The sequence below is a fragment of the Miscanthus floridulus genome, chromosome 12, assembly GCF_019320115.1.
Source record: "Miscanthus floridulus cultivar M001 chromosome 12, ASM1932011v1, whole genome shotgun sequence".
Taxonomy (NCBI): domain Eukaryota; kingdom Viridiplantae; phylum Streptophyta; class Magnoliopsida; order Poales; family Poaceae; genus Miscanthus; species Miscanthus floridulus.
Window position 1 is genome coordinate 33,313,745 of NC_089591.1, and position 72,089 is coordinate 33,385,833.

The 72,089-nt window shown below is 44.6% G+C and overlaps 1 pseudogene; it reads left to right on the forward strand.

Annotated features, from left to right (window-relative positions):
- Positions 1-14,755: 14,755 nt before the first annotated feature.
- On the forward strand, positions 14,756-43,131 carry LOC136495684 (disease resistance protein RGA2-like; annotated as a pseudogene).
- Positions 43,132-72,089: the final 28,958 nt, after the last annotated feature.

Consider the following 72,089-nt stretch of genomic DNA (forward strand, 5'->3'; position numbering starts at 1 on the left):
AGCAAGGGTGGAGAAGTTAGAAGTGAAAACATAGGTGATGCCAGCATCGGTCAAGTGATCGGATGCTAGATCCAAAAGCATCGGACGCTGACTGTTGCGTTCGGTCGCGTTGACTGGTGGTACAGAGGCTAGGGTTTACCACCAGATGTTGGGCTGTGTCCGATTGAGGTGGACCAGACGCAGTCCGGTCGAGGAAAACTAGTTTTCGACCCTTACTGTACTCGACCAGACGTAGAGGCTCCAGTGTCCGTTCAGTTTTACCGGAGTGTCCAGTCAACTTTGTAGCCGTTGGAATCTGACAAACAACGTTTGAAGCTGATGACGCGTGGCGTTCATCAGTGGACCGGACGCTAAGTCCAGGGTCCGGTCAGCAAGACCGGAGCGTCCGATGAGAGCGCAGTGTACCCAATGAAGGGGTACAACGGCTCTATTTTCGTGGGGGCTTCTATTTAAGCCCTATCGCCGGCTATGGCTCATATCTTTGGCCATTTTCATTGACATAGCAACCTTGTGAGCTAAGCCAAAGTCCTCCCACTCATCTCCATCATTGATTCATCATCATAGTGAGATTGGGAGTGATCCAAGTGCATTGCTTGAGTGATTGCATCTAGAGGCACTTGGTGTTCGTGTTTCACTGCGGATTTCGCTTGTTTCTCTTGGTGGTTGCCGCCACCTAGACTGCTTGGAGCAGCGAGAATCGTTGAGCGGAGGGTGGTGATTGTCTCCGGCTCCGATCGTGGTGATTGTGAGAGGTTCTTGATCTTTGCCCGGTGGAGAGCCAAAAGGTACTCTAGTGGATTGCTCGTGGCTTGTGTGATCCTCATCTTGTGTTGGTTGTGCGACACCCTATTGAGGGTTTGGCGTGTGAAGCCAATTAGCACATGAACCTCCAAGTGAGTGAATCGCCACAACGAGGACTAGCTTGCCGGCAAGCAAGTGAACCTTGGTAAAAATCATTGTGTTCATCCTTTGATTCTGAGGTGATTGGTCTTCATTGTTATTCATCCTTGTGATTGATTGGTTCACTCCTCGTCATGGAGGTATAACTATCTTGATCACTCTCTTTACTTTACCGCAAACTAGTTGACAAGCTCTTTAGTGTAGATAGTTATGAGAGCTTGCTTGCTTGGTTGGTGTGGCTCTTTAATTAGCCTTTGAGAGCACACAAACATACGGTAGTGTCATAACTATTGTGTGAATAGACACTATCTAAATTAGAATTGTGGTAGGTGGTTTGCTATTTTGAGTAGGCTAGCGCAACACTTGCTTTGCCTCATAATTGTCTAACCTTTTGTTAAGTGTTGTTGTAGAAATTTTTATTAGGCTATTCAACCCCCCCCTCTAGCCATTAGGACCTTTCAAGTGGTATCAAAGCCAAGGTCACCGTTATTTGAGGCTTAACAACCTTCGGTGGTAAAATAGCTCAAATCAACAACACCAAGAAGCCACCCCAATTTGATGGCACAAATTATCCTTATTGGAAGTCAAAGATGACAACACACATCAAGTCAATCAATAGAAAGGTGTGGAAGGTGGTAGAAATCAAAATTGAGATTGGTGATCCGGAGAATCCCACCGCCGCTGAAGAAGTGCTTCTCCAAAACAATGACATTGCTCTAAGTGCCATTCATGATGCAATTGATGAAAGAACATTTGAGCAAATCAAGAATATTGAGATGGCACATGAAGCTTGGAAGAAGTTGGAGAAATCATTTGAGGGCACTCAAGCCGTGAAGGGTGCAAAGGCATATATCCTCAAAGAAAAGTTTGCAAGCTTCAAGGAGAAGAAGGATGAGAAGAAAGATGAGAAGAAGAAAAGCATGGCATTCAAAGCCACATCATCCAAGGGCAAAGCTATGCAAGAAACATCAAGTGAAGAAGATGAATCTTGGGATGATGATGATGATGAGAAGATGGCTCTATTTGTCAAGAGATTTGGCAAGTTCATGGTGAAGAAGGGCTATCATGCAAGAAGAAAGAAATCTTCATTCAAAAACAAAGAGGAGTCAAGAAGGTGCTTCAAGTGTAGAAGCAAAGATCATCTTGTTGCTCAATGCACATACAATAGTGAAAATGATGATGACAACAAGAAGAACAAGAAGAAGGATAAGAAGGAAAAGAAAGAGAAGAAGGACAAGATGGCCTTCAAGAAGAAAAAGGGTGGTTCATATGTAGTCATTTGGGATAGTGATGCTTCCTCAAGTGATGATGATGATGATAGTGATGATCACAAGACCACCAAAAAGAAGGTTCTTGCAAGTATTGCCATCAATGAGAAGCCTTCTCTCTTCGAATCTTCATCATGCTTCATGGCTAAGGCCACTAAGATATAATCTTGTGATGATGAAAGTGATGAAGAACATGTTGATGATAATGAACATGAAAATGAAAATGATAGTGATAGTAATGATGATGAACCTACTAAGGACAAATTATTTGACATGCTAGAAGATGCTAAAGAACACTTTGACATTAAGAGAAGGGAATGCAAGAGCTTGAATAAGGAGGTAAAAGCCCTTAAGTAAGCCCTTGATGAGCTCAAAGCAACTCATGAGAAGCTAGAGGTAGCACATGAGAAGCTTGGCAAGGCTCACAAAAAGCTTGAAAAAGCTCATTCCACTTTGCTTAATGAATAAGATAAAAAGAAGCATGTTGAAACTTGTGATGTAGGTGTAACTTGTGATTTAATTGATACATCACTATCTATGCCTATCATTGTTGCTACTACTAACCCTTCTTGTAGCACTTCCACTTCTACCTCATCTAGTAGTGATGGTTTCACTTGTGATACCTCACTAGTGGTTGAGAATGAAAACCTCAAGAAGGAGGTCACTAAGCTCACTCACAACCTTGCTAAGGCATATGGTGGTGAGGACCGCTTGCTTATGGCCTTGGGTAGCCAAAGAGCTTCTCTCTACAAAGAGGGATTGGGCTATACCCCCAAGAAAGGCAAAGCGGCCTTTATTCCTCACAAGACTAGTTTTGTGAAGAACAATGATCGGTTTTGCATTAGTTGCAAGCAAGTGGGTCACAAAGAGCAAGAATGCAAAAATAAGAACAAAAATGCTAATGTATCCTTTATTAAACTTGATTCATGCTATATGCTTACTAAGGGTACAAATGGTGTAAATGCTAAGTTCATTGGTCAACCATGGATGGGCTCAAAGAAGAAAGCCATTTGGGTGTCAAAGAGCCTAGTGACTAACCTTCAAGGACCCAAGCAAGTTTGGGTACCTAAAAAGAATTGATCTTTTTTTGTAGGTCAATTACAAAGCCGGAGGAAGGCATTGGGTTCTTTATAGTGGGTGCACTCAACACATGACCGGTGATGCAAGAATGTTCAACTCAATCAACACCAATAGCAATGATGGTTATGATAGTATCACATTTGGTGACAATGGCAAAGGCAAGGTCAAAGGGCTTGGTAAGATTGCAATATCCAATGACATGAGTATATCCAATGTGTTGCTAGTAGAGAGCTTGAACTTCAATTTGCTATCCGTAGCTCAATTATGTGATCTTGGATTCAAATGCATATTTGGAGTAGATGATGTAGAGATCATAAGTGTAGATGGCTCTAACTTGATCTTCAAAGGATTTAGATATGAAAATCTATACTTGGTTGATTTCAATGCTAGTGAAGCTAAATTATCTACATGCTTGTTCACTAAGTCTAGCATGGGTTGGTTATGGCATAGAAGGCTTGGTCATGTTGGAATGAAACAATTGAATAGATTGATTAAGCATGACTTAGTTAAAGGCTTGAAAGATGTTGTGTTTGAAAAGGATACGCTTTGTAGCTCTTGTCAAGCCGGCAAACAAGTTGGAAACACCCATCCTAAGAAAAGCATGATGAGCACTAGTAAAGCATTTGAGTTATTGCACATGGATTTGTTTGGGCCAACACAATACACTAGTATCGGTAGAAACAAATATAGATTTGTGATAGTGGATGACTACACTAGATACACATGGGTATTTTTTCTAGTAGACAAAAGTGATGTATTTGCAACATTCAAATCATTTGTCAAGGGCATTCACAATGAGTTTGAAACAACCATCAAGAGAGTTAGAAGTGACAATGGTAGTGAGTTTAAGAATACTAGAATTGATGAGTTATGTGATGAATTTGGAATTAGACATCAATTCTCGGCCAAGTACACACCCCAATCAAATGGCCTTGTTGAGAGAAAAAATAGAACACTTATTCATATGGCAATGTCTATGCTTAGTGAGTACAATGTGAGTCAATCCTTTTGGGCCGAAGCTATCAACACGGCTTGCTATTGTAGCAACCACCTCTATTGTCACCGATTGAAAGAGAAGACACCATATGAGCTCTTGAATGGTAGAAAGCCCAACATTGCATATTTTTGGGTCTTTGGTAGTAAATGCTATATCTTGAAGAAAGGCACAAGATTAGGGCAAGTTTGACAAGAAATGTGATGAAGGATTCCTACTTGGTTATTCCACTACAAGCAAAGCATATAGAGTTTGGAATTTGGATAGTGGTACTCTTAAGGAAGTTCATGATGTTGAATTTGATGAAACCAAGGGTTCACAAGAAGAGAATGAAAACTTGGAAGATGTTAGAGGCATTCAACTTTCAAATGCCATGAAAAACATGGATATTGGTGAATTGAGGCCTAGGCAAGTGAATGATGATGAAGATGATCAAGTGCAAGTGCTCTCCAACTCAAATGTGCAAGAAGATACAAGTCAAGCTAGTGCAAGTGACTCTCATGATATTAATCAAGATCAAGTGGCTAGTACATCATCTCAACCCAATGATCAAGCAAGTGCAAGCAATCAAGTTCTAATCCTCCAACCAACAAGTATTGCAAGAGATCATCCTTTGGATACAATCATTGGAGATATTTCAAGAGGTGTACAAACAAGATCAAGATTGGCATCATTTTGTGAACACTTCTCATTTGTGTCATCCATTGAACCAAAGAAGATAGATGAAGCATTAAAAGATGTTGATTGGGTCAATGCTATGCATGAAGAGCTAAATAACTTCACAAGAAATCAAGTATAGGAAATGGTAGAAAGACCAAAGGGACACAATGTGATTGGAACCAAATGGGTCTTTAGAAACAAGCAAGATCAAGATAGGATAGTAGTAAGGAACAAAGGAAGATTAGTAGCATAAGGCTATACACAAGTTGAAGGTCTTGACTTTGGAGAAACTTATGCCCCGGTTGCTAGATTGGAAGCAATAAGAATCTTGCTAGCCTATGCTTGTGCTCACAACATCAAGCTCTATCAAATGGATGTTAAAAGTACATTTCTCAATGGCTACATCAATGAAGAAGTATATGTTGAGCAACCTCCCAGGTTTTAAAGATGACAAGAAGCCTAACCATGTATACAAGTTGAAGAAGGCATTGTATGGCTTGAAGCAAGCACCTAGAGCATGGTATGAGATATTGAGAGATTTCCTACTCTCTAAAGGGTTCACCATGGGCAAGGTTGACACCACTCTTTTCATCAAGAAGATTGGAAAAAATCTATTTGTATTACAAATCTATGTTGATGACATCATATTTGGATCAACCAATCAAGAATTTTGTGATGAGTTTGGAAAGATGATGGCTAATGAGTTTGAGATGTCCATGATTGGAGAGTTGAGTTACTTCCTTGGTATTCAAATCAAGCAATTAAAGAATGGTACATTTGTGAGTCAAGGCAAGTACATCAAGGACATGATCAAGAAGTTTGGCATGATTGATAGCAAAGTCATTAGCACACCAATGGGAACCAATGGCAACTTGGATAGTGATGCAAGTGAAAATATGGTAGATCAAAAGTTGTATCGGTCTATGATTGGAAGCCTACTCTATGTGATCGCATCAAGGCTGGATGTCATGTTTAGTGTATGCATGTGTGCAAGATTTCAAGCCTCACCAAGAGAAAGTCATTTGAAGGCTACAAAGAGGATATTGAGGTACTTGAAGCATACACCAAATGTTGGTTTGTGGTATCCCAAAGGAGCAAAGTTTAAGCTAGTTGGTTACTCCGACTCGGATTATGCAGGATGCAAGGTTGAAAGGAAGAGCACCTCGGGCACATGTCAATTGTTGGGAAGATCATTTGTTTTATAGTCATCAAAGAAGAAAAATAGTGTTGCATTATTAACCGCCGAAGCCAAATACATATCCGCCGGTAGTTGTTGTGCACAAATTCTTTGGATGAAGGCCACCTTGAATGACTTTGGAATTAAGTTCAAGAAAGTGCCATTGCTTTGTGACAATGAGAGTGCAATCAAGTTAACCAACAATCTGGTTCAACATGCAAGAACAAAGCATATTGATGTCCGCCACCATTTCATAAGAGATCACCAACAAAAAGGGGACATTTGCATTAAGAATGTAGGCACCGAAGATCAACTTGCCGATATATTCACCAAGCCATTGGATGAGAAAAGGTTTTGCAAGCTAAGAAATGAGTTGAACATATTGGATTTCTCAAATATGTGTTGATGCACCCCCACTCATATGACATGTCTCTCCTTCGAGCAATCCAAGGTAAAAGTTGATTGGCATGACATACATCCTTGCTAAGGACATGTTTAGTGCATCTAGTCATATTTTCAATCTTATTAGGACCTTGCAAGTGGTTCTATCTTATTAGGCTCATTCATGAAAATCAAATGATTTTGATGTCTATATGGTATCACTATTGCTTCTATGCTTGACTTGATCTAGTGATGGTATATGACATGTTTGTGGGCTTGTAAACCTAGTGTTTAATCTAGAAAATGAACTATAAGTGTTTAACTCAACATGGTACAAGATAACCCTTATTTGAAGGTGTGAAGAAGCTTGTCCTTGGATCAAACTGAGTTAAATATCTTTGGGAAATAATCTAGATTGGACTAAATTTGGGAAAATGACCCTCACCCCATTGATTGACATTGATAATCTCGACCCTACAAGTAATTCTATCTACATTTAGAACCTTTGTGGTCATTGATGACAAAGGGGGAGAGAAACAAAGATAAGGGGGAAAGAGAAACAAGGGGGAGAGAGAAACAAAGATAAGGGAGAGATATGAAAAAGGAAAGGGATCAACTAAAATTTTGAGCACACAAGTAGGGGGAGCAAGCTCATGAACTTGTATGGTGTATTTGAATGTGCATTTCATATGTTTGCTTGCATAGCATAAGTATTAAATTTAAACATCCATGCTTGTGTGTTGAATGTTAGTTGTAAGATTGAATGATGAAATGAAATCTCTAGATAACTTTTATTTCCAAGAAAGTCTTTACAAGTGGTATCTTTCAAAAATATGTTTCCAAGTGATATTGAGCTAACCATGGTGCTAAGGATGGTATATTGATGCACTCTGATTGGTATCACGCTTCAAAGGTCCATCTTTTATACCTTAGCATCATATGGTAGACATTGACTCCTACAATTCCTATCTAAGCATATGTGCAAGCTTTAATTTAAACTCTTAGCACATATATAAGGGGAGAAATTGCTACCACTTAGGATTCATGAAACTTGTCCATATCCTTTTACACATGGTAAATATGCTTGGGCAAGCAACATGGATTCAATTGAATTTTAATTCATATTTTTGTATAAGGGTTGTCATCAATTACCAAAAAGGGGGAGATTGAAAGCTCTAGTTTGGTTTTGGTGAATTGATGAAACCCTAAGTGCTAACCTAGTTTATCAAGTGATCATGAGATAGGTAGCACACTTCAAGTAGAGAAGCTAATGAAGATCATAGCATGACAATGGTGATGGCATGGAGATGATCAAGGGCTTAAACTTGAAAAGAAGAAAGAGAAAAACAAAAGGCTCAAGGCAAAGGTATAACTTGTAGGAGCTATTTTGTTTTGGTGATCAAGACACTTAGAGAGTGTGATCACATTTAGGTTTGATAGCTATACTATTAAGAGGAGTGAAACTCGTATCGGAATGCGGTTATCAAAGTGCCACTAGATGCTCTAACTTATTTTATATGCATTTAGGATCTAGTGGAGTGCTAACATCCTTGAAAATATTTGTGAAAATATGCTAACACATGTGCACAAGGTGATATACTTGGTGGTTGGCATATTAGAGTAAGGGTGGAGAAGCTAGAAGTGAAAACATAGGTGATGCCTAGCATCGGTCAAGTGACCGGACGCTGGATCCAAAAGCATCGGACGCTGACTGCTGCGTTCGGTCGCGTTGACTGGCGATACATAGGCTAGGGTTTACCACCAGACGCTGGGCTGTGTCCGGTTGAGGTGGACCGAATGCGTCCGGTCGAGGAAAACCAGTTTTCGACCCTTACTGTACTCGACCGGACGTAGAGGCTCCAGTGTCCGGTCAGTTTTACCGGAGTGTCCGGTCAACTTCATAGCCGTTGGAATCTAACGAACAACGTTTGAAGCTGATGACGCATGGCATTCATTAGTGGACCGGACGCTGAGTCCAGGGTCCGGTCAGCAAGACCAGAGCGTTCGGTGAGAGCGTAGTGTACCCAGTGAAGGGGTACAACGGCTCTATTTCATGGGGGCTTCTATTTAAGCCTCATGGCCGGCTATGGCTCATATCTTTGGCCATTTTCATTGACATAGCAACCTTGTGAGCTAAGCCAAAGTCCTCCCACTCATCTCCATCATTGATTCATCATCATAGTGAGATTGGGAGTGATCCAAGTGCATTGCTTGAGTGATTGTATCTAGAGGCACTTGGTGTTCGTGTTTCGCCACGGATTTCACTTGTTTCTCTTGGTGGTTGCCGCCACCTAGATGGCTTGGAGCAGCGAAGATCATTGAGCGGAGGGTGGTGATTGTCTCCGGCTCCGATCGTGGTGATTGTGAGGGGTTCTTGACCTTTCTCCGGCGGAGAGTCAAAAGGTACTCTAGTGGATTGCTCATGGCTTGTGTGATCCTCATCTTGTGTTGGTTGTGCGACACCCTATTAAGGGTTTGGCGTGTGAAGCCAGTTAGCGCGTGAACCTCCAAGTGAGTGAATCGCCACAACGAGGACTAGCTTGCCGGCAAGCAAGTGAACCTCGGTAAAAATCATTGTGTTCATCCTTTGATTCCAAGGTGATTGGTCTTCATTGTTATTCATCATTGTGATTGATTAGTTCACTCCTCATCACGGAGGTATAACTATCTTGGTCACTCTCTTTACTTTACCGCAAACTAGTTGACAAGCTCTTTAGTGTAGATAGTTGTGAGAGCTTGCTTGCTTGATTGGTGTGGCTCTTTAGTTAGCCTTTGAGAGCACACAAACATATGGTAGTGTCATAACTATTGTGTGAATAGACACTATCTAAACTAGAATTGTGGTAGGTGGCTTGTATTTTGAGTAGGCTAGCGCAATACTTGCTTCGCCTCATAATTGTCTAACCTTTTATTAAGTGTTGTTGTAGAAATTTTTATTAGGCTATTCACCCCCCTCTAGCCATTAGGACCTTTCACCTATACACAAAATACGTCAAGAAGAACCTAACACCCAATTTCAATACTAGGGGCCCGCTCACGAAGTTGAGGCCCTACTGGAATGATTTTGTATAGTACAAGACATCGAAAGAGGGTGAGGAACGGGTGAGAAGGAACCAAGAGAATGCCCGACAGAAGGTATACCACCATGGCATGGGATCAGGTGGCTACGTGACTGCCATTCCCAAGTAGGAAAAATGGAAGCGGATATTCTTGCCAAGGGTATCACACCAGAATCACTCAATTGGCCCAAACGCACGAAGAATTGGTTTTCGCTCATGGGGGAAGACTGGACCTAGAGACCAGGAAGCTGGTTCATGGCCCAAAACTCGAAAGAGCAACACAAAGATTTTCTTATGCTCTACAAGCTAAAGCTATTGGTGCGTTCAGGCCCAATAGAGAGAAGAATGAACTGACGTATGCCATCGGAACTACTGAACACAGTGGCCGAATGAGAGGTTTAGGATGGAATATTTCTTGGGAGCATGGTTTCCTTAATGACAGAGATACCTACAGAAGCCGGCAGAGAAGGAAGGATGAGGAAGCAGCATGGATCAGTAGGTTGGAGGAATATGTTCGTGAGTCATGGGAGGCGTTGCTTCAAGCATAGGAGCGCGAAAAAGACATGCAAGCTAGAATACAGGAGGAAATCATAAAGCAAGTGCAAATAGCAATGAGTGCCCAAAGGCATGCATCAGATCCAGGAATCAACATTAATATTAGCCCCCCTGATCAGTTGAAAAGTAGTTGCGCTTCCACGGAGTTACCAAATCAAGATGACGCAATGCTATGTTTTTTCGTGGATGACATCACTGCACCGTTTACATCATGTGAGCTATATATTCCAAAAGGGAATGCCACAATTATGGTGGCTCTCGATGTTTTTTCTCCTCCAGATCCTATCAAGACACCAAGAATCTATGGGGCAATAATACTACCTAGATATGTTAGCGTCTCAGTGGATAGAGTTAACAAAGGTTTTAGTGATCTGGCTCTTGACATTCCAAGAGGTGATGGGAAGAAGACTCTAGGAGAAGCAGAGAAGACATTTATACTATGGCGCAAACGCTACATCATTATTCCCGGGGTCTCTAGTCCACCGCCGCTTCCTCAACTGCTAGACAATAGGTGCGGACAAAAGTGAACGAAACAATTTTTTTACTAATTTTCTATTGACATGCATGATTAATAATAATAATTTATTATACCTAATTATTCTTTTTTATACTCACACAGCAGGGCCTCCGCCAAACTAAGTCCAATTATTCAATCTCTAGATCATTATAGTGCTCCGGGCAATTATTATGCAACGCCGCCACCTCTAAGGAGGTCTCCAACGCCTTCAAGGAGGTCTCCAACGGCTGCCCCGCCTCCCTTGATGACCAAGAAGCAGTCAGCTCCTAAGAGGTCCACCCCATAAACGAAGCCGTTGGCCCACCAGCCGGCAAAAAAGAAAGCCTCCTCTAATCCAGTTATTCCCCAAAAACTGTCTTACGAGAAAAGTGAAAAGGAATTAAATGCTGCAGTACAAAAAGATGTGAACAGTTTCTTCGAAAAAGTAAGAAAGCAACGAGAAGTGAGGGAGAACCCAGAGAAACCGTACTTCTACCTACCTCCAGATCTTCTAAGAAAGAAGGTGGACCAGAAAAAGCGGGAATCTCAAAAGACCCTACCAAAATCGGACTACGACCGCTCTCTCACCAAGTCATTTGAGGTGGCGTAGAAAAAGACTAGAGTAGGGAAAGGTGTTGCACAACTCGGATAACAATCACAACAATCAGCCCCCCTCTTGTCATTTGTAGTGAATATAGTTCAAACTTAGACTTACTGGACGTCGATTTTGAGGACCTGGTTTGGTTTTACTAGGATACTGGTTTGGACCTTGTCCAAGTGCTCGCTGGAGGACCATATGCTCCGAAAGTGGATCCTTGAAAGAAATTTGAACATGAAAAGAGTCTATACAACCCTGAGGCCTTAGGTGAACTGGGTACGCAAATGTACCTGCTAAACAAGTGGTACATGGCGGCGTGTGAACGGAGAGAGATGACCTTTGTTTCTGTCAGAGTTAGAAACCAACATTACTTCCGTGGCGATGACGTTATATATGTCGAGTTTTTAGAATTACACCAACTATGCCACCTGGACTCTCGACAAAAGTCTTATTAGCTGCTATTGTCTATAAGTGTGATTATTTTATACTATTAAAGTGTATATATATAAAGCTACATGTATATATATAAATTATATATCCTCACACTATATTATATATGCAGATATGAGATGACAGAACTCAGAAAGAGAAAGGATAATGATGTTGGTTTCGTTGATCTAAATGTCGTATTCAAACACCCTAATCCCCCGCCTGAATGGAAAGCTGAACTCGAGAAAAATCTCATGAGGTTCTTAGTGAACCAACAAAACAAGGACATACTCTTCCCCTACAACTTTAAGTGAGTATTAAATAATTAATGTCGATCATATGGACATTTGTTCAATTATTTGCTTGCTAGCTAAGCTATCTCCCATATATATATATGTTGACTCTAGTTAATGTCGATCATATTTGTGTATAAAAACATATGCATCAATCACTGGATATTGATGGTCATCGATATGGCCAATAGTTGGTTGAGCATTTTAGACTCGTTAAGAAAAGAGCAAACAGAGTACCAAAACATGATAGATATTATCCAAGGGTTATTTGGTCTCTCTAGCAACTATATATACCCCGATCTCTTAACTGCAACAATTATTAAAGGCCAAATTAATTTTTTATTTTATTGAGCGTAGTGTTTGGAAAAGTTTCATTGAGAACACCACATGAAACATTGCAAAGCGCCACTGAATGTAATCGCACACAAAGTAAGTACTAGCTATATATATATATATATATATATATATATATATATTATATATATATAATTCAATTAACACCATGCATGCTTTCAATTCACCGGATCTTTTTTCTCGTAAAAATGGGTTCTGAGGCAAGAACAAGGGACCAACTACTGCGGATACTATGTTTGCGAGTTCATCATGGCGTACTACAAAAACTCCTGAAGAGATTCTCAAAGTACGTTATATAAATATATTCATATATTCACAATTTCTTTTATTGCTCATATATATAAGTAATTACGTGACCAACACACACATATATATATATTAATACTTTTCCTTTAACTTTTATTGAAGACTCTATGGTTGAAGAAAAAAGTCATACGACGTGATCAACTGAAAGCAATTCAAGAGGCCATAGCAGGATTTTTTAATGACCAGGTCTTAAACCTCGCCGGTGAGTTCTACAATAACATGAACGAAACATGGAAGCCAAACCAGATAGAGTGAATTTGTTATCCTAAGGATATGATAGAATATACAATGCAAGCTTTATTTGTAATATATATATATATATATACATATTATATGTATATAAAATAATGTACAATATATGTATATGCATGTAATATATACGTTAGTTTATACAAAATGTTCGAACATTATAAGCGTGTAGAATACGTATATTATTAGCAACGTACAATGCGTATTCGAAAACCTATTCGAAAACCAAAACGAATCATCAATTGAAAATAGAAACAAAAAAAGAAAAAAAAATCTTTAGTCCCGGTTGGTAATACCAACCAAGACTAAAGGGCCGGCCCACGTGGCTAGGCCGGGAGGCCTCTTTAGCCCTGGTTGGTGACCTTTAGTCCCGGACGAGAAACCGGGACTAAAGGAGGGGTCCTTTAGTCTCGGATTCGTGCTTCCGGTTGAAAAATCGGGACTGAAGGGGTTTTTCAACCGGAAGTACAGCTTGTTTCTGTACTAGTGGGAGATAGAGGAGAGGAGAGGAGAGGGTGAGGCGTGCCGCGCGAGTTAGGAGCCGAAGCCCTACGGCAGGCCGTTGTCTACCAGTCACCACCGCTTATTGCAATATGTGCAACACCCGATCTACTTTTGAAATATCTAGATAAAACATTTGCAACATACGTCTGTAGACTGATGAAATACTTGAAACATGTATCTAAAACACTTGCAAAAACACATGAAAAGACATTGCAAAACATATGCAATATCCGGATAAAAATCACTTGCAACATATGTGTGAAACACATGTAACATCCAAATAAACACACTTGCAACATATGTCTGAAAAACAGATAAAACGTTTGGAACATACATTGCAACATATGCAATATCCCGATCTACTTTTGCAACAATAAAATAAAACATCTGAAACACTGGAAATATACGCTTGCAACATGCGCTTTCAGCGCATGTCACCTTGCTAATTGGAGGAATAGAGACTCGTCGTTGCGGAGCTCGATGCCGGCATGGAGGTCGGCTGTAGCGCATGGAGCTCGTTGGTGCGACAGCGGCGCGGGCAGCTCGCCAGCGGGACGGCGTCACACACTCCTCCATCGGCTAGGGTAATGGCAGTGTCGGCAGCACCTTGACGCAGCGGGGGATGGGGCACATGGCACACAACGACAAGGGATGTGGGGTTGCGCACAGGACGGGGACGGGGCACAGCGCGACGCTGGGATGGGTGCGCCGCATGGTGAGGGGGGGGCCTTGAGGTGAGCGGACGGCGCGGTGAGCCGCGACGAGCGAAGCGAGTCGGGAGTTGGGGATATCTCGGCTATCGCAATGTAGAAATAGAGAAGAGAGTGTAAATGGAGCAGGCCCGTTAGCTATTGGGCCTGGTCGCTGCGCAGGCTTGGAGACGGGGCGTTCAGACCGACACGCTATAACGGACGTCCTCACCGGAGCATTAGCTCCACTCATAAAAAAAAAACTAAAGCATTAGCTTTTTTTTTTAAACACAGCAAGCGGCAGTTGAATTGAGTTACCTGGAAAATCGATCAAAAAAAAGATCAATTGAAATTAATGAAGCAAGGAAAAAAAACATGCGTACCGTACCGCCGAATTAATCAAGCAAGCAAGCGCGGTCAGAGTCAGCTTCCCTGATGGAGCTGGAACCGCTCCTTTTATGATCCCATCCTCATCCCGATGCTTTTCCTCCATGGATTCCCCTCATCCCTTTCTCACTCTTTAGCGTCGTCGACTGGATCAGCTAGCCATGGCTGTCGTCGACGTCTCATTCCTCGATGAATCTCCTCTCTTTTCCGCTCCATTATTATTGCCCACTTTCCCTCTCCTTCCTGCTGCTCGAGCTCCACAAAATGCAAGCACACGTTGGGCATACACACACCCACACCCAGCACTCGCAGCAATGCAGTAGCTAGACTAGTTAGTGATCTGGAAGGCAGAAGGAGACCAACTAAGCCGGCCGGGATGCTGGACTGGGCGCCGGTGGTGGTGGGCGTCGTGCTCTTCGTGCTGCTCTCGCCGGGCCTGCTCATCGAGCTCCCCGGCCTGCACCGCTGGGTCGACTTCGGCAGCCTCCGCGTCACCGGCAAGGCCGCCACCGTCCACACCATCCTCTTCTTCGCCATCTTCCTCATCGTCACCATGGCGTGCAACCTCCACATCTACACCGGCGCCTAGCTAGCCGGCCGTACCTGTACGTATGTGGCCTGCTGCTAGGTGAGCTGCCTAGTGATGATTACCGCTAAGCTGCCTAGTGATGATTACCGCACGCACCGTACCTCTCCATCGTCGTCAAGACGACGTCAACCCGTCATTTGTATTTCTACTCTCTCGTCTCAGATCACACGGTCGCCCGGCCAACGACGCCGCGTGGCTCTTCACGTGCTGTATGCCTGTTTTAACAAGGATGTACTTGTATACGTGGTCATGATGTACTAGCAGCGTCTTGAATCTTCATGCTTGAAAACCTGCAGTCGTGGATCTACTTTCCAATTCTCGTAGATTCACTTTAATTTATGAAACTTTTGTTAGAGATTCGGATTATTTCAGACTCGTACTCTCTTTCTTTCTCTTTCTCTCTCGGTAATAACTGGCAGCATGCATCGGCATTAGCCCTGGGCAAATTTAACCGAGAACTGAAAACCGAACCGAAAGAATCGGAACCGAAACCAAAAGAACCCGAACCGAAAAATTCGATTCCTTATTCGGTTTCTGATATTGAGGAACCGAAATAACCGAAAAAATCGGTTTTTACTCTCGGTTAACCGAATTAACTGAAAGAACCGAATTACATGAATTATACTTCACTTCCTTGTATTTTGTAAGATTAGGTTTAGTTTATGTGTAGTGTTTTATATTTGAACTGTTATATATTTATGTTACTATATTGCTATTGTTTTCTTATATATTATTATTATTAAAAATAAATATAGTGTTGTATAAATTTGCCTTAGAACACATATATTTATTGTTCCTTGAGATTTTGTGAAAAATTCAGTTAGTTCGGTTAGAACCGAAATTGAACTAAAATAATCGAGAACCGAAATGCTTGGTTTCTAATTTTTTTTTTGAACCGATCGGTTTCTATTTTGTTGAAACCAAATTTCATCGATAACCAAAGAAACAGAAACGAACCGAATGCTCAATCGGTATTCTGCAATCACTGCATGCACACGGCACCGGACGCGCGCAGCGCGCTGATATTTTGCTTCGCCCGGAAGACGAGGCAGGTGCGGGGCCGCGTGCGCGCGCGTCCACATACGGCGGCGCGGGGTACAGGCGTGTGCATGCGGGGGCGGCATGCCAGCAGCTGGCTCCACGACCAGCGAATTGTTGGAATTCAATTCGGATGTTGAGTTATTGGGCGGTTGACTTCCAAAATTTGTTATGTTAAAATTTAATAATCTAAAAGTTAGAAAATTAATAATCTAAAAGTTCGGTAAAAAACTACCATAAATTTGGTCTTGTAAATGTAAGAGTTTGGCATATTTTGTTAATAAATCAAATGCTAGCTAAAATTATGACTTATCAAATTTTTGGCACGATAAACTTTAGAAGGGAACCCATCGTACCCTAACACACCTTCAGCTTTGCGTTTTTTTTTTGCTCGGTTGACCCGTCAGCTAACCAGCCCGTTCAGTTGGCTGGTTCGTATCGTCACTGGTTCGTTAAGAAGTAACGCTGGTTGGTTTATGTGAGAGAAAAATACTATTCCGGCTGAAAATTTACGATTGTTTACGAACAACTCTACCATAGTACAGTACCATTGCCTGCCCATCACTATTTGTAATTTATTCGCCCGATCAGGCAACTGCAGCCCCCGGAGTTGGATTTGGAGCAGCAGCGTCTTCCTCCGATTTTTGGGAGCAAGGAGAAGAAAAGTCTAGAGTCCACTGGTAGGGGAAAAAGGGAGGTTGGTGGACGGCTTTGTTCCCATTAGACTGTCCACAGTGTGAGCGGTGCCAAAAAAAATTTTTCAGTCTGACACATAGCACCGATGCTTTAGCTCTCCAATTCTCACAGTGTGGGCACCGGTGCTTCACTATGCTCGTGGACTCCGTGACACACCGTCGTAGCGGCCGCAGAGGCAGAGGCGAACGAGGAATAATATTTTTTAACGTTTGAAGCACCGGTGAACGAACATGCATCGGTGCCCACTTTTTTTTCATCTCAGCACCGGCTACAACGTGGGCATCGGTGCTTCAAATAGAAGAGAGAGTGTTTGGGCACCGATAAAAAGCAACGCTGTGGCTAGTCTTAGACTGCCCACAACGTGAGCGATGCTGAAATAGCTCGGGAAATAGTTTTTTATTTGTTTCAGCACCGATGCTTCTACATGCCTCGATGTCTGAGTTTTCTGGCTCTAGCACCGCCCCCTGCAATGTGTTGCATCGATGCTGAATTCTTGTCTCTCTTCGTTTCAACATTCTCCTCCTTGTTTCATCGATATTTGATACACTGTGGGTGGTCTTAGTTTCTTTCTCATGTCTGTCTATTGTTCTGCTTATTTCGTGCTTCAGATTGCAATTTCATTTAGAACGTTCTGGAATTTCAATTTCAAATTGGATTTGATGCGGTACGGGGCAGGGCAGTATAAAGTTTGGGGAAATTGGTTGAAATGCACAATAATCTTGAGCTTCTGTGTAAACGTCAAACGCTTGGTTCTTTGGCTTGGAATGTTCTGTTCAGGATGAAATCCTGAAAGTCACCACAAAATTTTATCCTAGAAATCTTTAATTTTTTGAAGGAAGCTGTATGACTGCATTAAACCAGCGACCCAGCTAAATCCCTGGCTACCGCATCAGGACTACATTCAGGAGCAGCAAACATTACAAAATCAACACCGCGTCAGCTTTTCTAAGTCAAATCTGCTCTAAACTATGAAACTAGTTTTAGAAAAAATATGTTAACATCCACAGGTTCAAATAAATGCACTCTCAGTTTTTTTAATAAAATTTAGCTAAACTGAATTATAATTGCAGATGTTGACGCATTTTTCTATAGATTTTGTTAAAGTTACTGAAACTTGACTTAGGACAAAGTTAAACTGAATTATAATTTGGGAATGAAAGGAGGACACAGGGAGTATTACCAAACACTGCCATTTCGTGAGAAACACAATTACGGTCTCCTGGGACATGATGACTAGTTATTTTGCTGATGAAATCCTCCTGAAAAAGTCCCTTGACCTCATGCGCTGATGAAATCCTCCTGAATAAGTTCCTTGAACATCATCCTTGTGCTCATGTGTAAGACCGCCTGTTTCACTTGAAAAGCACCAGTCTCAAGGACGATGTTCCCAATTCCTCTGTCTGATTGCGCCTTTGCTCCTTTCAGACATGCAATGGCTTCTGCACCCATGCATAATTCTGTAGTTGGTACAAGGGTCTCTGGTCATTGACACTGTAAAAAATTACTCATGTTGTGACTGTGAGTAATGTTTTGGGGTCTTTCAGGTCATGGAGAATTCAGATGCCATGGCAGTTCGCCTTGTTAGATGTTCAAGGTGCCACAGTGTTCTTGAGGAACCCCGTGCCTGTGTCTACCAATGTGGTGGATGCGGCACTAGTCTTCGAGGTAATTTCAGGTTTTATTCTTGTTTCTCCTGCTACCATTTCTGCATTTATATGGTTTGTCACTGTTAGATTTCTAATGGATTTCTTGTCCTTGTACAGCCAAAATCCGCACCAGTGGCACAGAAGAAGTGAACAATATGTTTTCCCCTTCAAGGAGTGGATTGCGTCCTCAGAGCAGACAATACTGTGGGCCAATCCTGAATGGCGCGCCGTTAATTGTTTGCTCCAGCTGCTTCAAGCTGCTCCAAGTGCCCACTGAATTCACCTTCTCCACCAACACAGTGCGCAAACTTCGGTGTGGATCCTGTTCTGCTGTCCTCACCTACTCCTACAGGGACCAGAAACATTACCAGGACTGCATTGATCAGCTCAGCATAGACAGTCCTGAACTGCAGGTGGATGCAGCACTAGACTTCGGGGTTCTTGAGGAACCCGGTGCCGCAGTCTACCAAGGCCAGGACTCCATTGATCAGCTCATCATAGACAGTCCGGAACTGCAGGTGGATGCAGCACTAGACTTCAAGGTTCTTGAGGAACCCGGTGCCGCAGTTTACCAAGGCCAGGACTCCATTGATCAGCTCAGCATAGACAGTCCCAAACTGCAGGTGGATGCAGCACTAGTCTTCGAGGTTCTTGAGGAACCTGATGCCCCAGTCTACCAAGGCCAGGACTGCATCGATCAGAGAAAAGACGTTGCCAAACTGCAGGTGGATGCAGCACAAGTCTTCGAGGTTCCTGAGGAACCCGGTGCTCTAGACTACCAGGTCAGTGGACGCAGCACTACTGGGAGATATCAAAGGTGCCGCAGAAAATCGGGTGCCCAAGTCTACCAGGAAAGTGGATGCGGCACTAACCTTCGAGGTAATTTCAGATTTTACTCATGTTCCTATATGGCTAGCATTTGGATGCTTGGTGTCTTTGGTCATTGTTACATTCCTAATAGATTCTCTTGGGCTTGCACAGCGAAAACCCACACTGGCAACACAGGAGAAGTGATCAATGCTTCTTCTACTTCAAGGAGTGGACTGCCTCCTCGGAGCAGACACTACTGTCGGCCGATACTGAAGGGTGCACCGTTCATTGTCTGCTCCAGCTGCTTCAAGCTGCTCCAAGCACCCATCGACTTTGCCGTCTCCACCAATGCAGTGAGCAAACTGCAGTGTGGATCCTGTTCTTCTGTCCTCACCTACTCCTACAGGGAGCCGGCCAGGAAGAAACCTTACCAGGACTCTGTTGATCAGCTCAGTACAGACAGTTCCAAACTGCAGGTGGATGCAGCACTACGCTTCAATAATCTTATTGGAGGGGTCACATGTTGTGAATCTTACTCTAAGGTAAGCATGTAGTAAGAATAGGTTAATTAGTGCAAGTTTAAATGTAACAACTACTTCTAAATACAAAATCCCTTTTTTCTCAACAAGTTACGGGATGAACTGCAAGCACTGTTATGCAGAACAACTATGAGAGTGAAATTTGGTTTGCTTTTTAATCTGAAATTATACTTATGTCAAATTTGCAATTCATGTAGCACAGAAAAACAAATGTAGTTAATGGTCTAGCACAAGTCTGACTTAACTATTACCTAATGTACACAGGTGGAGGAGCCACATTATACTCCCTATAAGGATGCAATGGCATGGTTAGCCATGGGAAAACAAAGACGAAAAGGACTAAACCATACATTCATGCAGCAGGTATTCATTTTTTTCAACTAGCAGGTTCACCACTACAATAATTTTAGTAACTGTCCTCCTTTTTGTCGATTGCTTTGATTTATCCCTTCACTATTTTAGGCTGGTCATAAACTCCTTGGCAGAGATGAAATTAGGCAAAACATTATGGAAAAGATATTGTTGGATAGAGATGATGGAAGTAATTGTACAGTCTTTTGCATAAATGGTGGAAGTGGTTTTGGCAAGACTTAATGCTCAGTGTCCTTTACTATGACCAAGAATTGTTGTATGCTTTTGACAAAAGGATGCGGATACAGATGTCTGATAAATTAGACGTACTGATGTTATTTAGGAAGATTTTTGAGTTCGTAATGAATGACCACTGCAGCATTATGAGCACGGACCTCCTCTAGGAACTGATTATGGAGGAAATCACAGATAAGAATTTTTTTGCTTTTCTTGGATGATGCGGACATAGAAAACCAACAGTTTTGGACTACTGTACTAGAGGTTCTTAATACTGGTGCCAAAGGAAGTGTTGTTGTCATGGCCACAAGGAGCTCTACCGTTGCTGCTGTTGGAAATGTCGCAACATATTCCTATTCCTTAAATCCTTTATCTGAAGAAAACAAACTGATGCTTCTCCAACTATATTCTGGTGTGGGAACTGATATCCAGAACACTCCTGATTTAGTGATGGTTGCTAAGAGGTTCATTTCATGGTTTGGATCAAATCCTCTAAACTTGAAGGCCATGGTCTTCTGTGCCATGCAGACACTATTTCATTAGATGAGGATAAGTTTGAAGGAAGTGTTATGCCTTTATGGCTCTGCCATGATGTTTTACCAGTCCATCTGAAACGGTGTCTTGCATTATGTTCGTTGTTCCCAGAAGGTTACATCTTTGATAAACATCACATGGTTCTCCTGTGGATATCTCATGGTTGTGTCAGGCCAGTTGAAGGGCGTGAACCTGAAGATGTAGGAACTGAATATTTCAACGAGTTGCTGTGCAGATCGTTCTTTCAGTACTCACCATCTCATGATTATTAAGATAACAAGTTTGTGATGCATGAGCTTATTTACAATGTGGTGGAATCCGTCTCCCGTGACAAATATTTCAAGTCCGAGGATCTCCTGAGTAGCATACCTGAAAATGTTCTTCACTGCTCTCTCATTTCCTCGCAATTTCAGACTGTTGAACTGATGCACAGGACAGCACAGTTGAAGGATCTGCAGACGTTTCTGGCGGTGCAACCTGAGTGGAAACCGAACAACATTTCTTTGCCTACCTTAAATCTTGTTGGTTTGGATGATTTCTTTCTGAGATTCACATCCTTAGAGATACTGGATCTGAGCCATACTGAAACAGAAGAGCTTCCAGGATCCATTGCTGGCCTGAGAAACCTGCGGTACTTAGTATCTGTCAACAACACAAACGTCAGGGCTCTTCCATCTGAGCTCTGCAGCCTCAGCAATATGCAGACACTGGAAGCAAAACACTGCCGCTTCCTCACCGAGCTACCTAGAGACATGAGGAAGCTAGTAAAGCTGCGACATCTTGATCTAACGAAGCAACTGGGCTATGTTCACATGCCACATGGAATTGGAGAGCTCACTGAACTCCAGACATTGCCAGTCTTCCAGGTCAGTGGAGACTCGTCACATTGCTCCATCAGTGAGCTTGGAAGCCTGCAATCTTTGAGGGGTTGCCTTTGGCTTTCAGGACTTGGAAGTGTGAAAACTGGCAGCAAGGCCCAGGAGGCTAACCTGAAGGATAAGCATCACCTAAACGACTTGACACTGCAATGGCACGATGATGGCATGCACATCGAAGATGAAGGTGAAGACGAAGACGAAGACACAGAAGATGTGGCTGATGTGCAGGTCCTTGAAAGCCTCCAGCCGCATGCCAACCTCCAAGTGCTCACCATCAGAGGCTACGAAGGTGTTAGGATTGATCTCTACCAACTTGACCCAACGGCTAATTAGGTCCTTAATCCGCGTCCTGATCGGGGGCGCCCAGCCGTTCTTCTGGCTGATGGCTCTCGTCGCGCAGCACAATAAATAGAAGGTGGGGGCTGGGGCTCGAGACACGAGGTTCATCGCAGCCGTCAGCCCCACCGAGGTTTCTAGCCCTAGTCCGATCTAGAAGGGCGCACTGTGAGCGATGGGAAGTACCACCGCCCTCGCCGCCGCCACTAGACAGCTCCTCCACGTCGCTGCTACATCTACGACGGCACTATGGCCGTGACTGTGAGGTACATCATCAAGGTTTTGTCTAAGTTAAGTAATTATCCACTAATCTATGCACCTAGAGATCCTTCAATTCTATCAATGGTATCAGAGCCAAGGTTCTATGGTGTAGATCTAGATCGGGGTAGTAGAGTGAAAAATAATTAGAAAGAGAATCGGCCCTAACCCTAACCCTAGAATAGGAAGGGACAGAGAGGGGAGGAACCTAACTAGTTTTCCTCGCCAACGTCAACACCGCCGTAGCACGGGAAGAAGCTCCCGCCGCCGCCGCCTCGCCGGCGTAGAGAAGCAAATAGGAGACTTAACCCTAGCAAAGAAAAATAGAAACGGGCGGGCTCACCTTGAACTCACCACATCACTACTGCCGCCTCGCCAGCGCGTGGGAAGAAAACCCGCCACTGCCGCCTCGCCGACGTGCAGGAAGTTACTCCGAACCGCCATCTCGCTGGGCACGCGGGAAGGGAGCCAGTCCACCGCGACGTGCGAGCTCTGGGCACTGTCGCGAGGCCACTCGACGGCAGCGTGCTCACCCTCTCGTGGGCGCGGCCGCCGGTGAAGGGGCCCGCGGCGGCGCCATCTTCCTTCTCTGGTCACCGTGGCGACCGCCGTTCGATGAAGCTAAGGCAAGGGAGCGAAACTGTCTAGGGTTTTGGGGGAGGCGCGGTGGGGAACTAGGGCACTGTTGCCCAGACCGCTCGACGGTGGCATACTCAGCCTAGGGCGAGCACGCGTGCCGGCGAGGGGACCGGTGGCGGCGCCACTACACCGCTGCTCTTCTCTCTGGCTACGGCGATGAACAAGAAAAGGAAAGGGCAAATGCGGCTAGGGTTTCGAGGAGCCGCGCACACGCGCTGAGGGCGCCGTCGCTAGACCGCTCGACAGTGGTGCGCTCACCCTACGGTGGGCGCGCACACTGGCGAGGGGACTGACGGCAGCGCCGCCATCTCCGACTTGCCTTGCTTTTCAGAGAGAAGGGAGAGAAAGCAGCACGACGAAGAGAGAGAGAGAGGCAGGGGAAGAGAAGTGAAATTAGGGTTTGGGGAGATCCGTCGGCTGGGGGTTTTCTCTCGCCGAGATTCATGTCCTGTCGTTCGATCGAGATCAACGACCGAGATTGCTCGGGCCGACATTTGGCCCAGGTAGGGCAGTGGATTCCTGGCCCAGGCCTAGGTTGCGTCCTGGGTGCGGGGGAGCGGGCGTGCACGACGGGGAAGTAGGCCGCTGGGCCGCTCGCGCGAACGCGCAATAGTGATGAGCCGGGTTGTATGCACAGTAAAGATTACTAAATGTTTTATTATATTCAGAAGTAAATTTTAATGATTTTTGTCCAGTTTAAATCTCTGTCAAAATTTAAACCAACGGGATAATTTTTTCAGAGAGTGGATGAGTATAGTAAAATGCTTCTAAAAAGTAGATAAATTATATTTTTATGTGTTCGCTGCAAAGTTTAATGTTGATTATCTTCTAATTAAATTCGAACCAAACGGAGAATTTAATTTGAAGAGCAATTACATTTAGTAAATTATGATTATGTTTATTCTCTAATTAAATTGGAACCAACAGGAAAATTTAAATTAGAGGAGTAGTCCGATTTGTTTATGTTAAATTATGGTATTGTTATTTTCTAACCAACGCTGATGATACCGATATTATAATAAGTTTAAGTTTGAAGTTTAAATCTCTGATAAATTTTACATCAGCATGGTCAATTTTTAGAGAGTAGATAAAAACCAAGAAATGCTCCTGAACAAATAGAATGTATTTTATTATCGTGTTTCTGTTGTAATGATGTTGATTATCTTCTAATTAAATTCGAATCAACCGGAGAATTTAATTTTAAAAAGTAGTTGTATGTCTTTCAAGTTAATTTATGAGTTTTATGCATTAATTCTATTTTCTACCCAACGGTGATGTAGAAGATCACTCGGCTGTATGCCAACAGGCTATAATGCTGGGGTATATGAATGAAAAGGCTTGAGTTAAGTCAGTTCAGGACTGCTTACTAATTTTTTAATTAAATTGGAACCAACAGAAAGATTTAATTGGAAAATTAAGTATAAATGAATGTTTTAGTCGTAATGAATAAGTTTTTGTTACAACAAATTGTATATAGATGTATCCCGCATGGGGAGAAGTTTGGCATAGTACTTATGCTAGTCAATCCTGCATGGCGGGAGAAGTTTTATGATGACTCATATGTTTTGTATCCCGCATAGCGAGAGAAGTTTGGGTAGCTCTTATGTTATCCTAGTATTGACCATGGCACAATAGAAATGCACCGACATGGTCAATACTAATAAAAAACAAGAAAAAAAGATGCAAGTGTGACCTGCAAAAGTACCGCTCATAAAAGACCTCGTTGAGTTCTTGAAGTGAATAAGAAAAGTGTACTCCTATATGAATCAAGAAATAACTTTATTTGTATGGCACAATCATGTGAATAAAGTAAGTCATAAGTGTCTCCTTGGTTACAGTTTTTCTGAATTGTTCTTGAAATTATGGTAGTAAAGTTTATGACATATTTCGAGGGGGAGAATATAATGATACTCTTCATTGAGAGTGAGATAAAGATTAATTAAGATGAATGTGACCGTCGGAGGAGTACAACGGTCATAATAACGATACCCCTAAGCAGAGAAATAGCTAAATTCCTGGATTTTTTAAAGTTTCGATAGGAAGATAGCGTAGTCAACCTCAAAGATATTAAGGTGGTGCTTAAAGCGCCATATAAGGTTTTAACAGATTAAACCCAAATAAGAAATTTGAAGATACACTATCTTTATAGAAGATGGGATGATCTGGGGGAGCATAATATGTAAAAATCTATGATTTGAAGAGAAGAGGGACTGCGTGCCCACTCCAGTGATTCAAATAACTATTGATGTTGTATGACTAATACAACACCTATTAGCCCTTCGAAGAAGATGAGTAATGTAAACAAGGATCTTCTGATACAGGAGCCTATAGAATCAATTGCCTCTTGGTAATGAAGAGCAACAACAGCCCTATATGAAAATGCCAGTAGCTGAAGCCCCAGAAGGTCTAAAAGGTCCTAATGGCTAGAGGAGGGGTGAATAGCCTATTAAAAAATCTACAACAACTCTTAACAAACCGGTTAGACAATTATAAGGCGAAGCAAGTGTTGCACTAGCCTACTAAAATAGCAAGCCACCTACCATAATTCTAATTTATATAGTTTCTATCCATACAATAGATATGACACTACACTAAGTTAGTGTGCTCTCAATAGCTAACTAAAGAGCCACACTAACCAAACTAACAAGCTCTCACAACTAGCTACACTAAAGAGCTTGACAACTAGTTTGCGGTAATGTAAAGAGAGTGAGCAAGAAGGTTATACCGCCATATCGAGGAAGGAGCCAATCAATCACAAGAATGAATAACAATGAAAACCAATCACCTCGGAATCAAATGATGACATAATGATTTTTTATCGAGGTTCACTTGCTTGTCGGCAAGCTAGTCCTTGTTGTGGTGATTCACTCACTTGGTGGTTCATGAGCTAATTGGCACCACACGCCAAACCCTCAATAGGGTGTCGTACAACCAACACAAGATGAGGATCACACAAGCCACGAGCAATCCACTAGAGTACCTTTTGGCTCTCCATTAGGGAAAGGTCAAGAACCCCTTACAATCACCACGATTGGAGCCAGAGACAATCACCACTCTCCGCTCGACGATCCTCGCTGCTCCAAGCCATCTAGGTGGCGGCAACCACCAAGAGTAACAAGCGAATCCTGAAGCAAAACACGAACACCAAGTGCCTCTAGATGCAAACACTCAAGCAATGCACTTGGATTCTCTCTCAATCTCACAAAGATGATGAATCAATGATGGAGATGAGTGGGAGGCCTTTGGCTAAGCTCACAAGGTTGCTATGTCAATATGAAATGGCCAAGAGGGTGAGCTTGAGCTGGCCATGAGGCTTAAATAGAAGCCCCCATAAAATAGAGCCATTGTACCCCTTCACTGGGCACAACATGGGGTGACCGGACGCTCCGGTCATATTGACCAGACGCTGGACCTCAGCGTCCGGTCATGCAATACGTGCCATGTGTCCCCTCTCTTCAAATACTGAGCACTTGATCTCAACGGTCAAGTGATGACCAGACACGCTGCTGCGAAGTGACCGGACGCTGGACCTCAGCGTCCGATCATTTCCAGTAAGCATCCAGAGATGATTTTTTACGACCGGACGCGTCCGGTCATGCTCGATCGGACTCACCTAGTGTCCGGTCACTTGGTGTTTCCCCTGTGCATGACCATGTCAGTGTGACCGGACGCAGCCAGCCAGCATCCGGTTGTTTCAGCGCCAACGTCCGATCGATGATCGACGCTACTCTTCTTCTGCTGCTATTGACCGGACACGCCGGTCCTTTAGAGACCAGCGTCCGGTCACTTACAGTGACCACGTTCACCTGAGTTTAGGGCGCCGGTGGCACCGTCGGACTGTCCGCACTCTATGGGCGGACACTCTGCCGGTGAAGTTTCTAACCCTTGCTCAAATGTGCCAACCACCAAGTGTATCACCTTATACACATATGTTAGCATATTTTCACAAACATTTTCAATGGTTTTAGCACTCCACTAGATCCTAAATGCATATGCAATGAGTTAGAGCATCTAGTGGCACTTTGATAACCGCATTTCGATACGAGTTTCACCCCTCTTAATAGTACGACTATCGAACCTAAATGTGATCACTCTCTCTAAGTGTCTTGATCACCAAAACAAAATAGCTCCTACCTATTTATACATTTGCCTTGAGCCTTTTGTTTTTCTCTTTCTTCTTTTCAAGTCCCAGCACTAGATCATCACCATGGCATCACCATCATCATGTCATGATCTTTATTTGCTTCACCACTTGGAATGTGCTACCTATCTCATGATCACTTGATAAACTAGGTTAGCACTTAGGGTTTCATCAATTCACCAAAACTAAACTAGAGCTTTCAAGGTCTCAAAGAATTAGTAAACCAATTTTTCTGATGACTATGAAGTCTATGTTAGTGAAGAAATTCAAATGGACGATGATCCCATCTCATTTGAAGAAGCTATGAGAAACGTTTACTCATCTAAATGGTAAGAAACTATGGAAGCCAAAATGAATTCGATGAATACCAATGATGTTTGGGACTTAGAAGAAATTCCTAATAGAGCCAAAACAGTAGGCTGTAAATAGATCTACAAGACAAAATGTGACTCCAAAAGGAATATAGAAAGATATAAAATACGACTTGTAGCAAAATGCTTTACGCAAAGCGAATGAATAGATTACAATGAGAGTTTTCTCTCTAGTCTCATGCAAGGATTCTTTTAGAATCATAATGGTGTTATTGGCACGTTATGATTTAGAGTTACATCAGATGGATGTAAAGGCGGTATTCCTCAACGGAGATTTGTATGAAAACGTTTACATGGCATAACCCAGAGGTTTTGTCGTGGAAGAAAAAGAATGTATGGGATGCTGCCTGTAGAAATCCATTTATGGGTTAGAACAAGTCTCTAGACAGTAGTATTTAAAATTAATGAAACAATGAGAAAGTTTTGGGTTTAAAGAAAATGAGAAGGACAATAGCTATCGGGTTTATAAACATGGGGTCCCTCATAGGCTGGCTTCCCAACAAAGGCTCGGCCTAAGCAGACAACGCGCAACTCAAGGGCCAACCCAAGTATCAGAACAACAGGCTAGAAGGGCAATCCAATTCCTGACCAGAAGGTCTAGCCGAGGAGGAGCGGCGCCCGTTTTCCGACTCCGGTCCACCTTTCCGACCGGAGGGCTCACTTCAGTCTCCAGCCCGCCTCTGGATGACCTCTCCTGATCGAAAGGCATGGCCAAAGCACTACTTCCAACTCTGACCCCATGTCTCCGACCAGGGTATGCAAAAACCCTGCTCACTGCTCTTCTCCGACTGGCGCAACCAGAGCTGACTCGGACCAACCAACCAGAGACACCCGCTTAGAAAGGACCTAGGAACGAACGGAGAAAGCAAGGCAATGCACACAAGTCAGACCACGACACCAGGAACCATACCCTGTACACCTACAGAAATAGCACTTTGCAACTGAAAGGTCCTTGTTTGGTTTTGGTAATTGAGTGACAACTTAGGTGGACTAATTGTGTTTATGTGAGATACACAGGTGATTAGTCCATAGGTACATGTGTGTGAGCAACATATGCCATGAAGGTGAAAATGGCTTGGAGATGTTGCAAAGCTCACACATGTGATGATGAAGGAGCATAAATGCACATGAGACATGACATTGAGTCATGTGATCAAGGTGGAGAAGATCAAGACAAGACTTGGCTTGATGGACTGGTTGCAAGCATGAAGGGCAAGTCGAAGGCTTTGGAGTGATGGACCGCGTGGCGGTGAAGCTTGAGCAAGACTTGGCGCCGATGGACGATAGCAATGGTGAAGAGCAAGTAAAGTCAAGATCGATGAACCAATATGATCACGTGATGATATGAAGTGGATCATATCATTGTTGATCGTGTTGGTGCATGTGTTGCATCGACATTGAAGGAGATGGAATGGAATGCGCAAGGCAAAGGTATAACCTAGGTCATTTCATTTCACCGGTCATAGGTGTGTAGAGAAGTTTATAACCGGGTTTAGGATAGATGGCCGTACTATCAAGAGGGGCAAACTTATTTGCATATCGGTCATCTAGTGCCACTCGAGTGATCTAACTTTGCATCGTCGCTAGGATCGAGTGGCATGGCAAGTTGAGTGGCTAACAACCTTTGGAAAATGATTGTGAAAAGCTAACACACATACACATGGTGGTGTACACTTGGTGGTGTTGGCACATTTACAAAGGAGGTGGTGTTTGCAGGGTTGAGATGGGTTTGGGTCCCTCTCTCCCTCCTGCCGTGGTGTACACATTTACTTCTTCACCCTTGCTCAAATGTGCCAACCACTAAGAATTTGAATCCGGCGCAATAGAAAATAGGGATTCGGCGCTTTCGGGAAAATGGAATGCCTATTTTCTATTGCGCTGGATGCAAATTCTTGTGGTTGGCACATTGGAGCAAGGGTGAAGAAGTTAGAAGTGAAAACGAGTTGATCGCGACGCTGGGTCTGAAAGCACCGGACGCTGGCAGGGTGCGTCTGGTCAGGCTAACGTACGGTGACGCAGAAGCTGAAGTGTGACCAGACGCTGGGCTGCGTCCGATCAAGTGTGACCGGACGCGTCCGGTCGAGGTCGGTACCTTACTGGAAACGACCGGACGCTGGGGGTTCAGCGTCCGGTCAGTTGAAGCTGCTGCGTCTGGTCAGGTCAAGTGACCGTTGGAATCAGGACACTGTGGCCGTCTGCGGGCGACCGGACGCTGAGGTCCAGCGTCCGGTCAACACGACCGGAGCGTCCGGTCGGCCTGATTTTTGCCCAGCGAAGGGGTAACGGCTAGTTTAGCCCTTGGGGCTATAAATAGAAGTGGCCTTCAGCCATGGCTGGTGCTGAGCACCTAAGGGGACTTAGTGTCCATGCTTGTGAGTGCTTGGGAGCCCTCCATCACACATATACTTGATAGTGATCATTCGATTGTGTGAGTGAGCGATTCTAGTGCGATTGCATCGTGAGGTTGCATCGAGTGGCACTAGGTGATCGAGTTGCAAGCCGGTGGTGCTTGTTACTCTTGGAGGTTGCCACCTCCTAGATGGCTTGGTGGTGGTCTCCGTCGAAGTGTGCAAGAAGCTTGTGCTCCGGAGAAGTGCTTGTGAGGGGCATTGTGCTCGCCCCATGGGAGCCGCGAAGAGCAACTCTAGTAAAGCGTGTCATTGAGCTACCCTCACTTCCGGGGTAGGTTCTTGCAGCGCTCGACGTGTGGGCTTAGCGGGTGATGCTAATTAGCCGCCGAACCACCAAGTGAGCGGTCGACACAACGGGGACTAGCGTGTTGGCAAACACGTGAACCTCGGGAGAAAAATCATCGTGTCAACCTTGTTCTTCCCGTTGGTTTTCATCCCCATTACACAAGCTTGCAATTACTTTTATACATATTAAGCTTGTGTAGTTGCTCTTGTAATTAGATAGCTTGTGTAGCTTGCTAATTACCTTCTTGCTTGTGTAGCATAGAAGTAGCTCCCTTGCGTGGCTAATTTGGTTTTAGTAACCTTGTTAGTCACATTGCTTAGTTTGTGTAGCTAAATATTTGTGCTCTCTAATTAGGCATTGGTTGCCTTGTTATTGAGCATTGCTAGTGAGCTTAGTTAGCTTTGTGCTTTTGCTTACTAGCATGTGTAGGAGCTCTCTTGTTGCTTAAAGTACTAGTGGCATAGGTTTGTGTAACCTTGCTCCTAGAATTATTTAGGAGAGCTCTAGCTAGCTCGGCACTTTAGTTGCATAATTAGTATCTTTGGAAGGTGCTAGAGAACATATATAGAGGGGTGTTGTCTTGGCTAGACCAATAGTTTTAATTCCGCACTTGTTTCAGTTAGCCAACGTGATTAATTTTAGAAAAGACTATTTATCCCCCCTCTAGTCCGCCATCTCGACCCTTCAACAAGCTCCCTGACACAAATAGTGTTGTAGGCGCCGACATTTTCCCTACAGTATTGTGGGCACCATTAACTCCCATATGGTAAGGCTCCCCCCATATGCCTCTGGGCATCGACAGTGTTGTGGGCGCCGGCATTTACCGTACCAAGTGAACATGGTGAAACTCCTCACATGTCTCTGGGCATCAATAGTATAGCAGGTACCGACATCTGCCATACCCGAACAAAACGACGCAAGCCTCCCACATGCATCCAACATCCAATAGTGTTGTGGGCGCCTACCATCATCCTGTACCCACCGGCGTGGGCAATAAGGCTTAGAAGCATACGTACTCTCTCCCTCTCACTTGTAAGGCCACCCCCTTCATCTATAAAAGGGGATGCGTTCTCTCCCAACATTCAAGTCATTCTAGATTCATTATATCGATCAAGTTCACTAGTTCACAACCACAGAATCGCTAGTTTCGAACCTCAAGCACACGCTTGGACACTTAGCTCACAGCGGAGCTCCTGTCGCTCTCGGTTCTTCTGACTAGAGTCCGACCGGACCTCTTGTACCCCCATCTTTCTCCTTCTCATTTGTAACCCCACTGCAAACTTCGAGCACCTGGGCTCAGGAATAAAGTCACCAACCGACTCAAACTGGACGTAGGGCATGTTGCCTGAACCAGTATAATCCCTGTGTCATTGAGTGCTAGGCCACCTCCGATCACAACGTACAACAAAACAACAAATATTTACTTGTTGGTCACTTTCTACACCGATAGCTAGCACCGTCCGTGGGGAAGACGCTGTACGTTCAACACTTTTTGGTCATCAGATGGCCCACTTCTCCGCCACCTTCGCCATGGTGGACTCAGGCGATACGACTCACTTTGGCTCGCTAGAGTTTCCCGCACTCCCATCGGTTGGGATGTGGGTTCCACCAGTCTCCAAGCCAGTCCTAGGCCTTCCTCTTTGGAAGCTTGAACTTTGTCGCCAACCAGGCTCGGCGTACTACTCCGTGAGGAGGCACTCGTTCTGGCGCCTGTCGGAGGGGCGCCCTCCATCAGCTCTAGGACTGCACGACAACTTCAACAATGAGGCATCTATGCTTCATTCCGAGATAACTCTCTGCTCAAACCCCGCTATGAGTAATGTACATGCTATTATTTACTTGCTATTCTCTATCTTCCGCCGATTACCCAGAGGGACCCCATTGTCCCCGCCGTGACCGCCATACAACCGGTTCCTCTAGGGCCTTGCGTCTCCCGCAGACGTGTACGCCCGGGGGCTTCGAAAGATGCCGACGCCACCCCCTCTCACATCCGAATTTGTGGAGATGACGAGCTATACTCCCACCTATGTCCTCGACCTCATGCATGACGATGTTGACGGCTCCAACATCGGCGACGTGGCACCCCGCCACCGTCCGTCTCGGGAGTGCGCTATAGCGGATGCTCCGGGACAGCCACTGGTGGTAACAGAGTCCTTGCAGACTCACACCCCTCTAGACCCTCATGTGGAGACCCCGCGCTCTCACGGGAGCACGACGAGGAACTACGACAATAGTGCTACACCAGCCATCGACTGTGCCAGCATGCTCAGCGCACCACACTACACCCCATGCGCATAGACCGGTGAGCGGCACCCATCGGGTCCAATGCAACACCATGGACAGGGGGAACGATCCCCCACAGTTTGCCTGGGCCAATTAGAACATCGCCACTGCGGCAATGCTTCTGCGCGGTCTGCCGAGCCAAACGATCCTCCGGAATAGGTGATCCACTGAAACCTTTAGGCACTAGTGGAGACCGCCACTGTTCAACATGCGGAGAGCTCCGTATCGCGACACCGACTCGTGGCCTCTCTCCCCACGAGGGGAATGGGGACGTAGCAGACGAGTCGCTCCAGCCGCTCACCACTACAACCACCAAGCGCGGCACCTAGAGGCCGCACCTGCGCCTCGTCTTGACTTGACAACCGCTCCGCACCGATCGCCTATGCATGAGCAGGCTCGGGCCGAATCGAGACGCACGCGGCAGCGACTGGAGTCCTAGCCCGCATGGCCCGGGACCACGGACCTTTGTCCAACGCATCCAGCGAGCGCCGCTCCCACCATGCTCCAACTGAAGGTCGAGGCAAAGGCAAGGCCAAACACCAGGATCAGGATGAGGGCCCCTCCATGTAGAATGGGAAAGGAACAGAAAAGATCGCCGCCGACCTAGCCAACTCCGCGTTGATCGTCATGGCTGATCACATGGGCAAGCAGCCCTAGCAGGACCCTCTAGGGCCACTTCCACGAGCTCATGGAGAGCCCATGCACCAACCTACACCTACCCCGTCAAACACCTCTACAAGGACTACGAGCTCCTCAAGCGCCTTCTGTGATAGGCCGGTGGGCCAAAGGAAGAAAAAGGCACCGAAGCAGCGGCCAAGAGAGGGGGCGTAGCGGACAAGGATCCGGACGACTGAAGGTTGAAGTGATCTGATCGGGCATCTACCAATTGAAGGATGACAACGACGACATTCTCACCAAACGCTTGGAACAGCTATGTCATTTTTCTTCCCCTAAAATTCAGTCTTACCTTTGTTTACTTAGCGTTTGCTCCTATAAGAGCACCCCGACCCAAACACTTTTTGGCCTGGGTCGCTTGGGGGCTCCATGAGGGTACACTACTACCTATCTTTTTTGTTTACTATCATATGGTGAAACTCCTTCTTACCCAAACAAAAGGGTAGTTCAGTTCCTTTAATTTGCCTTACATAGCTTTGCTTTAAAATATTCCGACCGATTGCACCTTGCCTTTTCCTATGGTTATGAGCAGCTGAGCCTCGCGGGCCATGCCCCGGGCTCCCAAGGTTGCAGCCTACGGGACAAACGGGCAAGTACAAGAAAGAAAGAATAGAAAACAAAATTATGCTAAGGAAAAACTAAGGAATGAAAGGGACAAGCTTCCCCGAATGGAGTGACTCCATCACAAAAAACAAAACCGACTATAGTCATTAAGTACACAAGAACATTTACATGGGGGCTTCCCCACGAACTTAATCTTTTTACATCTACTAAACTTCTTATACTTTACAAACTATTGGGGCGACTCGACGGCATCTACTGTCGGTATGACCGGTGAGGGCGCATGCTGCTCACTCCCCGATGGGATGACATCCGGCTCGGTTAGAGCTGGGGCAATATCCACCTCTGACCTAGGCTCCGTACCATCTGCAAGCTGGGCGACGTCCCCTCAACGCACGCTTCTAGCCATGTCTTCACGATGGACGTCCATCACCCACTGTGTAGAGACTTGCTCTGCCACCAACCTAGCAGTGCAACAACAAGCTCTCCTCAAGCAGTTTGGATGTCCTCTGTGCTCAAGCCATCATCATACCCGTTGTAGATAGTGGCGAAGTCCAGGTTCGGGTGGTACGTCGCCACCGAGGTCAACACCCCTGATGCTCCGTAGAACAACCCACTTGTGATAAGGTCTCGGATCGCATCCGGGACCTCCGCTAGCTAGATAGCTAGTGTGCTAGTACTTGGTGCCAACCCGAAGACCTCCGAGATGACAAGCTAGGCAACATTGCGGATCTGGTCAAGTTCCCCCTCGAGAGCATGTTGCTCTTCATGGGACTTGGCCACCTCCTCTGCATTCTGGCCAAAAGTCGTCTTGACCGTCTCCAGGTCCCGCTCCAACGATTTCACCTTTCCACCCAACTCTGGAAGAAGGGCAACAAGCTCAGAAACAGGCTGAGGGAAGAAACCAACGCGACGAAAAACAAGAAAGGTACGTACCAATGTGGAAGTTCTAAAGGGTGGAGAATTCCTCTGCCTGCCGGGCCACCTACTCACGGAGACAGGCACTCGCCTCCTCCATCCCCATCACCTGGCCCCAAGGCACGAGCACTTCCTGGTCTGCCTCTGACCAGGCCTTTCGCTCCGACTCCAGGACCTTTCGCGTCAACTCTAGGGCGTTCCGCTCTGACACCAAGGTGCTTCGCTCTGACTCAAGGGTCTCCAAGGATTTTTGGAGCGCTGCCTTGGTGTCCGCCAGGGATTTCCGCAACCCTGCCTTAGTCTCTGCCTGGTGGGCCTTCGCCGCCTCAAGCCCCTGCTCGGCGGCGGTCGTTTGCTCTGCTGCATGCTGCTCCTCCCCCCGCACCGCGGTCACCTTGGCCACCCGGTCCTAGGACTCATGGCGGACGGACTCTAGCTGACGCTCAAGCTCAGCCACCCGGGCATGCTCCATCCGGAGGAAGCAAGACTTACGGGATGACATCTCCTTCAGACCCTACGAAAGCAAGCATGCTAAGGCAACCAACAAGAGATTCAGAAGTCAAGGACAAATATGGGAAACTCACCTCCGCACCGAGCTGCAGGTCAACTTGGACTAACTGCTGGGTGGACTTAACCCGCTCCTAGGCATCCTCGAGCTTCACGAACAGGTTGGCAAGTTCGGACACCGTAGCAAGTCCTTTGCCCCCAAGGATGTCCTAGAGCTGACACTCCTAGGAATCCTAAAGGACAAACCGCACCTTTGATAGGTCCTCGAGGGAGGGCCACTCTAGGTCAGCCTTCGGCAGCCCACCGAAGGGCCTAGCCTCTGACTGAACCACCGCCTAGCTCCCACGATGACACCGACAGCTCCACCATGTCATCTACCTCATCAGTCGGACGGGATCTCCACCACCTCGGCTGTGCGGGCCACCATCGGGCATTCCAACTCTGTCCCTAGCCATGTCTCCCCCCGGTGCCTTTAGCTCCGACCACGAGGGTGAGCCATGCAACCCTCCACTCGGCAAGGCAGGAAGCTCGATCTCCCTCTCCTCTTCTGCCACAGCTGGTGGACGAGGGGTCATGAGAGTTACCTCTGACGCGACCTCCGCCGTCACCACTGGGATCGCTGCCAAGGCCGCCACCGTCGCTGCTACCATACTAGCAACCGACCCAGGGGGCACCACCCCCGCAAGTGAAGGGTTCACCGCCACCACCTAGTTCCCCCACTGCTCGTCGCGACGCGCTATAGGGTGGGCCTCCAAACCTCCTGCATGGGAGTTGGGGCGATGCTCAACCCCATCATCGCCCGGCCGTTGACAAAAAAAGTGCAAGTAAGTCATACTCCAAAAAGACTCAACAGCAAAAGATCAAAAAGAAACAAAGAAAAACATATCAGGAGGTAAGCGACACGACTCTAAAGGCAAGACCCGACATCGATGGGCGCTTGTAGGGCAAGGACCGCTCCCAGGCTGTGACCCGCGCCCCCTCACTTCAGCCGAGGGTGGAGTTGTCCCAACCGGCTCCTACCTGGCCTACGGGTCACCGCGACCCTCGGTTTGGGATGCCCCGATCGGAGCAGCCGACGGGGCATCCTCCGGCTATGAGTCGCGCACTGGCACTGGTCCCAACAATGCATGGGTGCCAGCCCATTCCTCGGACCACCTAGCTTGCTCGGCCGCATCCGCGGCAGGCGAGGATGGGACCGGCGATGCCACCGAGGGGCGCAGTGACCGCGTCCACTTCGCCTCCTAGTTCGCCGACTGCATCCGCGCTCACTGCATGCTTCCTCGGCACTAGGAACCACTGCGTGTCTCTCTGCCTCTTGCTCATCACTAGCGGACATCGCCGTAGGGCCGCGATGCTCCACCGAGGTCACAATGACCTCCTGACTTTACTCCTCCTCGGAGAAAACCATGCCATCCACATCTATGGGATCCTCTGACTTGAGCTCTGACTCGATGTCGCTCCTATGTTCCTCGGCCTTCATGCACCGAGCAATCTCCTGCTCCTCTTACTTTCACCGAACCTCCTTGGTTCTCTTCTTCTTCCTAGCATCTGCCTCCTCCTTCTAGGTGCCTATCGAGCCATGCCCTCTGGTCCCTTGGGAAGGTGTGGTCAGGACTTGTAAACTCCAAGTCCCTACGTAACGGGCAGCTCAAAATAAAAAATTAGGAAAGTAGAGGAAGAGGCATGAACTAAATGGAAGTGAGCATACCAGTCTGGACACGATTGCAGTAGTTGAAAGGCACAGGCTTCCCTTCGACCTTCTCTTTGGGCTTCAGCTACAACACCCGGTCAAGGCGACTCCAGACCTCGTCGTCCGATAGCTCCTCCGGCAACGCATGGTCTGGGTCCGTCGGGCCATTGTACTTCCACATCGGTTGCATCCTCTTCGCCAACTGGCGCAACCCGGCGGCGGTACAGGGTGTGGAACACCCACACCCCATCAAGGCCACGCCGCATGAGCTTCCAGAGCTCCTCCTCGATGATCTCCACTTTCTTCTTCTCCCGACGGGCACAACCGCACGACCAACTATCCTACTTCTCCGGCCTCCCACTGGTGGACGCTGGGAATGGCGCCTCTGCCAGATTCCTAATATAAAACCACTCCCCCTGTGCCACCCCCGTTTGGAGTCGCAGGGGATGTATGCGGGATACGAGCCTCCTGCACTCGGTTTCCTCTACAGGGAGAAACCCCCCACCGGCACAACCTTAGGCGGATTCCCCACCAGCAAAGCTCGCCCAGAGAATAGCCACCGGAAGAAATCCATGTGCGGCTCCATCCCGAGGAAGACCTCACAGACAGGTAACAAAGCCGGCGATGTGCAGCACCCCCGTCGGATTGAGGTGCTGTAGCTCCAGACCCCACTAATTGAGGAGTCTACGCAGGAACCAGTTCGTGGGGTATCCTAACCCATGCTCATGGAAGGTGAGAAAGAAAACCACCTTGCCAGGCCGAGGTTGCGGAAACTCCTCCCTCCTAGGAGCCCTTCAGTGCGCCACCTCCTTCAGCGGCAGAAACCCTTTCACGGCGAAGGCCTTCAACACCGACTCCCTCATAGTGGACGACCTCTAATCCGACATTTTGCTCCAGGATCACAAAAGGATTTATGAGTTTTTCTCTTCTCCCTCGCTCTCTCCCTTTTCTTCCTCTCCCTTTTCTTTCCTAGAAACCAACGCGGCTCTAAAGAACGCTCTCGCAAGAAGAAAAAGGAAAGGAGGCGGCAGATGAGGAATAGGTAAAAGAACAGGGCAAAAACCTTCTCCATCCTCCTACTTAAGGAAAAGGGTACAGTAGTTGGGGAAGGCGCGTCGATAGGGAGAGACAAAATGGCGAAGCAAAAAAACCCTCTCTCTTTCCCATTTAATGCAGATGGGACACGCCCTGACCGATGAGACGCGCCCTGCCCGACGGAACGGCGCCTGATCAGACGGGATGTGGCCTAGGTATGCCCACCACTATCGCACGCCAACCACTACCGCACGATGGACACAAGAACCAAAGCGCCACCGCACATAGGCGGCCCTCCGCTTCCCTAGGCGGGACTTAGAAAAAACCCAAAAATGGGATCTCCACCAGGAGAGACCATCGGGCTTCCTAAAAGTCAATCGAACGGCTTAGGAAAACACACCAAGGGACATGTAAGGAGCAAAGGGACGCTCCATGTAGGCCATGCCGACTCCGTCACGAACGATGAGCACGAGTCCCGGTCGGACATTTCCGATTGGAGCTCTTCAATCCCCGTCACTTGAGTCATCAAGGTAACACTACCGACCTTGCTATTTCCTTATGATCATTTCATACATCCATACACGTATTCATTCCATACGCTTGTGCCCCCCGGACAATTCGGGACCTGACCCGCCCGAGGGCTCGGGAACTAAGCATCGCACATGCAGCGAAGCGACAGTTGCCTCATTCGACATGAGCAACGACCGACCGGGGTTCGAAGGCCAGCCCACGAAGGGCTCGAGGCCACCCAACGTCAAACAGAGCCAAGGGAGAAAACATAGATGAGCCCCGTGCGGCCCTCACCCTGTCTGCCCCAAAGCAGACAACGTCATCTCAACCTTCTCGTTTGATCCTGAATGTCTTGCCAAGCCCACAGAATCTCCATCAAGGGGAGGCCGTCAGACCCCTCGGGTCGGTCTCCAGAACGACCTAGACATCTGCTGGGTTGTAGGTAAAGGAGTAGTGGAATGTCACTAAGATGGCTATGCTAACCCTGTCATGAACGATGGACATGGATTCCACTCGATCATACCCGTTAGCGAACTCATCGAGCGCGTCAATCGAGCCCGAGCGATCAAGACAAGCGACAAAACTCAGCCCCTCCAGTTGTGAGAAATCAAGGACGGGGTAACGCACAACTCAAACCGACCCCTACCAAAGCCCAACAGGGCTCAAGACATCCAAAAAACCTAGGTCTGTGATCTCGAACTCGCCCCATCCAGCTACTGCTTCGCTTCAACTTCACACCAAACGCCTAGGTCTATGACCCCGAACTCGCCCCATCCGGCTACGCTTCGACTGCACACCAAACGCCCGAGTTGTGACCCCAAACTCGCCCCATCAGGATCCAGTGAGCCCTAGCTCGCCCGATCCCTAAACTAATTATCTGCCTCGGCTGTGCGGGCTACACTGAGGCTAGGATCCATGACTCCAACTCACCCGGTCCCACGGTGCGCACTGACGCCAGGACCCGTGAGCTCCGTCTCAGTCCGATCCCTAAGACTAACTGCCTCGCTCGATCCCATGGCGTGCATCGACGCCAGGATCCACGAGCTCTACCTCACTCGATCCCAAAACCAAAACGCCTCGGCTATGTAATGACGCCATGGTTGACAATTTCGTCTCGACTAAAAAATACGCACGCACGCCCGCTAACAAACACCCTCCGGATGATTCTATCCGAATCGTCCGGGGGCTCAGGGGCTACACCCGCGGGTGCGCTCGTGCGCACCTGCTGATGAAACGAAAACCTCCCATACTGGCAACACACAAAACCCCCCCGGACGATTCTGCCCGAATCGCCCAGGGGCTCGGGGGCTACACCCGCGGGTGCGCTCATGCGCACCCGCTGTTAAGACAAAAAATCCCCAGATGATTCTGCCCGAATCACCCGGGGGCTCGAGGGCTCCTGTCGGGTTCATAAACCCGGGGTCCCTCACAGGCCAGCTTCCCAATAAAGGCTCGGCCCAAGTAGACAATGCGCAACTCATGGGCCGGCTCAAGTATCTGAACAATAGGCCAAAAGGGCGATCTAATCACCGACCGGAAGGTCTTGCCGAGGAGGAGCGGCGCCCATTTTTCGACTCTAGCCCACCTTTCCGACCGGAGGGCTTACTTCGGTCTCTAGCCCGCCTCTAGACTGGCCTCTCCGATCGGAAGGTCCTGGCCAAAGCACTACTTCCGACTCTGACCCCACGTCTTCGACCAGGGTACTTAGAAACCCTGCTCACTACTCTTCTCCGACTAGCGCAACCAGAGCCAACTAGGACCAACTGACTGGGGATGCCCGCTCAGAAAGGACCTAGGAATGAACAGAGAAAGCAAGGCAAGGCGCACAAGTCAGACCATGATACCTGGAACCATACCCTATACATCTGTAGAAACAGTACTCTGCAACCTCCCTAACACAAACAGTGTTGTAGGCGCTGACATTTTCCCTACAGTATGGTGGGCGCCATTAACTCCCATACGGTAAGGCTCCCCCCACATGCCTCTAGGCATTGATAGTGTTGTGGGCGCCGGCATTTACCGTACCAAGTGAACATGGTGAAACTCCTCACATGCCTCTGGGCATCAACAATATAGCAGGTACCGACATCTGCCATACCCGAACAAAACGACGTAACCTCCCATGTGCATCCGACATCCAATAGTGTTGTGGGCGCCTACCATCATCATGTACCCGACGGCAGTGGGCAATAAGGCTTAGAAGCATACGTACTCTCTCCCTCTCACTTGTAAGGCTATCCCCTTCATATATAAAAGGGGATGCACTCTCTCTCAATATTCAAGACATTCTAGATTCATTAGATCGATCAAGTTCACTAGTTCACAACCACATAACCGCCAGGTTCGAACCTCAAGCACACGCTTGGACACTTAGCTCATAGCGGAGCTCCTGTCGCTCTCGGTTCTTCCGACCGGAGTCCGACCAGACCTCTTGTGCCCCCCATCTTTCTCCTTCTTGTCTGTAACCCCACTGCAAACTTCGAGCACCTGGGCTTAGGAATAAAGTCATCAACCGACTCAAACTGGATGTAGGGCACGTTGCCTGAACCAGTATAAACCCTGTGTCATTGAGTGCTAGGCCACCTCTGATCACACCATACGACAAAACTACAAATATTTACTTGTTGGTCACTTTCTGCACCGACAATAGCATTTATGCGAAGTTCAAGAATGAAAAATTCATTTTCTACATCCTATGTATAGATGATATTCTACTCACTAGTAGCGATGTTAATCTGTCATTGGAGAAGAAGTTCTTGTCCTCAAGTTGCAATATGAATGATCTTGGTGAAGTAGAAATTCACCGAGATAGAAGAAAATGGGTATTAGGACTATCGCAAAGGCATACTTAGAAAAGATTCTAAATAAATAAAGTATATATGCGAGTAAACCTACGCCTGCTCCTATAGTCAAGGGTAATAGATTTGGGAACTTTCAGTGTTCTAGGAACCGATATGAGATCAATCAAATGAATATGGTTCCATATGCTTCAGCTGTTGGATGCTTAATGAGTATACAAGTAAGAACTTACCCTAACGTAGCTCACGTATCCAGGATGTTTTGACAGAAGTCCAGTCCAAATATAGATCAATGGAATTGAGTTGAGAATGTCTTGCAATTTTGCAGAATATTATGGGCCTCATACTGAGTAAGAAAGAACAAATACTCTCAAATAGTTATGGGTATAAAATGTTAAGTCTTGGTGAGATGTATGGTAAAATCCACAGTTGTTATTAACACTCGTAGTTGGAGTATTATTATGAAAAAGCTCCAAAGAAACGGTTGCAGTGTCATCAATGATGCATACCATAATATAGCTTGTCATGAGGCTTCAGGAACAGGCAAAAGGAGGCTAAAGAAATTTATACCCGGATTTAACAATGGTAGTCAACAGCAATAACCATTTAAAGTAGTTAACTCCTAAGACAACAGGTCAAGTGTGCTGTCAAACACATTGATATTAAGTTATATGTTGTAAAGGAGAAAATCCTAGAATTATTTTAAAAGCATTGAGCATATGAGTACCAAGCAAGTACTTGCAGGATCAGCTTACAAAAGACTAACCACCCAGTATATTCAAAGAAGACACAGTCGACATGGGTTTACGGAAAAGCCTATGATTTCTAGATACTAAATGCCTAGTTGAGAATCTATTTTAAAACAGAGAGGTGTATTATAGCTATTAAATCTAATGGCAACTGACCGTGACGATGAGACACGCTCTATGCACTGATCTGTGATGGAATGGAAAAAGATAAAGTAAGTTAAGTTTAAGTCATAAGGTGATATCAAGGGAGAGAATGTTTGGATTGATCTCCATCAAATTGGCCCAACGGCTAATTGGGACCTTAATCCGCGCCCTGATCGGGGGCGTCCTATCGTTCTTTTGGCTGATGGCCCCCGTCGCGCAGCGCAATAAATAGAAGGTGGGGGCTGGGGTTCGAGACACGAGGTTCATCGCAGCCGCCAGCCCCACCAAGGTTCCTAGCCCTAGTCCGATCTAGAAGGGACGTGCTGTGAGCGACGGGAAGTACCACAGTCCTCGCAGCCGCCACTGGATAGCTCCTCCACGACGCTGCTACATCTACGGCGGCGCTATGACCGTGACGGTAAGGTACATCATCTTGGTTTTATCTAAGTTAAATAATTACCCACTGATTTATGCACATAGAGGTCCTTCAATTCTATGAGAAGGCAGCAGGTTTCCAGCTTGGATGCAGGGTTTTTCTTCGTCCCTACCCAACCTGGTCACGTTGACCCTCGACAGCTACTGCAACTGCACCGAGTTCCCCGCCATCGCCCATCTGCCATCGCTCAAGTCCCTGAGCATGCGAAAGATGTAGGACGTGCAACGGCTGAGCAGCAACACAGACACGCATGGCGCGGCCAAGTTCCCGTCGCTGGAGCTGCTGAACATGTGGGAGATGTACGGTCTAGAGGAGCTGTTCGAGGAAGAATCTGAAGGGGACTGCCCTCGCCTCCGCAAGATCTGCATCAGCCGGTGCCCGGACCTGAAGACGCTGCCCCGCGCTCGTTCTATGACGGAGCTGGTTCTCCACTGCGGCCAGCAGCTTCCTGACATCTCGGAGCTCGCGTCCCTGGTGTCACTGAAGATCGAAGGCTTCCACGGCGTCAGGTCGTTCGGCTTGCCGCCGGCATCTGCGGCGCTGAAGAGGCTGGAGATCAGGTCTTGCAAGGAGCTGGCGTCGGTGGACGGGCTGTGGCGGCGCTGACCACCGTGCAGAAGCTTAAGATAGCAGGGTGCCCCAAGCTCGTTTTGCCAGGAGCTAGTAGTAGCCTGCAGACGACCTGAACACCCACACTCCCAAGTTAATTAGAAACATTTTTGCTAGTGCTTGTTTGTGTTTTCTTGCATGGATTTATGCTACATGTGACAATTTCTGACCCTGGTCTGGTCGTTTAGCAAATGAATGTGACAGAGTTGTTCAAGCTACCAAAAAAAAAAAAAAAAAACAACAAAAACATGTTAAAGTCGTTGTGACCGACTGCTTGCAAGAGGACTCGACTGCAATAGTGTCAGCTCCTCGGACAAATTGAGGACTCGCATGGCAATCACATCACTGAGGACCGCCCTGCGTCTCAAGACGGTTGGAATTGGACTGGATGCCGCACGGCACACGGTGGTGCATCGTGCACGGAGTCCCGAGATTCCTCGGTCCACTCCATGTGGCGCCCAAGTAAAGTTGAGGAGCGCGAGCACGTTTTGGTCATGCCGTTTTCTTGTTCCTGCGTGGCGGGATCCATCCGGTCGCTGGCAACGCAAGTGCGGCGGGGGCATGTGCTGCCTGTGAACAACTCAAACGCATGCACCAGCAGCACGGCAGCGCCACATGCATGCACATTTCGAAAATTCAAAGGGTGGGTGTATTTTGGTACTCCCGTGGCACGTGTGCCCTTCCTGACTTTGCGCTTGTGCTACGGCTACGGTACAGGGATGAGAAGATGACTTGGGATAATGTCATGCAGTGCAAATGGAGCAGCATTTGCTTTTGTTTGTCTGTTTGTTTCGCGCAAGTATTTCATTTTCATCAAGAGGTCGGGCGGAGTTCTGTTTGCAATCTACTGTTAGTGAGGAAAATGATAGGGAGGCAAGGCTGGTTGTTGTGGCGTCAGTTCATGATCCATCCATCCAGCCATCCAGGGGAGGGGGAGGCCGGAGGGGACAAGGTGACCGCTGACCCCGCCATGCATATCCACCAGGGTCAGGAAATGAGGCGTACTGTTCGCTTGTCTTATGAGCCGTACTATTTCAGCGAATGAACAGTATTTTCTCTCACAACAAATTAACGAACAGTATTTTCAGCCATGACTTTTCAGCAACGTGAACAGACCAGAGAGCAGAGCACGGCTGGGCATGGCTTTCAGTTTCAAATCGGCGGCAGCGTCTGCCTCTCCCTCTCCCTCTCCCTTTCAGTTTGAGACATATTCCTCCTTTCGCTCTAGCCTCTGCTTGGACAACAACCAAACAGGGGATGCTGCTGCCATTTGGTTTTGCAACCAGACAGCTGCTGCCGTTTCTTCAAGGGCCGTGAACAAAGCTCGACATCAAATATTACTCTCTCTGTCCATCAAAGCATGCAATCGTAGGATTGGAGTGGTGTCCAGAAAAGGATGCAATTAGTAGTGGGACCCACCGACAAAAAAAAAGTCTGATCCTAGTGAATCCACCCAGCTGTAAGAGTGCTAATTGGCTGACCGTGGCAAGTGCAGATGAAAGAGAAAAAGACTGGCGTCGCAGTGTCACTGCACAATAAAAACATAGGGTTATATGGGTCTTTTTTTTCTCCACCACTAAGTTTGCCTTGGAACCTAGATTTGCATGCTTTAACAGATGGAGGGAGTACAACACAACTTCTCCATGTGAATTATGATATCGTCAATTTTGTACATATGGTTGAGTCCACCTATTAAATTCAGCGCTCTGTCGAAATCACCCAAAAGGGAAGTAGTTAGTGTATATCCTCAAAAGAAATTTATTAGAGTTTGTTTTTAGTCAAATCATTCTAAGTTTGATCAAGTTTATAGAGAATAATATCAACATGTATAATACAAATAGACATACTACTATAAAAGTATTTTAGCTTATTATATATCTACTAACGATACGTACTTGATATCATAATATTAATATTTGTATTGACTCATCAGACTTAGGATGATTTTATGGTAGAATAAAATAGTACCCCTCCGTGCCAAAATGTAAACCGTTCTAGCTTTTTTATATACATAGTTTTTACTGTGTTCTACATAATATATATCTAGGTGCGTAACAAAAACAATGTCTAAAAGAACAAGACCGACTTACAATTTAAAATAGAGGGAGTATAACTTTTTAAAGAACTGAGGGGCTAGGAAGTACTAGAAGAAAAGAACGAAGTGTTATATGAACATAACATTTTTGCAAAATAAATGGTCATTGGAATATATTTATTTGTAAGGGGATGGATAACATCATTCTCAGCAATTTGTGATTAACGCTATAGTCTAGGTCAGCCAAGTCGTGCTGGACAAAAGTAGTACTAGCATGCCTCTGTGTCTAGATTGAGAGATGTGAATATCTCTGCATCTAGATTCCGATGTAAACCTTTGATTTCATGACCTGTTCTAGTTTCGTTGTATTTTCCCCCTCTTAGAGATGCCCCTAGTTGACAAGCACAAAAGTACTCCTGACTAAGGGCATGTTTGACGGCGCTCTGCATAAGAAGCTGCAGAGCGCTACCAAACACCGCCACTCTGTCCGAGAAACCACGAGAATTGCTCCCTCCGTTCCTAACGATTTTGCACTGCGGGCGTGGAGTGGAGAAAACCTGCTCTCCCGCTCCGCTCCCGCTTTGCCTCTCCCGTCCTCTTCCTCTTGCTGCCTCTCCTGGTGCCTCCCACAATGCTCCCTCACCTCCGCCGCTGTCCTTCTCCATTGTGGCCGCTGTCGCCAAGATCTAGCATGTCTTCACTAGCCGAGCTTGCTGAGATCTAACTCATCATCGCCAAGCTCATCGAGACCAAACACGCCACGAGACCAAGTTCGTTGAGACCAAGATCGTGCTCACACCTCCTCCTCGCGCCTCACAACTTGCCCTCCTCTTCCTCTACCGAGTTGGGAGCTAGAGTTGTGGTGGGAGCTCTACTAAATGACTCCGCTTCGAGTTTGGAGCAGAAGGGAGCAGGAGCGCGGTGGGGAGCGGGATTGGGAGTTGGTTTGAGTGCGAGTGCATTGGGAGCTCTGCCAAACTGGCCCTAAAATGCACCATCAATTTTTGAATTTGGTTAGCACCATGCCCAGGAAAGTGAAGCGAGAAGAGAGAGAGAGAGAACACGGATGGGCATGGCTTTCAGTTCATTAGCGTCATCGCCCACCTCTCCCTTTCAGACATATTCTTATGTTGATTCAGGTTGGAGAACAAAGAACCACGATCCGTTGCCATTTGCTTTTGCAAGCGAGAGTGCTTAGGTATATATATACCAGAGAAGGTTGTTTGGATGAAAACGTGAAAAACGATAGGGCTTCCAGATGTCAGATTTTGAACGTTTGGAGTTAGGATCGGTATTGTCTGGAAGACTTCTATCCAAACAAGTCCTAGATCTTAAAAGGGATGTGAACTGAGCTTATAGCCAAATACAACATATGTGCATGCATGACTAGCCAAAGGACTGTGATCACCATGACTTTCAGTACATGTGAAACCAAGCTTCACTTCTCCCATCAAAATTATGTTGTCGCCAATGTACAGAAGGCAAGAACGGAACTGAAATGCAGATTTTTCGCATGGACACTAATACACAAAAAAATCTTGACCGCAAACAACTTGATGAAGTGAGGATGGACGGATGACCCTATATGTAAACTCTGTGCAAATGATCAAGAGACGCCAACACACCTGTGCAAAGATTACCCTTTCGCTAAGGAAGTTTGGGAGTTGATCAAGGTGTGGTTTGGGTTAACAGACCTCAGCTCTATAAACACAAGTGGCTCGATCCATAATTACTGGAGAAGATGCAGAAGAAAAGTTGACAAAAATCAGACAAGGACATTTTGATGGGATCATAATCTACTTTTGGTGGAATATCTGGAAAGAGAGAAATAGGCGAACTTTTCAACAAAAAAGTTCAAGCCCAAGACAAGTCGCGATGTTATGCAAAGATGATATCAATTAATTTTCTTTGGTGACAGCCCCAAGGCATAATACGGCGATTCCGCAGTTCTACGTTTCGTTTTCATGTAGTTGAGGTTTTCTTGTTTTCGGTGGTGCACGAGCTTGGGTTTTTCTTTTCCCAACCTTTGGTAGTTTTGTTAGTTGCCGGTCGTTTCTCTTCATGCACTATCAGAGACGCATTTTCTCCTGTCAGCCAAGCCCACTCCCCTTGGCTGCGCGTCTCCCGTCAGAGGCGCAGACTCATCCCCCACGGTGTACCATCCGGGAAGTTCTCTCCCTTCGGTTCACTGCTGTCACGGGTGCTTGTCCCAGCCAATAAGATGGCCTTCGCGCCCTACCAGGATTGTTGGCCCACCGAACAGAGGGACAAGCGAAACGAGCGCGCGGGATGGAAAACTTTCCGCTTCGCGCCTTCAGTCCGCGCCGACACCCACGTGACAGCTCCATCTATTTCCCCTAAATCCTTTTCCTCCGCTTCCTATCCGCTGTCCTCCTCGCGCCATCCAGCCTACCGCACCGAGTGACGCTGCCTGCCGCTCCCCACCGCGGGCATACGCCACATCCAGCACCGCCGTCGGCCGCCCTCAGCCACCAGAACCGTCGCCCCTTCCTCTAGACCCTAGCCCCGGCGCCTCCAAACCCTAGCGCCATCGGCCGGTCGGCCGCTGCCATGCCCTTAGCCACCGGACTCGTCTCCCCCGCCCCTATACCCTAGCCCCGATGCCCCCAAACCCCAGCGCCACCGCCGTTCTCCATGAAGTGCAGAAGCAGCATACAGATCCACCTCCATCGCTTTCTACACATCCAGCCACCAATCCTAATCTTCCGTTGCCACCCAGGTACCACCAACTCTGTTCTTATGCTGTATTTGGAAATTTCCTTTTTTTTTAAATTGAAGCAAATTCGTTCTTGCTTGTATGTGTTTGGTGGAAAAGGTGGCTGCCTTCAACCTCACAGATCTGAGATAGGTTGCATCAACAATCCAAGTTCATCTCCTTGCTCTGTGATTCCAGGTACTCATGACAATTGTGTTATCCCAACTGCTTGTGGAGATTTCTTCATTTTCTTTTTAGGCCTGAAGCAAATTGTGTTGTGTAAGTACAGAAGTGGGAGAGGTGAATCATGGCCTGAGAGATATTTTCTTAAGCATCCATTGACGACCTGAGATTTGTGCTAGTGATTGTCCAGTGAAGATCTAGTTGGTTAGTTCTTCCTCTCAAATTTTTATTGATTCATGCTATACATTATTTCTTCTTTGGTTTTGTCTGACATCAGTTGTAAATTTGTAATAGGTAAGTTGACTCGAGGCTATTGCTGTTGCCATTCCGCTTCTGGCTACAGAACTGGGAGTTACCATTTAGTGGTAAGCATTTCTTGCAATGAACCTTCCATAATCTCAAAAGTATTATAAATTAGCTGATTTTTTTTGACATTGTTAAAAAATTTGGAGTATAGTTTTCGTTTTAGTATACTATCCTATGTTCATTTCTACTACTTTCTTATTGACATGGGTAATAGAATTGTATTGTCAATTAATCTGATTGATTCCGTTCTTTGTATGGTGGTTGTGATAGGACTTGTGATCAGATTTTGCTTTATTTATTATATCTCTGGTTTGGTTGAAATGGTTGGTTAGTTCTTCCCTCCTTAGGCCTGGTTTAGTTCCCAAAAATTTTCACCCCAAACTATCACATCGAATCTTGCGGCACATGCATGGAGTATTAAATATAGACGAAAAAAACTAATTGCACAGTTTGGTTGGAAATCGTGAGACGAATGTTTTAAGACTAATTAGTCCATGATTAGCCGTAAGCGCTACAGTAACTAACATGCGCTAATAACGGATTAATTAGGCTTAATAAATTCGTCTCGCAATTTCCAGGCGAGCTATGTAATTAGTTTTTTTATTAGTATTCGAAAACCCCTCCCGACATCCCCCGAAACATCCAATGTGACATCCAAAAATTTTTATTTCGCGAACTAAACGCAGCCTTAATTACCTTGTCATTCTCTGTAGCCATCTCTTAAAATGGGTTAAAGGACGTTCTTAATTCTGCACTGTATTAGTATTCAAAAAACTGATTTTTGTTGTACATTTCTTGTTCAGCAATGACTGATATTTTCATTCGATGTGTAACAGGTGTCTCATTGCTGATCTCATTGGTTGTTCTTGCTGCCATTTCGCAACTGCTTCCAGAATTGTATGCACAGAATTTGATTTGCAGCTGGTTAGTTGTTCTAAACTTCTCATAAGTTGGCAGATAAGATATGGCAGATCGTGGGTGGATGTATAGTGGTTGGAAACGTGGTAGGCCAACGAACGAATGGGTTGACAAAACAAATGAGTTTTTGGATCGTGCCTACTCAATCCCTGAATTAGTTGAGTCTGATACGATTAAGTGCCCTTGTGCCATGTGTCGGAATTATTTCAAGCATAAAAGGCCTAGGATAGAGTTGCATTTGTGCCAAAATCTGAATGCTTTTGCTTATTTATTAGGCATTTACATTGATCACTTCTTTTTATGCCTTGAAGGGAGCAAAGTATGGATCTTCGAAAGCCACAATAACAAACACTTACTGCTGCATGAAAGCTGGTATTAAAAATTGTGATGCTAATGGGAATGCTGGCCCAATTCCCCAACATGCAAAGAAACTTGTTGTATGTAGCAGAATTTCTATCTACTTCTGTGCTTTTCCATTCTTAATTTCTGGCTAACATCTTATGTTATTTTTAGGATGCCTACAATGAGACATTACAAGAAAAATACCTAGATAACTGGCAAGAGCAACCCTTTGATGGTCAAATTGCATACAAGATTGGTGGTGGCTTGGCCCATGGTCATCTTGCAATAGGAGATGGTGCTGTGAAGAAGGCTATGATAATTGATGTTGCTAAGGCAAGTGGGACAAGGCCAGCAACCTCTAGAGCTTTTCAGAATCTGTTGGTAAGATATGATGAGTCAGTTGCAACCGTCAGGTCAGTTAACTCAACAAAACATGGCCTTGGCTCAACAAAATGTTGCATTGACTCGAGATGTGAAGCGTAATGGTCGTCTACTTGAGGTACAATTCTATTCTGGTACACTATCTGTCTACAATGGAAGGTCAAAAAATATTGATCATGTTGGTAATTCTTCACTTGCAGCTCATTGTTAGCAAAGTACAGATAGAGATACCACCTGAACTGCTGCAGGAAGAAGAAAATGAGATGGTGAGATTAAATCTTAAGTGTTGATACATATTAAGTTATCACATTGTCATACCTTAAATACATGCTTTTTTGTTATCTGTATGCTCCTTTCATAGTTAATCATTCCTAGAATTTATCTGGTATACATGTTCTCATGAACAGTCCAATTTATTTCGTTTTGGATGTAGGGAGGGGCCATAGATGGATCCTCTCATGCTTCAGCCAACCTGGACAACAGCGATGGCCATTGATTTGTGTGATGGCAGGAGGTATTTTTTGGAGCCGTAGTCTTTTGTTCATTGGACTACAAGTTTGTGCAACAACCAGCAAGTTTGAAGGGCATTTGCTGTGCAAGAGAGGTATTTTGGTCATCATGCAACAAAAGCAGATTCTGTTGCTATTCAAGGCATGGGTGCAAGTTGTGAAGTAGCATCTACATAATGTCTATTCACAGCATGCAGGCTTGCGCAGAAACAGCTGCACATTGCCATCAAAGCTGCAGTTTTTGGTTGAGAGAGCAACTAGCTACCAGCATATTGCCTTCTCAAGGGTCAAGGCAACAACCAACATGCTGTTTGAAGGACGTGTTGTGCAACAGAGGTATGTTGGTTGTGAGATAGCAGCTACCTACTAGCAGATTTTGCCTCCTCAAGGGTCAAGGCATGTCATCTTAAAGTAATAGAGGTATATATTGCCTTCATAGGTTCCTGTTATGAAACTATCATTTGAGCATGTGGCTGATCCTGTACTTCAAGTTATGCTAGCTGTACCTAACTAGAAGGCTAAGTAGGAGGCAGTAACTGTAATTTAGCTTTGGATTGAGTTGTATTTGTTATGAACAACTTGAACGATATTCGAAGACCATCGAATGTAATGTTTGTATTACTTGAGTATGGATGAATGGTTCAATGACTTTGTTATTGTTGCAATTATTTGCTGTTAAAAGTATTTTTAATGGCTCTAATAAGCTATATTTTGGATCTGCAAGCCAATGGGAAAATTAATTCCTGTCAAAGCTATACCGTCAGGAGTAGCATCAACCATGACGGTTGATAACCGACAGTGAAGAAAAAACTTACCCTGACGGTTTGCTACCCAGTAGAGAAAGTTCAAACATTTCCTGATGGGCTTGCAACCAACAGGGAAAGCTTGAACCAACCCTGACGGTTTAGTACCTGACAGGAATATTTCCTGACGGAATGGGTATGAACCGTCACGTTAGATCTTCCCTGACGGTTTTAACCGTCAGAAAATAATCCCTAACGGTTTTCCGTCAGGGAAACTTCACCTTTTCTGTCAGTATGTCCCCGACGGTGTATCCCTGACGGTTTCCGTCAGTGAAAACTATCCCTGACGGTTTCTACCACTTTCCGTGACGTTCTACCACTTTTCGTGACGGTTCTAGCCGTCATGGAAAAAATCGGCTGGGGTAGTGATGTTTTAGCTCGTCACGCTGATGTAAATAGAGAGTTGTAATTGCTCGTTTTTTCCTTCTTCTTTGTCTAATAAAATCCGCGGCAAAGCTTTTGCCATCCTTTCGGAAAAAAAGTGCTTAAATGCAGGGTAGTACTATTAGCATGTCTCTGCATCTAGGTTTAGAGGTGAACCTTCGATTTCAGGTCTTGTTCCAGTTTAGCACACTGCATGTTTTTTCCCCCTTGATGGGTAGAGGAGGTCCCAAGTTAACAAGTACGGAAGAATCATTAACCACACATCATTAGTACTTTAGTAGACTATACATAAATTCGATGCTCGGCCATCACCAGTCCGTCACGTCTTTCTGAGATGCAAGAATTTCATAAAAAAGAATTTCATAATTCTATATCTAATATTTTTTTTGACTTAAAATTGCAAGTAAGAAAAATGAAATAAAAATAAGCTAAGACGGTGAACAACGAGGCCAATTGCACGCTACTATTGTCTCGCAACAAAAACAAAACAAAAAAAAGACAAAAAATATGGGGTTTCCTACTGGATCGGTCATTTAGCCAGCTTCTTACTAGCTTTCTTACCCTTAGCTCTGCTTTTGTGGGCGAGCCTTTGACAAAAGAGCTGGACAAAAAGCTGGTCAAAAAGCAGAGTGAGAAGGAAGGGTTCCCCGATAAGGAAGGTTGACCCGATATCCCATAACCTACAGAGAGCGAGTTCAGTATCCGCCTACAAAGAAGCAACTAAAATTCCTGACTGACAAGGCTTGAGGGTATCTAATAGCAAAAATCTCCTTCTAACAAGATAGGGTATTCACTACTGTAAGGTACCGAAGAGAACAGGTACTTAGATCACAGACTTTGGCACTTCTGCCTCACTTGAAGAGGAAAAAGATTATTGACTTGCCGGGGAGAGTCATGGACTCGCCGGCACGAAGCTTGCATATCCAAACCTGGCGCGCTGGCTGGTGGGCCTATAGCTGTCTCGCTCGATAGATCAAAAAAATCTTATCCTGGGAGCTCTAGTCTAAGAGATTTGAATTGTAAGGTCTGTTTTACCATTTCGACTAGAGAAGGTGGGGAAATAAGGAACTAAAAAAACCAACCCTCCACTGCCAACAAACAAGTAAGATTCATCAGCAAATAGGTGAACCGATAAAAGGAATTACTTTTTCTAGGCGGATTTATTCTAATTGAAAGTTTGTAATTCCTGGCTATACTCAAAACTAAGGGACATTACCCATGGGGACACAACCAAAAGATTCTTGGGCTGGCTTTGGCTCATTATAATACTCGGTTAGGAAAGTAGACGGCTGGCTTGCTTTGCTCTTTCAGAAAATCTTAGTCTAAAGATATGTTCGTAAACAAATCAAAATCTTATTCGATGGCCCAGGAGATGTGGTGGAAAAGACTGCTTCTGTGGATCTTGCTGACTTGATTGGGTGAATAAATGGGTACTTTACCTTAAAAACTGGGTTGGCCACTAGATATCGTTTACGGGTAGAGGGAAAGGGTCGTCCCCTTCAACAAGGGTGTAGCCATTAGAGAATTTCTAAAAAGGATTAGAAGCCATTGCTTTTCCTATTGGTATTTCAACTACTAGTAGTACTTAGGGATGAAAACGGTACGGATATTTTCCGACCGTATTCGAAACGGAATTCATTTAGAGGGGTTGAGATCTGTCCGTATCTGAATCCAGGATATCAACATCCGATACCGTATCCAGTATCTGAATACTCAAATGGCATATTTATGATGTCGATATCCAATCGTATCCTATCCGACATAGTTGACACTATCCGTATTCAAATCCGAATCCAGACAGAAATATGAAAACAAATGTAATATCGGTGATATCCGTCCATATCCAATCCGTTTTCATCCCTAGTAGTACTCAAAATCCGGCTTCGCGAGACCTCACTTTGATCTACTCTAGGCTAAGCTCTTGGATCGTTACTATCTTCGTGACCCATACCTCCAGAAAAAGGATTACATGGATGCGCTTCTTTCTTTATTTATGATATTTCTAGCGAGCAGGAATCGAACCTTGCCAAAAGAAGGCCATCTTCTCATTATCCAGCCCTTAATGGGCATCACTCACTGAAAGATATCATGGAATTCAATCAACTAGTACTTGTTGTTTTAAGTAGGCATTTGGAAAGAGACCCGCACTCACTCTCTTCCCTGCAGCCCCCCCTTCCCAAGCATTCTCGGCATAAATTCAATAACTCCTAGTGCGGCTTGGCACACTCAACCGCTAATCTCAAAGAGGATCTCTTCTGGGGCTTTGCTTGATAAGACCAATCTCATCCGACTTGCTAAGCATTCAGTCCCAGAGAGGATAATGCTTCAAGAAAATGTCAACTTGCTACCTGTAGCATACAAGCATAACTAGCTCTCTCACTTTCGATAGAAAGAATCTGCTTTCCTAGACAGAAACGAAAAAATCGTTTTCATTCCCCAGCAAGAGGATGTGCGTTAGCGCAACGGCTTTCGCGCTAGTTGCTCAAAAAATCATATAAAAATCAAGCAAGAAAAAAGGTTCTGGCTAGGCTGCTGGCGTGGGACTATAAATCCTCTTTCGCTGGCTGCTTTGTTTGGACTCTAAATCCAAACATAGTGAGTGGTTCAAATCCACTTTAGAACGAGACGAGAATCAAATTGTAGGCTTATGGGAACATGCATATGAACCTTCCGAAAAAATATTGAACTGTGTTCAGTGACATACAGAGGGAATTTCACGAGCAGATTAAAGCTACCCAAGCCTTGTCTTTGAATGCTAGCTTTTTCTTATGAAATGCAAAGCAAGTTCTTTCCAATGCTACTTCCAAAATGCTAGTGCACAGATTTGATCTCTTGACTTTTATTAGCTCCTGATATAGATAATGCTACGTGCTCGCTAACTCTATTCGTCCTGGCAAAGCGGCAAACCTTGATCTCAGCCTGCCTAATCAAGAAAGAGAAGTCGATCTAGAGAAGCTTCTTAAGTAAGAATAAGATGGCAAAAGATAGAGATTTTACAGTTCATTCGCTTGGAAGCTAGCTTCATCTGGAGCATACACTCTGGGAGGGGTATCACAATCTTCTGTACCTATATGGAAATCGTAGCAAGGCTAGCTTGTAACATCAAAGAGCAGGCATTTCCAATTAGTTGAAACGTTGCAAAAACCATAGAGCTGGCTTATTAGGTAGTTCCTTTTTGCATTATATATTTAACGCCTTCTTGCTCATCTAGAAACTCTCCCTCTCATATATCGTGACAACTATTCCTGTCTTGGTTATGTGTGCTATCCAAATGCCTCTTTGTAAGCCCAGTGCAGACTGAAATGCATATGCCTCCCAAAGCGGATTAAGCATATCCTCGCTCTCTCTACCCTTTCCTCTCTCATTCCAGAAAGAAGTGCAATATGCGATCAATAAGCTTACGGATTCAATACCTTTGATAGCATCATAAGTAGTGCCAGTAGGTTCAATCCCAACCAATGCCCAGCTTCAGCAAATAGAAGAAGGGTTAACATCATGAATATGCGATCAAGCAAAGAGTGAAGAAGCAGCAATACGTGTTTTGAGTTATCTTTCTTTTTTCTTCTAAAAAAGCAATAGAAAAGAAGAAAGAATTCCGTAGTGTGTATCAACTTCATCTGCTTGCATTGCATCAACTTCATCTGCTTGTAAATTCATTGTGTAAAATAACTCGTAAATTCATTGTGCCAGAATTGATCACTGATCAGGTGATCAGTCTCATCCGTCTAAGAGACTGATCCGGTACGATGAGCCTATTCTATGTAATATTTTGGAATTCCTCTTCCAACTCGTCCCAGAATGGGCGTTATGGCAAAGAACAAGAAGAAAAAGAAAGAAGAAATTTGTCCAATAGTAACAAATGGTGCCTCCACAGGTTGACATCCGATCCAACCTAGTAGTAAGCAATCCGCCAAAAGCAACCATTCCTTGGTGAATCGGTCGAAAACTTGAACTACGCACATACATTTCTTTAAAAAAAAAGTAAAGCCAAGAGAGAGATAAAAACTGGTGCTATTGCAGCTACACCTCCCGCTTTGTCAGGTATACTGCGAAGAATGGCATGGATCGGTAGGAAATACCATTCTGGCACAATATGAGGCGGGGTGGGCATCGGATTAGTAGGTATATAATTGTCGGGATGCCCCAAAACATTTGGAGCAAAAAAAATCCAAATGGAAAAAAAAGATAGCAGAAGCTACCTGATCTACAAGATCCTTTACATAAAAATAAGGGTAAGAAGCTATTTTATCCATCCAGAATGTACATCCAATGGATTATTTGATCCATATTGATGCAATGCAGCCAGATGAAGAAGACTGGCACTTGCTAAAATAAGGGGGAGTAAATGATGGAGACTAAAAAAACAATTTAAGGTGGCATTGTCCACAGAGAAACCACCCCAAAGCCAAGTCACTATGGTATCTCCTACTACTGGCATGGGGCTAGCTAAGCTTGTAATTACTGTTGCTCCCCAAAAGCTCATCTGACCCCAAGGTGGTATGTATCCTATAAAAGATGCCACAATCATTAATTGGAATATGACAACTCCGTGACACCAAACAAATTCCCTAGGACTGCTATAACTCACATGATATAGACCACGAAAAATATGAAGGTGAACCACAATGAGAAACATACTTGCCCCATTAGCATTAGGGATGAAAACGGTATGGATATTTTCCGACCGTATTCGAAACCGAATCCATTTAGAGGGGTTGAGATCTGTCCGTATCCGAGTCCGAATATCCAACATCCGATACCATATCCGTATCCGAATACTCAAATCACATATTTATGATGTCGATATCCAATCGTATCCTATCCGACATAGTTGACACTATCCGTATTCGAATCTGAATCCGGACAGAAATATGAAAACAAATGTAATATTGGTGATATCCGTCCGTATCCGATCCATTTTCATCCCTAATTAGCATGCATATAACGGAGCAACCAACCCCCTTCAACATCTCTCATAATGTGTTCTACACTGTTGAAAGCTAGATCCACATGAGGTGTGTAATGCATAGCTAAAAAAACGCCAGTCACTATCTGAATGACTAAACAAATACCAGCTAACGAACCGAACCCCCACCAATAACTAAGATTGCTCGGGGTTGGATAATCTATTAAATGCTGGTTAAGTGTGGAGTATATAGGTTGTTTAAGAAGAGAGAATCGTTGGTTCCTTATAGTCATTTATCTTTTCTATCGTGATAACTCCTCTTCCCCCTTATTTTATTTACCCCCTTGCCTTGATGGAAATTGGCTTCGCAGCGCCCTGAATAAGAAAAAAGCTACATGACAAGATTCATCCCATTTTGGTTTGGCGAGAGGGATGCAGCGAATCACCTGGGCTATGGATTTGTTGGTTAGTTGATTCTCGAAATCAGGTCATTCGGAAAAAAAATTGCCGCTTTCTCTGCCGGTTTCTTAAGGCTTCAAACGAACGACTAGTCATGTTGATGATGAAATCAAAGTCTATTTTTTACCTTTCATGAAGAAGCCTATGTGCAAACTACCTAGCCCTTTTCAAAAGAACGTTGATTTCCATCTCAACAAAGAAAGAACTCAAAATAAATGAAAGCAAGATTGCTTGTTGTCCTATTACTCTTTTTGTCAGCCTTGTGGAGCTTTGGAAAGGAGAGAATTTGAACAAAGTAACTCTCGGAAACTCTTATTGGACGAGAGAGAGTCAATATGATATTGGGCGTGGGTTTTTCCAATGAAATGATGAGTGAGAAAGATAAAGAATGCGACGTGGTTCATTGAAGTAGAGGTTTGATCGAGGATTGGGTGTCCTACGCTACTTCCGTTCATGTTTAAAAAAATAGAAAAGAAAAGACCTTGGAAAAACCAACGAAACGAAGAAGTTTTGGATTGTCTTTTTCATGCGGAACCCTCTCCGTATTAGTAAGCGGGCCCACCTTTACGCGATCGTTACTGTCCATCTTTTGAAGCTCTGCTCCCAAAAAGAGAAAGGAGACTGAACACATTTCTATACCCAAAATAGGGACGATCAATTCAATTTAAGTATACGCATACCTTTTCCCACGATTCGGGAATAGCCATAGAGGACTACGTTTTATAGACGTACGAATCCTATGATACGCGCAAAAGCTATGAAACCATTAGGAACAACAGCCCCATTTGATTCGGCCAGCTCCTTCTTTTACCTTGAAAAACAGATAGGAACGACAAATCCTTGTTGAAGAAGAGAGGTGAGCAAGAGTGAAGAGTAGAGTGTGCATGGGAAGTGCGGTCGCTATGAACGAAGTGGGATTAGATATGGATCTTCGAAACAAGAGTCTTTCTACTTTCTATAAGTGAATTATTGATCAAGAGAATGGAAAGAACCCCATGTATATGTGAAACTATGCTCTTAGAACACCTTCTTCCATGCTATTGAAGTAGGCGAACAGGCGAGTGAGTGAAGAGAGAAGTCATGCCTCTTTTGAGGTGAGGCAAGCGATGAACAAGTAGATGTTGCCCTTAGACCTATTCTCTCTTTCGGTAGCAGACACCGTGATGGGCTAGGCTAGGAAACCTTATTCGATATGATAGGATAGGTAAACAAAGCAAGGCCTGGGTCGAGAGCCAATTTCATATTCTCCGATTCCATTCCTGATCGAACTCCCTGTCATCGTATCTTGTGTAAGAATCGCTTTCTCATCAGTGGCAGTTTTGTCTTTCAGTCCCTACCGATAGTAACTGATGAACTTACTGTTGGAGTTCTTAAGCATATCTTTTTCCATTATTAGTTCTATCTTCCGAGTGGACTAAGGCATCAATCTGAACTATAAGCCCTATCGCTTGGGAATGAATGCTTCCCTAGCAGCTTGCCGGAGAAAAACGAAGCCTTAGAAATTGTAAATGAATCCCAAAAAGCGGATAAAGGCTTAAACCTATTCATCTATCCTATCCCTCGCTTCACTCTTCTCAGAAAAGGTTCTCGTTCCCATGAATCTTGATCTGCCTTCTGGCATTGATAGCGATTGATCGAATTCCTACTCTGGTTTGAGAAGCTTTTTAGTTTCCTTATCTCTCGTGCCTTTGAACGGTCCTGACTGAAAAGAATTCAAAATACGTATATTTGGTACTAAATAAAAAGCCTTCGCTGGCTAATCCCTATGTCTTGGTATTCTACCCTCCCATTCATAAGAGAGTGGTAGTTGTCACCGGAAGCAGGTGTGAGTTGAGTAAGTCTTGTCAACAACGCTTCGCACAACTAAATACTAACACACTGTTTACTTATGTACTTCTCCACCGCCAAAACACAATGACTTATGTAATTCATACAGGCACGAGCGAAAAACAAGCTGAACAAGTGATCAGGTGCTTCGACCTCTCTTTCTACGGTTGGTTTCTGACATCGATCGAGATTCAACATTCAGTAGGTTTGCTTTGACGAATTAAAGGTGGAAGCTTCGAAGCATCAGTGAAGAGAGTGACCCGGAGCCCATCCTTCCTGTACGCATTTCTTCCTTATTTTGAAAAGCAGCATGAGGACTTCATCTGCCCATGATTGATTCCCTCACGAGGGCTATGATTTATATAAAAAAGGATTTATATAATCCTGACATCTACATAGAAAGGAAAGGGGTGAACTCCTTCCATCTTGGGTTTAGTTGCCCTGCCTCTTTGTCTCAACGAAAGCTTTTTTGTATGGAAAAGGAAAGGCTCTTAGCCACCGGTAACTGGCTCAATGATCCCCTTTGGGCAGCTATTTCTCTACTGCAAATGAAGAAGAATCTGGAATCGCTTGACCAATCGACAAGTTCTCTTCTTTATCTACGACCAAAGTAAAGTGAGGATCCAATCTAGAAAAAGGGCTACGAGAATCAAAGTTGACAATGCGGGCCGGGAATTAGACTACTATCCATATTCACCGGAAACTACAACTAGCAGACTTTATCTTATGGAATTTTTGGAGGATAGGATCCATTTTTCTGACATTTAGACGATAAAGTAACTGCTTTTATCACTATTCTCAGAATGAGGGATTGGGATTGACCGGGACCTATTATCTGGGAACTTCCACCTCCTTAGCCAATCCACCTTATTTAGGATAGTTTGGTATGAATGGTATTCTTTTTAGTCTTAATCCTAATACTTCTATCATTGTATTAAATACCCTAGTACTGTTAGAAGAATGCCCAATACCCCTTGATCATGGAAGGAATGATACGAAAATAGCGAATTTGCTTATTAGGAGTAGAAGCACTTTTCGATGGTAAGATAGATATAGATCTAAAGGGTTTAGCAGTTCTTACAATACCAGTAGTAATAGATAAGATACCTTACGGAGATACCTTGAAAAAAGACTAGTTAGAGTTTCTCAAAAAAGCTTAGGAAAGCTGGTTTAGGAAAGGCAGTTTCATCAGTGTCTAAGTAAGAAAAGTCAAGTTAGTCATCTAAGGAAAGCCTTGGGCGAAATAAAAACTCTTTTCTATGCGCATATTCCCTTTCTAGAGTATTATACTATCAATAACTATCCTTTAGTTTCCTAAATCCCTTTTGCCGCCTCAAGTAAAGTCTAATATCAGAAGTAATAGATGCTACTGAAAGAGGTATGTCATAATCATAAGTAGTTACTTCTTCCATTTTTACTGTAATAGAGTTCAAATAGTTGATAGCGCCAGTCTAAGTAGTTATCTCTGTTCTCTTTTGGAGATGTAGTAAACTATGCATAAGCTGTATTTGACTATGGATAAGGAATAGTTCTTGCCTATCTATCCGGAGTATTTTCCTATTCCTAAGTAGTTATTCATTATCCATAACCTTTATTAGTATCTGACCTCTTGGGCAAGCTAGAATCAGTAATTCTGAAAAGCTAGTATCTTTACCTCTTTCTTTCCTCCGTCTAAGGACAGTCATTTTCCTTCTCTACGGTTGCTTATGGTGAGTGCTAATTCCTTACAATTGCAGTCCTTCAGGGTTATTATCCTGTTATATGAAAGATAAGATCAATTCCTTAGGAGACAGGTATCGATGCTTGCCAGCAGGAGAAAGATCACTAGGTTTAGTCTTAGATCTAATCAATAGGGTTCCCTAGGTACATTCCATTTTCTGGAAATCTAGCAGGGATAGTAGCTCCCTTTTCGAGGGCAAAAAAACTTGTTAGGCTATCCGAGATCAACTACTTGTCCAACTTTTTGGAGTGAAAATAAGGAGTGCCCGGCCATCTAAAGTGCCAGTCTAAGTTCACCTCTAGGCTACAGGGTAAAGGGTAGACATAGGTTCAGAGCGAGGGGAAAGGATCAAGGGTGCGTAGTATGCTTCTTACCCGCCTTGTCTGCTAGGTCTAGGATTGGTTTTGTTAACTAGAGATCTTTTCCTGGGCGTTTACACCTATTCCATTTTGAAGCTAAGCTCGTTTTGGAGTACTAAGCATAGCATATATATTACTTGCTACTTGCCAATATGTAGATAAGTGAGTGTAAAAAGTAAATGTCCGACCGTGGCTATTGAATCATGGAGGTTGTGTTAGTGAGCTGCTCTTTGAGTCTACCTTTTGCCCAAGGATGTAGTTGTCTATGCATAAAGATGATACTCATAGTGTAGTAAAAGTCTTGAAGGAAGGATATAGTGCCAAAGGCATGGTCCATATAGTGGATAGTACGAGTCAGGGGAAGACCATTCCCAGTAAAGATACCTTTTCAATCTAGTTTTGAAGCTCTTTTATTTCCAAGGGCAATGAGGAAGGATTCTCCCCAAGACATGACTCTTTGTTTACATTCCAAGGTGGGAATGGGTGAGAGGTAGTCTATCTCTGGCTAGGATGAGAGTCTAAAGTAGTATTCTTCTTTAGTGGAAGGCTCTGGGAATCCCTCTTTTAGTTGGCAAGGTTAACCTAGCAGATGATAGGTTTAGATAGAGCTGGCTTTAGGGGTTATAGGGCAAAAGCTATATAAGCTGTTAGCAAGCAATCGTCAGGGTCTGACGGGGATGTATAAAGGTTCATGAGATTATAGGCAGTAAAGCGAGTATCAATCTTGACCTTTTCAGTATCAGTATCTGTCTCAATGGAAGCACTAAAAAAGTCACCTCTTGTTCTTTATTAATTGAAAGCAATAGAGGGTTAGCCTAGTTTACTTTCTTGGGACTCCAAATGAGCCAGTTGCTTGTCCTAATAGAAGTTCATGTCGATCTAGCTGAGCTAGTGCCATCATTAGAAAGTCAGGCCATTTTTGTTTAAGCCAGTTCAAGTTAGGGCAAGGAGGAAAGGAAGAGAGTAATGCAAGGATGTCAAGAATGAGGCTCTAGAACATTGGATCTAGTTGGAATTGTAGTTCTCTTTGTTGTTGTGCCAATCAATCTCGAAAACGATTCTCACATTCCACCTCATGCTTTGCTGATGTAACTAGCTCCTTCAACTCCATTCGAATCATAAAAAATAAGGTCGCACACATCTTCAGAAAACAAATTATCATGAGCTAGTGGTTCCACTCTAATAAAGTTTTTGATAACACAACAGGCAAGTGCAATGTACTTCATCTTCCACTAGAAATAGGGCATGTCCCTAAGAATAGGAAAACAGGACACCAAAACATCTCTCGATAACATTTCTCAATGATGAGTGCAAGTAATTAAACCACTCTTGTGGTCGGGACACCGCCTTCTTCTCTATAATCACACAAGTGGTACCGCTCCCCACGGTATGGAGAAAGAAAGCCTAGGATAAAGGTAGAGCATTTGTCCACAAGATAGTATTTTCTGTGTGACGATAGTGGCCATTTTCTAGTTCAGTTATTCAGAAAGATTATAGATTCATTTGCCCTCCCAACCAAGCATGACATATGTGAAACTCATGTTCAAATCAAAAGCACTGAAACTCTTCTGTGTTGGCTCGTTTTCCATGATAACGTATTTGGTTTGTTGTTTGAACTCTGGCAGAAATGTGTGTCCCGTCTCCAACGCTATTCTAGAAATGAAAAAAGCTATAATAATAGATGAATTAGAAAACTCAACTGTTCTTTGTGATTCAGTACCGCTTGAACTAACTGTCCCAATTCTTGGTAGGTACTTATTAGGGGAAGGACAAGCATCGAATGAACAACGATCTCCCGGTCCCACTTGATTCAAGTGGAATTTATGGAACCCTGGGGACTTGACTCTTTTAAGAGAAACTAATTCGAAGTGAAATATCTAGAATATGCTTTACACACCATTTTCACACAGGTATGCCTCCCTACCTTTATGTAGATTGATGGACTAATAAGACTCTAAATCCTTGTTTTTAGCATCCCTTTATTTTGGAACCTTTCTTAGGAACTTCAAACAGAACAAGGCTAGGATCCTAATCTCTATTCCTTCCTCCTTTGCGTCCTCCAATAAAGTATGACTGAAGTAGATATAAAATGTGTCGAATAGCTATAGACTCTTTTCTTTTTAGAGCTTATCATTGTCATTGATTGACCAGCATGACTTATGGATTGAATTTGATACAGTGCTATTTGAATAGCGAGATTCTTGAAAGGCAGGAGGAGAAAACCATTTCCATTAATATATGACATTGAATTCATATTTGTGAAAATGATAAGCATGGGATTGAGCAGGATAGAGTTGGCCTTGCTAGAAGCCTACTTTCTTTAGAGAAAAGAGCTTATAACTCGCTTTTACTACCTCATGCGTATAATCTAATCTATCATGAGCCTACTCAAATAGAGGGAAATCGACATTTCTTTAATAGAAAGAAGCTTATCCTAATGTGGAGTCTAGTGCTGAAAATAAATAGAAAGGTACCATGGCCTATTCGTAGCTTGATAGAATGAGAAGAAGGCATTTCCTACACTACACCATGGCATTCTATGGATAGAGCTGCTTAAGTTTTAGTGGGAACGAACCTACGTGCTTAGATCAAATACGAATGATTCGAGATTTCCAAATCTATTGAGATAAAGGGGAGATCAAAAGAAGCGTCTCTTGCCAAAGAATTCTATATCCAAAAAACTAAGTGAGGAGCAAAAGCATGAGGTAGTAGTCATGGCCAAAGTACACTTGGTTGATCAGCAGGCGGGGCGCATTGGTAAGGTCATGCAGATTGTGATGCCAGCTAGAAAGGATATGCCACCTGATACAGACTCATAGATGGGCCTCGAGGAGCTTACTTACCCATTTCCAAGTGGTGAAAGAAATGGAATTTAGATGATAGGCTTCGTCGCCCTAGCTTTGATTATTATGTTAGATCTCAAGGTAGCCCCAGAAAGCCTAGTGGATTATAATTGTAGAAGGAAAGATTTATGAATCTATTAGTTCGGCAGCAAGCAGGGGAATGGGACAAACAAGGCAATCTAAGAATTTTTGTTTTGGAAAGTCGGGATCAAGGCTTTGCGAAAAGGATTTGAACTTGTGATGATTTGTGTTGGCCTATGTTTCTCTAGGACTATGTTTAAAACCTTGACGAGCTTTAGCAGTATGCTTGGGGTCCAGCGGTGAACATACTCACCTTAAAGAATATGCAAGAGGTGGCCAAAATCGTACAAAACCATACAACTACTGGGAAGAGTGGCTACCCAAGCATTTCTGGATGCTCTTTTGCACTGACGGTGATTTTATATATCATAAGTACATATGTATATATATATAAATGTTTCATTCATTTCTCTTATTTTTTATTGAAAACGATTTGTATTGCAACTGATTGCAGGTCTGGAACTACGAGCATACTTTTCTAGAGAGAGTCCTTGTTGGCTCAAGTTGAGACCGTAGTGCAAGCTCATCAAAGAAGGAGGTGTGTCCTTTATAAGCCTATTTGACATCTACAAGGCACTAAATCTTCAACCTGGCGGCCTCTGCTCCTATATATTAGAAAATAAAACCTTTTTATAGTATGGGAATTTGGCCCAATAGTCCCTCTAATTTGAAGTGATCAAGCCACCACTGATACCACTAGGGAACTAGTACTACCACCTCCTCTAGCTCTAGCTGAGCTCTCTAGTTCTTCTCCATCAGTGAGTTGCAATGGGAGCATCTCAACATCCTCTGGTAGAATTTATGTAATCCAAGCCTTCTGGGACATCATCCACCCACAACTGCTTTCTCTCTTGCAGCTCTTTCATAGCAATGGCCTTTATGTTTAGAGGCTAACCCAGGCATCCATCACTCTCCTCCCAAAGAAAAAGATGCCAACACCGTCGAGGATTTTAGGCCAATCAGTATCATTTCAAGATTCATCAAAATTGTTTCAAAGAAGAGGAACAAACATTGTCTTTAACAACACTCATCCACTTATTGACATTGACATGTATCAATCGGCATTTATCAAGGGTCGCTCACTCATAGAAACTTTATTGGTTGTGACAGAACCACTTATCTTTCACCACAAACATAAGATCCCTATGGTCCTACTCAAGGTAGACTATGGCAAGTCATTTGACTGAGAAAGAGAAGAGTTGTGTCTTAAAGTATAGACGATGATGTAGAAATCCACACACACTTGTCTTTCAGGACCAGCCCACTAGGGAATTCCAAATCGTTAGGTTAGCAGCGGGTCTTTCTTCTTCTGGGTGAGCTATGGAGCTACTTTTCTTTCTTTCTTTCTTTCATTCCATCTATCTTTGTATGCTTGGGTGAATGCCATAAGTGGATTTATATGCCCTAGTTCCTAGGGTTAGGGTATTCCCTATGTTGAGCCTATCGTAGAACCGACCAATTTATAAGAGTACAAGTACAATGGCAGCCCGCAAGCGGTCGCACTGTCATACTTGAACCCATATAAACCCGGTAGTCCGTCGAGTACCACGACAAGTCTCGATAAACGATTTACAACAACCAAGATCGTACAGGATTCAACATACATGGCACATATTACATAAAGTTCGTAGATACATTTCATCATCAGAGTACGAATAAAAGTTATTACAAACCGAGTTTGATAAATAAAGCGGAAGCAAATAAGTTCAAAATTAAAGTTTCCAACATAGTTTGATACAGTGCCAAGTAAGATCACGGTCCACAAAAGCAAAGATAGGAATTACTAAAGAAGCCTGCCCAAGGCTTACTCCTCATCCACAGTGGGATAGAAGCAACTCTTGCAATAACCATGATACACAGTGCCATCTGCAACAATGGGAAAATAAACCCTGAGTATGAGAAGGTACTCAGCTAGACTTACCTGTCATGAACCAGAAATAAAATGACTCCAAGGATTATGCAAGGCTGTATAAGTGGACGTAACTTGACAACATTTTGCGTAAAAGCAATTGAATCATGGTACAGTTACAAATTCTTTACCAAGTTAATTATAACTATCCATTTCTAGGTTAGCAACTATCCTGTGCCAAACATGTGGTATATCATTTAGAAGCATACAATAGTAACCATAGCAGGTATTGTAATTCCATATTCATCCGAACCATCATGTTTCATAACACAGTTGCTACGATGTTGGGACTAGCCAAGTTTCTCACTATCCGGGAGAGACGGCAATTCGAATCGATTTCAACCAGCTAGGAATTTATTCCTAACACAAACCTAGGTCTACCAGCCACGATAGCCTTAGGTCACCTTTGGTACAACTCAGATACACATTTCACGGGTCCGTACCGCACCGCACAATCTGGAACACCAGATGCTAGGATGCTCAGGCCAAGCCTGCCCTTGGGCTTAGTCTGATCATTCCCTGGAAGGAGCGCACAATAGAACGGGTCCCGGCCTGAGTTGAATTACTCGGCTTCGCGGTCGGAACGAGTTATCCGGCCAGCTAAGTGAGAGGCATGCATTCAATCTTGTCAGAAGCGCTAACAACGGTATAGTCCTTAATCGACACAGACGGGGATAAATCCACACCCAAGACCTCCATGTCTTGTTGCTTCTCTATCGACTTCCCGTCCAGTCTTGATTTACTTTTACCCCATGGTTCTGTTCCACGATAGCAGATATAGCCAACCATGCTCCGGTATCCACCTACATCTCGCAGGTGACAGGACATCACCCAACTTCTACCGGTCTAAGCATGGCTAAGCATATATTCGATCCTGGACCTATACTGGTTAAAGGGTTAATATCTGGACAAGGAATTTACATGCATCAAGTGGTTCCATTCAACTCTTATAACCTAATGCATCAATCATAAGTACGTAAGTAAACATTTGTAAAGTACTAGGAGACTTATAATGCTCCGGGGCTTGCCTCATAGAAAGGAAGTAGGGCGGTGGTCAGGACACTCCGGAAGCTCTTTAGGGTTCTGCTCCATGCCTTCGGGAGCTGTGGCTTGCGCATCCTCCTACTGGTTCCCTTCTCTGCTTCTTCGAATTCTAGCAACGTGATCTCTTCCTCCGATCCTAGATGCATGAGTATGGCATAAGTATTATGAATGCATATATGTTTAACAAGTGCATCATGTTTATTGAGTAGGTGCATATCTCTTCTCAATTATTAATTAACTACTTCTACAATGCATCTACTATATCACAAAGCAACAACAATTTGTTTTACTTGTAACTAGAGTTCTACTAATTCGAATACAGTGATCCTGGACTTTCTGGAAAGCTTATCAAATTCTCTACAACTTTGTTATTAACCATTTTTACAGTACACATTATTTTCAACATGCAATTCATCAAACTTCAGAATCTGTCCGGAAACTATTCAATATGCAAAACAAAGTAACAATACTTCTACTTCATGTAATCATTCAAAATTTGACAACATAGAATCTACCAACAGTTTAAGCATACCAAATACATTTAAGATAATATAATGGTGAAGCCCAAACTATTTATTTAAATGCCTTTATTATTTTATTTAGATATCTAGGTTAAATAATAAACCTATACCAGATGTGTTTCAAAAATTCTTAAAAATTTGCAGTGCCTTACTAATGCTATCAAAGGACTACTATAAAAATGTCATGTTATTTTACCAAGTAGAACATCCTATACAAAAATGATAAGGAAGCAAGGCTTGAAATAGCATAAATGGAAAACCCTATTGAGAAGTGTCAAGCAACAGATTTCCTATTTTTCTTAGCATCCATATACTACTAGGATTACCTCCAACAAATTTCATGAATTTTGGACTCATAAATAATTTATAAAAATTCATGCAAGGATCAACTATTCATAAAAGAAAAATCTATAACTATAAATCTACACATGCACTGGTCCTCAAATTTTTACCAGAGCTCATATATGCTAAGACTAGCTTACCACAAAAATTTCATAAATTTGGGAGCATAGGAACTCTAGATATAAAATAAACAAATTTGAATGCATTCAAAAGCACATTTCAAATCCCTATATAAATCTCCAAAAATTTCTACTGTACAAGTCAAGAACATATTTTTCCTAAATACTACACTTCCTAAGGAACACTCACAAATTTATTTCACAATTTTTGGAGCTCCTAAACAGAAGATACAAAAATTACAAAACATGTGAAATCTGCATTCAAAATGAACTGGATTTAAAACATGGAGTCACTGACACGCGGGACCCACTGGTCAGTTGACCCCACCGGTCAGCGAGACAAAAACAGAGCCGACGGCGCTACTCTATGGGCGCGGCTAGAACTCGATGGCGGTGAGTTCGCCGGTGGTGACGTCTTCATGGCGTGACCTACTCGACCTAGCGCATCTACTGAGCCACTTGGCCGGCCCTATCGTTGACTCTAGTGATGATGGCGGCGGCCATGGCGGAGCGGCAGGGCTGGACTACGGTGGTACGCCGGTGGAGGCCACGGCGAAGCACGAAAGGGCGCGGATGAGCTTCCCAGGGCTCAGGCAAACCTAACGCGCAAGGTTACACGGTCTACGGTAGAGGATGGTGCCCCAGCCACGGTGACGGGCACGACAGGGATGCTCCGGTGAGCTAGCGCACGGCGCTGCTGCTTACCAAGTGCTCTCAGCGAGCTAGTGCAGGCGCGGTGAGTCACTGAGATGAGGGTGGAGAGGTTACGGTGGTGGAGAAGGGATGAGGGCAAGCTGGCGCTGGCTACGGTGACGACGGAGCTGCTCAGCGCTACGGGAGCTCGGCGGCTACGTTGTGGGTGAAGGAGCAGAGGAAATGCGAAATGAGGGCGCTGGGCGTTGCGGGCGGGTGCTAGCGTGTTGAAGGCGGGCATCTGCCTGCCTTGGCCACGCTGGGCAGAGCACCGGCGACGCGCGGCCGTCGCCGCGGACACGCGGTGTGCAGGCTCTACCGGTGGTCGGCCACTGAACGGCGTCGTCAGTTGATTTAGTTAAGTCAAGCCGAGCCTGACAGCGCGTTTTGATAATGATTTAACTGCTAATCCATAGCTTTATTGCGTAAACCATCTAAATGGAACTTGTAGACTGATGTACCATCTACAACTTTTGTTCAAGGATCATGCTCCAATTCTCAACCGAGACTGAGAAAAATCACCCCCAACATAGGCCTGTCAGTCTGTCAGTCAATCAAAGACTTAGAAAATTTTGTTAAGTCATGAGATGTTGATTTTACTGATTTTTGTGGGACCCATTCAAGCATGCTAGGAGCTGATTCAGGCAATGACCTAAAAATAAAAGTTGTTCCTTATGTCAAACACTACAACATTGCTTTAGTGATCTCCTCCATGCAAGGTCTCTAACATCTAGTTCAACTTTGGTCAAACATGTCACTTTTAAAAGATGAAACACATCAAAGCATGGCTTAATGACCAAATTAGCCCTAGCCCTAAATACCAAAGTTGTTCATGATGATATCCTAAACATGTTTAAGCTATTTGCAAGGTCACACAATCATCTACATGTTTACACTCATGATTATATGCACATACACATGGAAACATGAAATAATAAGAATGTTGCACATGTTTCAATCGAATGTTTCAAATGTCAAAGCTTGTATATGAATGCTTTATGATCATGCTCATGCTATGCAAGTCAAGTTATGCAAGACTAACACCCGAGGTGTTATAGAGCCTACTCAGATTAGAACAAAACTTTTGGATTCTCTTTTGCCTATCGGTCGGCTTTAAGCAACCTTCACATTTCCTGCTGAGATCCCAAGTCTCCAAGTGGGCCCTCTTGGCCACCCACGACCTTGGCTTTTTAGAGAATCCTGCTCTTGTGTCTTAGGACTTGTAGCTCGGCAGTCTACCAGGTAGGTTTGTTTATCCATCCTTTTTTGAGTGTCTTCTTGGATAGTTATAGTGGCCCATAGGCGCAAGATGTACCTTGTGAAGGGCGGCGATCCCCTAGACATAGCGTAGTCCTTTCAGGCAGTGGCCATTTAGTCCATGGTCTATTGGATGGTCGGTGCAAGGCCATAAATTGGAACACATTGATTTCGCTCGTTCCTGTCCTTTGCTTTAGGGCATGTCCCTCGGTGTGGTCAGTACTCCATACTATCAGGCAGCAAAGCTTACACTTGTTCACTTATTAGTTCACTAGGGCCTCTTTCCTCCCCCTTTTCTACTCACTCATAGGGGTCTAGACCCTCACAAAGGGGGAGGGAGTCGACTAAACATCTCAGCCATTAGCGGGAATTTTGCCCGCATCCGATCCCCAATTCTTGTTCACCCCAGATGATCGTGTTGGGTAAATTGTGACCTCATACGATCATATCGGGTGAGCAATAGCCGCTTCATCATAGTACTGACTTATGGGCTAACAGGTCACACTTTGGCCAAGTATCCTACAAAGAGACTCCCGAGAGCCAAAAGTATTAAAGGAATGGCCATAGGAATGGGCGCATCATGACATCATAATCTGTCTTGCCCGAATGAATTAGTTGGTACTTGAAATGTTAGAAATAGTAAACGAAAGGAGTAATAAGAAGTGAAAAGGATAGAGACACTTCCCAACCAGAAAGCAAAGTTCCCACTAATGGTATACTTTGTGTAAGCGAGCTCTAAGATCACATCTTTGGAATAAAATCCAGGTAGAAAAGGAAATCCAATAAGAGATAAGCTGTCCATGAGCATCATGGCATAGGTCAAAGGAAAGGAGGAGGCAAGCCCCCCCCCCATCTTTCACATATCTTGCTCATCCGACATGGCATGAATCACCGAACCCACACTCAGGAAGAGTAATGCTTTGAAAAATGTGTGATTCATTAAGTGAAAGACGCTAACCGAATAGTTAGAGATGCCGCAAGCAAAGATCATATAGCCTAATTGACTGCAAGTTGAATAAGCTATGACCCTCTTTAGATCATTCTGTAATATTCCAGTGGTTGCCACAAGGAATGATGTCATAGCTCCTGCAAAAGTAATAACAATCAAAGCCGTAGGTGAGTATTCAAATAAAGGGGAGCACCTTGCTATCATGAAAACACCAGCAGTGACCATAGTAGCTACATGAATCAAAGCAGATACTAGAGTGGGACCCTCCATTGCATCGGGTAACAAAGTATGCAATCCTATCTGTGCAAATTTCCCAACTACACCAATAAAAATTAAAATACAAATCAGAGTTATGGCATTAAATGGTTGAAAAAATCAGAGTTATGGCAAAAAAATCCATTCATTTCTGGGAGCACTAGCACAAGCAAAAATGGTTGAAAAGTCTATTGTTTGAAAGAGAGTAAAACAACCAAAAATCTGAAGAGCTAATCCACAATCACCTACTTGATTGACAAGCATAGCTTTTATAGCTGCTTTATCTGCCTGAAGTCGTGTAAACCAGAAATGAATTAACAAATATGAAGCAAGACCTACTCCCTCCCATCCTAGGAATAATTGAAGAAAGTTATCTCTAGTCACCAACATTAGCATAAAAAGTAAAAATGGAAAAATAACACATAAATCGAGGGCTATGCGGATCCTCAGACATATATGAAATGGAATAAAGATGGACCAAGCTACTTATGAATGTAACCATAATTAACATCACTACGGTTAGGCTATCGAACACAGAGTCAAAAGTGAATTATGAGTCAGACCAATCTGCGAATCGAGCGAGCTCCCCTTGCAATGATGTGGTGGTGAACCTCTCATTCGTCTTCAGTGCTCTCTGAATTGTGCAGGAAAGTTTCCCATCACATGGCTCACCAACTTGATCTTCTACGGGAACCTTATGCTTAAGTAAGAACAGGCCTAGCAAAAGAAGTATGGTCTCACTTTCCTTTGCCACTCAAGTGTACGACATCTGCCATGCTTAGGCCCCTTCTTCCCTTCCCAAACCCAAAAATGAGTCCACCGCCTGCCTAGCACTGTATGGGTATAGGTATGGCACATAGGCCAGACCCCCTTGGATTTTAGGTGATTAACTACCAAAGCAAAGAAAAGGCTAGATCGAGAAAAGAGGGGTACTATGAGACCTCTGCCCCATGCATCTAACCAGCTCGCATGGGGTGTGTGATGTCCCTATTAGGATGGGCCCTTCCCCATAAGGCCCCACTGTCGGGGCATAAGCGCCCTCTTGCTACCCATATACAAGGCACCATCTTAGCCTTGCCTTCCTAGGATCGCTCCCACACCTATCACTGTTCGTGATCGGCCTCCTCAACTTTGTATCAATTGAAAGGCAGGGTGACAGAGCCCCCAACCGATG